Here is a 72089-nt window from a genome sequence, read left to right as displayed (position 1 = left end):
ATACACCTAAATAGACCACTGGATCCAACATATGAGACTGTGGGAGGGAGACTGCTGCCGCGCTAAATCAAAGTTGATCTAACCTCAGAAAGCCTGATGTGCTGTAATTATTCATCTTCCTCTGAACTATCAGAACCTGAGGAGCATGATTATGTTAATTAGCTCAACTAGCCCAGTACAAGGGTAGCAGAATCACTCACATCCTTACTTATACCCCACACACACATGCATATGTATACATACACACACACTCAGATGTATTATTCTCAAGGGCATCAAAAACCCATACTCAGCACTATTGCCAGGTTTGTAATGGAGCACACGCAGAACAGACAGAAAAAAGAATGAGTGAGAGGGGGAGAGAGACGTTGCTTGGAAACCAGACTAGCTTGGCAGGTGCCTCAGTCTGATGCTTTCAGAGTAAACCTGCCACTCAGGTTTTTATTGTATCTGCTATAGAGATCGGTGAAGTCCCTGTTTGTCAAGTATATCTAGAAAAGAGCTTTGAGCCACATCTGATTCCTCTCACCAAGCACACCTTGTACTTCAACCCCTTTCCCTCTAGCAGACATCACAGACTCTTCATTGACAAAATGAACCATTTTAGAACAGTTTCTTCCCTTCAAACACCAGAGAATCTAATTCAGAGCTGCACTCTGGTGACTGCTGTTTAGTATTGGTTCTTTCAGTTTTTAAACAGCTTTTGCGTCATTGTAGTCATGTCCATTTCCCTCCCAGTGGCTAAGTCTTCATCTATCAAATGATGCTAAAAAGCTGGGAAGGTGAAGACTTACACAAGCCTCCTCTGAGACATTTTTTCAAACTGCCTCAACACGCTTGGAGTAGAGCTTTAACAGCCAATTCAGAACTTTAACAGCCAGTTGCGCCAGATGAATGTAAATTCATTCAAAGCCTAGTTTTAACATAAACTGCCACTACATTCACATTTACAAGCTACTAGAATTTAACTGGTTGCACCAAGTAAAATAGTTCAACTCAACTTAGCTTTAAGTTATATGTTAAAACGCACACATACCCTATTGTAGCTGTGAGTTCTGCCATAAAAACCAGTTCAAATAACTGGTCGATTTGATCGATGGAAAACATGCAAGAAAATTATATCTTGATTTGCGTTGGCAACTACTTCGTCAGGATAGATTACACCTGTTTTCGTCAGTCAAAGCTAGAAAATATCATAGACCTCTTAGCCGCAGACAGCAGCGGAGTCCCACTTTGTGTCTGGCACTGAAAGATTTTTCTAGAGGGTCATTCCAAAACTTGGTGGGTGACTCTGTCAACTGTCAACTGTGTGCAGAGCAATAAAATCAGCTCTATCAGTGCTGAGGGTGTATGTGGCACCAACTTTATTACCATATTATACATAATGTATAATGCAAATATACCTAACACAGCTAACATCACCTTTTTGTCATTCAGCAAATTCAAATAACAATTACATTAGCCACAGCTTGCTAACATTACCGATCTTTCAGTTCCATTAAAATATTGTGCACGAGAAACCCAGTTTGACCATTCCAGCAGCAGAACATACACACATATAGAAGATGGACATTACTTTTGAAAACACAGCTTTATTGTACAACACAGTTTCTCTATGAATTATAGCTAATGCAACCGACACACCTTAATCAAAGTAAATGTGCCACAAAAAGAGAGAACTGTGAGCCATTTCTATGCAGGTAAAGTTTCTTGGTTATGTCAGGTAGTGTTTGATAATTGGCTGCAGAGTAAACACGTCATCCTGTATGACAGTGTTTTGATCTACTATTCCTAGTTCGCTCTATTAGTTGAGATGTACCGTAAGTGTCTGTATTGCGACCAACATTCTGTGTTGCTAGTTTAATCTAAGTACTTTAAACATAGAGTTTAGGATGGACTTTACACCCCAACTGACGATCGAACTTACATTCAGCTGGTGCATCTGGCTGCAGGGATCTACCTTGTGATCTCCTGATCATGACATTACTTGAAAATCTAAAAAAGTCAAAAAGAAGGGGTGGATAACAGATGTTGGGTATGTGGGGTTTTTTAACATCTTCTTGTTTTTGCATTTTTTTTTATGTCCTGTACTTTATTGTTTTACAGTATTGTTCAATGCTTATTGTAGATCCATACATGCACAGAGCTGAGCTGAACCCAAATACACTGAATGCCCAAAATATCCCAGCGCCCTTTATAATCAGCTAATTCAGTTACTTTAAGATGCATCCATTGCTGACACAGGCATTCTATTGTGGACATACAGCCTGTGTTATCGCCATAGAAGAGCATTGCCAAAAGAATGGGACACTCTGGAGCAGCTGCACATGAGCATAAAGCCACCATTCCCATAGCATTGGCTAGAGGGATCTAATGTCTGTGGAGCAGTGGAGCTGTATTATCTAGAGTGATGGAGCTCCATCCAGGTGCTTTGGCATGAGCTGGAGTGCCTTTTGGATGTTCAGAACTAAACATCCAAGATCACTGCCTGACCTCACTAAGTTCTTGTGATTGAATGCAATCAAATGCTCACAGCAATGTTACACCATCTAGTGTAAAGCCTAACCTGAAAAGCAGAGGCTATTACTTCATTCATATAGATAGATAGATAGATAGATAGATAGATAGATAGATAGATAGATAGATAGATAGATAGATAGATAGATAGATAGATAGATAGACAGACAGACAGTGTACCACAATATGTCACTTTTGGAAAAAAAAACACTTTATAATGGACCATTTTATTTGACATTGTTGGTTAGCCCTGTTCACATGTATACACACACACACACACACATGACATGAGGCCAGGGCAGTGATGGTGTTTCCACTGATAGACATAGAAGCCAGAGTGCATTCTCTCACTCAGCCATACCAACCACCACTTAACACACTTGACACACTTCCAGAAACATCCCAAACTAAAAATACATACTAATGGAGGGTGTCATTACTGTGTGCGTGTGTGTGCATGTGTGTGCATGTGTGTGCGTGTGTGTGTGTGTGTGTGTGTGTGTGCGTGTGTGTGTGTGTGTGTGTGTGTGTGTGTGTGTGTGTGTGTGTGTGTGTGTGTGTGTGTGTGTGATGATAATGAATGTTGTCATTATAAGCAGAGGTAAAAAATAACTGCATGTTGAATTTCCAGGCTCCACCCGAACGACTATAATGCACAGCAGGACTGTGTACGTGGGCTTATATGTGTGCATATGCATTTTCAGGTGAAATGAAGGACAACAAAACAACAAAACAGAGAAAAAGAAAAGCCTGGGGGTCACATACAGTCTGCCGTACACTCATCCTTTCAACTCTCACCCTTTCATCTATCACTCTCGCTCTCTCCTCAGGCTCTGAGTGACAGAGAGAAAGAAAGGAAGAGAGAAAGAGAGAGAGAGAGAGAGAGACTTCATTTATTTAGAAGGAAGATAAGAAAGGATAGAAGAAATGATGTGGGAGTGGTTTGAGGAGTGAGTGTGTGTGTGTGTGTGTGTGTATGAGGTTACATTAAGGACATTAAACCATTTTTCAGCTCTTGCCCTGAAACAATGAGACACTCAAAGGCAAAGGAAAGGAGGATGTGGGAGATCTAAGAGCACAGAGAAATCAAAGAGAATCACAGAGAACACATGCCGACAGGCACACACACACACACACACACGTGAGCAGTACAGCACATATTTTTAAATCCTGAATTTGGACAGGCCCATTTTTAATATCGCTGCAGATCCCAATTTAGAGCCAATATTGAATCTACTAAATCTAGATGTTTTCTCTTCTCTGCACAGACTCTGGGAGACAGATACACTGAGCGACTAAGCGCACTAGTGAAATACTTTTCTTTACAAAGCTAATTTCTCAACTATACTGGGCACTCTGATTGAGCATGTGAGACACCCCCAATGTGTTGGTCACATTTGTGATTGTTTTGTATATTTTGTTTTACTAAATTATAAACTTCTGCTGGTATAGCTCAAACCATATTGCTGTTGCAGAGATGCCCTGTAGGGTGTGCTGTGGCGTTGGGTAATTACTGCGGCGCAACTCTGTTTCTCAGATTTGAGAAGCTGTTGCACAGACAAGCCACACTGCCTCGTGTCTCATCTTTTCCACCCTGTTTACAGGTGTTTAATCTGTTTACACCGACCCTGGGCTTGGGGAGTGTAACACATGCACTGGACACGAGCAGTTGAGATCAGTAGGTTTCCTTCTGAAAAATGAAAGCAAGCATTATTACTGACCACTGAGCATCTGTCTGTCTTTACAAAGATCATTCACACTCACTAACAACAAAGCTGCTTCAAGAAATTTGCATCACTCAATGTCTTTGGCCTGTGTCCAGTCTACAAGACCCTAAAGTGAGTGTACAGACACAGCAGCTAACTCTACTACTCTGTCTGTCTGTCTGTCTGTCTGTCTGTCTATCTCTTGCTTTCCCAAGACATTTTTGCTGCTCTAACATGAGTGCTCTTTGATGCTCCTCTGCTGGGTGTGTGAGAGTGTGTGAGATTAGATGTGATATGAGTAAAGTGCTCAGTGGGATGCTGTGGGTTCTGGCCAGCCAACACACACTGAGTCCTGCAGAGTCCTGCTGAGTCCTGCCGAGTGTGTTTATAGGCTTTCATACCAGAGATGCTGAACACAACTACTCACAACAACACTACTCAAATAAACAGAGAGAGAAAGACATCCTGCAGACACTGAGAGAGCAAGAGAAAGGGTATAGAGAGAAAGAGAGAGGGGGGGGGCAGGCGGGCAGATAGAATAGTTGGTGGAGGGGACAAATGAAAACAGAGAGATTTGGCCATAGGTTCATCAATTATGTAACTTAATCTGACCACATTAGATTAGGAAGAGACCAGAAATACTGCCCGAATGTGTGTGTATGTGGACCAGAGTTCTGCTACATTGTGGGGACCAAAACCTGCTCATACACTCACATTGTGGGAATCTTTCTTCCTTGTGGGTGCCAAAGGCTGGTCCCCACAATGTAAATCGTTACATTTTATGATGAGAGTAAGGTGAAGATTAGGGTAAAGCTTAGGGTAAGGGTTAAGGGTAGGGTTAGTCTATTAGATATTATTAAGGTTTAGGTAAGTCTCCATGAAATTAATTCTTGTCACCACAATTCACAGAAACAAGATTGTGTGTAAGGGGGTGGCAGCTGTTCTGATCATACATAGAAATTGGTCACCTGACACTACATTGTTCAGCAGAGAAGATCCCGTTCAAAAGTCTGGAATCACTTGCCACATTAACATTTTTTGTTATATATATACAATAATTATACATACCATGTGGATATAAATATTACAAGCCTTTCACCAAAAAGTTACTTATTCTTATGAGAATTCTGTAAACAAGAAGTGAATAAAATGATGAATAATATGCAGTAATTCTACTTTGTGTGTCAAGTTTTGAAATATGATATAATTTTTTATATTAAAGGGTCCATATCACGCATTATTTTTACATTTTATTGTTTTCTTTGAGTTCAACTTGTAACATTTGTGACATTTTAGGTATTAAACACAGCTAGAAATATAATTCATGCATACATGACCCAGCCTCTTCTTATGCCTTAGAATTAAACAGGCTGTTTATTGTTGAAGATTGTTTTGTGTAAACACTCTATGCTTGAGTTTGCATAAACTCTTTGGGTCAAAACCCTCTTTATAACTTTAGCATGAATGGGTGGAGCTAAACTGTTATAGACTGAATAGTATGTAAATGTGATGGTTTCCATGATGTCAGAAACATTTAAAACAGGCTGTTTTTGTAGTTTGGCTTCCATATGTAGACTGGATGAACTGGGGAATGAAAGGTACATCTTGAAAATTGTACAAACTGCTTTAGTCTCTTTGATTTGAGTTTTCCATGGTATGGGCCCTTTAACTTATTATCAAAGCTATACTGCTGTCTCGGTCATCTCAGAATTATTTTATATACTCAGGTTGGTTCTATATGGTTTGATTCTACTCTTTTGAAAGGTAGTACTAACAGAAAAATGATATGATTTTTCTCTCTGTCTCACACACACACACACACACACACACACACACACACACACACACTCTAAAAACCCACACCCTGTCATACCTCCTCACACACATCAATAAGAGTGTGTTATTTGTGACAGCAAGCTGCAGATACTGAGGCAGAGAGAGCGGTGAATGAGGCAGTGAGGAGCTGAACAGGAAAGTCTTGTGAAAACTGTGCGGGAACAAATATTTACTCTTCCTGTGCGTTTATCGGAAAGACGCATTAGAGCTCCAGTCCTCCACCGCCACGTCTTCACCTCACATCCGCATGAAAGAGGCCTTCACACACTCACTACCACTGTGTGAGAAAAAAACAGAGCGAGAGAAAGAGAGAGAGAGAAAATGAGTGACAAATACACCATGAGTGTCAACCAGCTCGACACCTCCACAGAACCAATGAACATTACTTCATAGAACCAACTGACCTGAACACGCTCAGCCTACATGCGCTCTTTTGAGGCAACCAAACATTCTGCCCATTCACACTGGTCTAGAGTGTTTTCCCCATTCATACTGTTCTAGAACATTCTACCTCATTTATAGTGTTCTAGAATGTTCCTCCCATTCACAGTGTTCTCAAATGTTCTTAAGATTAAATCACCCTTATTAGTCCCACAATGGGGAAATTTCACCTCCGCAATCTAGGGAGCAGCTGGGGGTTAGGCACCTTACTCAAGGGCACTTCAGTCAAGTACTGTCGGTTCAGGGGATCGAACCGGCGACCATCCAGTCACAAGGCTGGTTCCCTAACCTCTAGTTTACAGGCAAAGTGGCATCCAGGTTCTTCCCCATTCTTCCCCATTTAGACTGTTCTAGAACATTCTACCCATTCAGTCTTCTAGAATCTTCTCCCCATTTATAGTATTCTGAAATGTTCTATCTATTTAGCGTTCGAGTGCTCTCCCAATTCATACTGTTCTAGAACATTCTCCCTCATTTATAGTGTTCTAGAATGTTCTACTCTTTCAAAATGTTCTAGAATGTTCCTCCCATTCACTGTTCTAGAATGTTCTTTTCAATTTATCAGTTCTAGAAAATATCCCCCATTTAGCATTCAAGAGTGTTCTCCCCATTTACGCTCTTCTAGAATGTTCTTCCCTCTTTACTGCTCTAAAACATTTCACAGTGTTTACAAAATTCATCAATCTCATTGACTTGAGGAAAATGAGAAAAGGTCAGTTTTGGGTCCTTTAATTTATTATCATGTGACATTGTTGTCTCAGTCATTTTACAATTATTTTATACGTTCAGATTCCATACACACTGTTCATACTGTTCTAGAACTTTCTCACCATTTATAGTCTTCTAAAATGTTCTCTCCCCTTTTATAGTGCTCTAGAATACACTCCTCTTTAACACTGTTATAGAATGTTCTCTCCCATTTATACTGTTTTAGAATGTTCTCCACATTCACACTGTTACAGAATGTTCTCTCCCATTTATACTGTTCTAGAATGTTCTCCATGTTCACACTGTTACAGTTACCCTGTATATTCTGAAATTTTTTATCTAGTCTTCAAGAATGTTCTCCCCATTCATACTATCCTAGAACATTCTCCCTTATTTACGGTGTTCTAGAATGTTCTTACCCATTCATACTGTTCTAGAATATTCTACCCATTTATAGTCTTCTAGAATGGGCTCCCCCATTGTAGAATTTTTTTCCTCTATTCTAGAACTTTATCCCCTTTCATAGTCTTCTGCAATGCTTTACCCCATTTAGCATTCTAGAATGTTCTCCCCTCTTCACTGCTCTAGAATATTTTAGTTCAAGTTTAAAGTCACAAGTTTCAGTACTTTATTGCCATAGCAGTCGGTACTTGACTGAGAGGAATTCCTTTTGGTTCTGCTCAAACACACAACTAATATACACTTATACACAAACCATATACAATCTCAATAAAAATGTTGAAAAATTGAAATAAACAAGGTTAAGATTGTGGAGAGGAGTTGAAATATCTGATAGCGGAAGAGTTTTACAGTGTTTACAAACTACATCAATCTCACTGATTTGAGAAAAGTGAGAAAAAGACAGTTTTTTATGATCTGAGCACTTTAAATTATTACCAGTGTTACACTGTTGTCTCAGTCATTTTAGAATTATGTATACACTCATTCATACTGTTCTAGAACTTTCTCCCCATTTATAGTCTTCTGAAATGTCCTCCCCTTTTACACTGTTCTAGAATCTTCTCCCCATTCACAGTTATAGAATGCGTTCTATATATACTGTTCTAGAATGTTCTCCCCATTCACACAGTTACAGAATGTCCTCTCCCATTTAGACCGTTCTAGAATGTTCTCCCCATTTACACGGTTACATAATGTTCTCTCCCCTTTAGACTGTTCTAGAATGTTCTCCACATTCACACTGTTACAGAATGTTATCTCCCATTTAGACTGTTCTACAATGCTCTCCCCATTCACACTGTTATAGAAAGTTCTCTCCCATTTACGCTGTTCTAGAATGCTCTCCTCTTTCACAGTTTTCGAATGTTCTCTCCATTTATAGTGTGCTAGAATGTTCTCCCCTTTTGACATTGTTCTGGATTTTCTCCCTAGTCACATTGTTCTAGAATCCCTGCTGAAAAAAGACCATTAGAACCAGTAAGAATAAGACCTGACAGTTTTGCTTTCTAATGTCCTGTAGTACACATTCATATTTGATTAGAAAACCATCAAATGAATCTGTAATCAGTTCCAGAACTATCAGTAAACCATTAGAGTCTTCTACATTGTGATATCAACTCAAGAAAACACAAAACCCAATGCTCACTATCAGACACCAACAGGAACCAACACAAACCTTAAATGGTTTCTATGGTTTTTTCAGCAGGAGTGTTCTCCATTAATTCATATTGTTTTCTCCCCATTCAGCATTGTAGAACACTTCCCTCTCTTCACACTGTTCTAGGATGTTCCCTCCATTCTCACTGGTTCGTTTGGCTTGTCAGTTCTTATTCTGTAACAGTATAAAGTCAACTGACACCATTAGAGTGTTAGTTCTTGTTGGGGAATGTTGGGTCAGTGCTAAATGTCCTTTAGAGTAACTGCTGCCAATGCTGCAGTAAGTAGTGCCACAGGCTGTGACAATAACTAGTCAGCAAAGCTAATAATGCACTCTACATCTTGGCATTTTGACAAAAGCTGAGCTCTTCACTACAATTTCTCATTAAGTTGGATGGGATTTTTGCCAACGTTCTGTGAAGCTTATCCAACCTACAAAAGAATGCATTTGTGGCCAGAACATGGAGAGGTCAATCAAAATTATCTTTCAGAGCACCATAACTGCCAACTGACTGTCCCTCCGTCACGCATTTTTAACATTACGTAAGACTATAACAGATGGATGTAAGGGTATGATATCACAGCAAATCTATGCGGGCATATGGAAGCGTGCTGTGGCAAAAGCATTCCAGTATTACAATAATAAAAACAAAAGCAATCTTTTCAGGTAAGACAGCAGATAATGAGTGGTTCAAAGTGTCTTTAGCTCTCTAATCTCCACAGACAAGCACAGCTCTGGATTCAGATCATAGTACACAGAAACATATGCTGGAGAGAGAGAGAGAGAGAGAGAGAGAGAGAGAGAGAGAGAGAGAGAGAGAGAAAATCTATTCCTTAATGCTCAGCTGTGCAACCTAATGATATAACTAATGAAACAGCTGATCACTATCAGCTCTCAGAAACACACACACACTCAATGCTGGGACACACTGACTATTCAACATTGCAAACATTTCCACAGTTAAAATAATTTATTTTTGATGACTGGTAATGATTGTGCCACAGATGCCATCTGAGCAACCTGAGCAACATCATACAATCTCATACCTTTCTGTGTTGGCACAATGCCTTTTGGGTTTTATTTCAGCATTGGAGGCTGTAGCACAGCACAGAGTGTGAATACCCAAGGAGGAATATCAAGGAATATCTCCTTCACTCGTATTCCCACAGCACATACATATCAATCAGTTCATCTCCACACCAACCAAACAAGCCAAAACATTCTCCTCATTAACAAGCCAAAGACCCCCTCAAGCTCCCTTCTCCTTCCATGTGTGTGTGTATTTAGAAACACTGTAGATGGATCTGAATGCCTAAACTGGATTTCTAGCTCCCCAAGGCTGTCTGAGTGTGGTGTTTAAACTTGATAAATATATCACAAATGTATTATAGCTATTACATTACTTTAAAATATAATACAATAGTACTATAATATAGTACAATCCCAATTCCAATGAAGTTGGGTCGTTGTGTGAAACATAAATAAAAACAGAATACAATGATTTACAAATCCTTTTCAATCTATATTCAATTGAATACACTACAAAGACAAGATATTTAATGTTCAAACGGATAAACTTTATTGTTTTTTGCAAATATTCACTCATTTTAAATTTGATGCCTGCAATACGTTCCAAAGAAGTTGGGAAAGGGGCAACAAAAGACTGGGAAAGTTGAGGAATGCTCAAAAACACCTGTTTGGAACAATCCACAGGTGAACAGGTTAATTGGAAACAGGTGAGTGTCATGATTGGGTATAAAGCCAGCATCCCTGAAAGGCTCAGTCGTTCACAAGCAAGGATGGAGTGAGGTTCACCACTTTGTGAACAACTGCATGAGCAAATAGTCCAACAGTTTAAGAAGAATGTTTCTCAATGTGTATCTCAACTACCTACAAAGCTTCAACAATTAGTGTCCTCAGTTCCCAAATGCTTATTGTGTGTTGTTAAAAGGAAAGGTGATGTAACACAGTGGTAAACATGCCCCTGTCCCAACTTCCGTGGAACGTGTTGCAGACATCAAATTCAAAATGAGTGAATATTTGCAAAAAAAAAAAAGATTTATCTGTTTGAACATTAAATATCTTGTCAATTGAATATAGGTTGAAAATGATTAGCAAATTATCGCATTTTGTTTTTATTTGTTTTACACAACGTCCCAACTTTTGTTGTACTATAGTATGCAGCACTATAGTATGTTGTGATGTCTGTTTTTACTTTTCTGTGCTGTCATAACAAAACTTTGTAACTTTAAAAAGGTAAATTTGTTGGAGAACATAAACATTTTATTAGCATTTCACTTATTATCTCAGTGTTTTGGAACTATAGCCCTGAGATGGACTGGCATCCTGTCCAAGGTATTTACTACTGGGATGAGCTACAGTTCACCCCACGACTCAGGTTTGTATATTGTATGTAAAATGCTAATAAAAAAGAGAGCAGTGATTAGTAGATTCTGTTTGACCTGTATTACACTGAAAACCATGCAACAGTATTTAACACTTTGCAATATGAACTTCATTTTTTCATATTTGCTTATTCAAATTTGTTTGTAACACATTCCAAAAAAAGTGACAAAAATGTTTACCGCTGTGTTACATCACCTTTCCTTTTAACAACACATAAAAATTAATTAATAATTGTTTGATGACTGAAGGCAACAACTATGGTGGCCAGGAAGACCCAACAAACTGCAAATAAAAATGATCTGCAAACACAGAAAACACTTTCATCAAACATGGGTGCTGCATTTTACAAATGCACTGCAAATTCGCAGACACTCTGCAAACTAAGAAAGCCCTTTCATCAAAATGATGACACAGGGGTTACCTTTCATAAACATGCTGCAAATAGAGAAAACACATGCAACTTCAGAAACACTGACAAGCCAGTCACAACACAACAGATGAAACAATTCAGACTTTTAAATTCTATGCAGCACCAACATTCACTGGTAAAAATAAGTTGTTTTTTTTTGAGCAGATTACTAACTTACTATCACTGTATTTTAATGTGAATTCACTGCAAAGTGTAACTGTAAACATTCAACTTAACTTTTAGTAACACCAGATAACAACCACAGTACAGCTACGACATGTCAGTTAGCAAGCTAGCCAGCCAGGTTAACCATGAACTTGTAATGTGAGTGTCTTTTGTTATTGTATTTTGCACTTCCATGTTCCACATCGTCTTCTGGACTGTAGACAAGCCTATCTTACCCACACTCTCTGATTATGCAGCCATGCTGGTGTAACACGCAAAATGTGGCTTAACGTTGTCAGATTGAAATAAGAATGGACGTCACTGAAAAAGACGATGTCCAGAAGGCTGCTCCAAGATGTGTTTATATCTTTGCGTGATTATCCTGCCTTCACAGATGTGCAAGTGACCCATGCCAGGGACGCTAATAGTTCTGGACATTACTGTCATATGGCTTTTGGTGGTGCATAGTACAGACTTAACTTGCATTTGTAGCTCTTGCAACAAGCGGTGATTATTGGCAATGGTTTTTCGAAGTACTCCTGAGCCCACATGCCAGTTTTTAATGCAGTTTTGTCTGAGGGATCAAAGTTTACAGGCATTAAGTTGTGGTTTTTGGTATTGTTCTTTTTTTTAAAGAGATTTCCCAATTTTTTGTCATTTTATACACCATAGAGGGTGAAAATACTTACAATTGCTCATTAAGAAATGTTGTTCTTAATCTTTATGATTATTTACTGACACATTTTTGAAGAAAGTGGTGAGCCTCAACTTGTCTTTGTTCATAAAGGACGAAGCATGATTATCATCATCACCTGTTTATTGCAACATGAAATATTTCTTTGTACTTGACAGTGGTTTCTGGAAGTGTTCCTGAGACAGTGCAGTGATTTCCACTACAGAATCATGTCTGTTTTTAATGCAGTGATGCCTAAGGGCCATCCAGTATTGATTTTTAGCCTTTACATGCAGAGATTTCTATGGATTCTCTGAATCTTTAATGATCTTATGCACTGTAGATGATGAAATACCCAAGTTCTTTATATTTTAGAAACATTTGCCATGCAGTCTCTCACAGAGTGGTGAACCCCTCCCCATCTTTACTTCTGAAAGACTCAGCTTCTCTGAGATGTTCTTTTATACCCAATCATGTTACTGACCTGTTGCCAATTAACCTAATTAGTTGTGAGATGTTTCACCAGGTGGTTTTTTAGCATTACACAACTTTTGTTGCCTCTGTCCCAACTTCTGAAACGTGTTGTTGACATTAAATTAAAAACAGGCAAATATTTTTCAAAAAACAATAAAATATATCAGGTTTAACATTTGATGTGTTATCTTTATAATTATTTCAAAAATCCCAAAATGGGATTGTGCATGAAATTTTTCAAGAACCCAAGGGCATTAAGAATTGCAATAGAACACTAGAACACAAACAGAAAAACACAGAAACTGACAACATAGAAGAAAACAGGGTAAAGTGTAATTAGAGGGTAAGATTATCTTGGTGGTATGCTGTAAGACAGAGAGAATAATATGGAAAGAGAATAAGGCTGATGGACGTGTAGGGGAAGAGAGTTCCAGAGATGTAGAGCAAATCTAGAAAATGCTTGATTGCTAAAACTATGAAGGTTGGATGGAAGAATGGTTAAAAAATCAGCTGAGGATAAGCAGACAGAACGAGTGGGTTTATAAAGAAGGGGGAAATCAGACAGGTAGAAAGGAGCAAAGTTTTTCAGAGCATTATTAGTGAGCAGAAGAATTTTTATGTGAATGCGGTATTTTACAGGAAGCCATTGGAGATCATGGAGAAAAGATGTAATGTGGCTGTGACTGTGAGTATGAGTGAATACGGTGACCAGCAGAATTCTGGACCATCTGAGGATAGTGAAGGGGGAAGAGCTAATGCCTGCAAAGAGAGAATTACAGTAGACCAAATGAGCAAAGATGAAAGCTTGTACAAAAGATACAGCAGCAGAAAGAGAGAGGAATGGTCAAATTTTAGCTGTATTGAAAAGAAGAAAAAGACATTTTAGCAACCAGACGTGGGCACTAAATGAAAGAGTTGGGTCAAGGATTTCTGAGCTGAAGGGCAGAGGAGGCTACTACACCGTCAAGTGAAAGAGTTACAGAGCCAGTTTTATTGAGAGCTGATGAGTTGATATAAAATCAACTTGAATGGGTTCAGTTTTGTTACCATTTAATTTGAGAAAGTTATGTTTCATCCAGAGTTTAATCTCACATAAACAAGATTCTAGCAGTCTGTCAGTGGATTTTTGATGGATTTGGTACCGCGATAAATCCGGGTGTCACCTGCATAGCTGGGGAAGTCCAGTTTTATTTACAACTTTTCTGGAATTGGGATTTGTTTCAAGATTTTATAGTGATTTGAGACCATTTCTATTGGTCTATTATTATTAAACATTCATAAAATGACAATGTTAAGGGCAGCCAGTGCTTTTGATAGAATAGCAGCAGTACGCTAATGTTAGGAATGGATGTATATGATGTTTTTCAATAAAAATTTTCAAACATAGTTAAAAACATTGAAGTAAATCTCATAAAAGAAAGAGCAATGGAAGATCAGTCATATTTCGAATAACATATTATTCAGTGAAGCTTTGTGGGTTGCTTCACCTGAGACTTGCATCATCAGGAATCACTGAGGGAGTGCTGAGTGCCTGCAGAGAGACAGGAAGCAGCACAGGGTTGGACAGCTCTCTGCAGCCAGCGGCTCCAAAAACCCCAAGAGGCCCTTTTTTTCAGCTTTCAAACCCCACTTCTCTCTCTCTCTCTCTCTCTCTCTCTCTCTCTCTCTCTCTCTCTCTCTCTCTCTCTCTCTCTCTCTCTCTCTCTCTCTCTCTCTCTCTCTCTCTCTCTCTATGAAGCTGTCAGTCTCGCTAACATGGCTTAGAGGATCCCCCTCCGCTTCTTCTGCTATCACAAAAGCAGCCTGCAGACAATGGAACTCCTTTTAGGCCATGTGTGTGTGTGAGTATGTGTGTGTGAGTAGCTTAGATATGTATTGAACTTGCAGACAGGCTTTTGATTTTGTCCAGGCGTGGAGGCTGTAAGGGCAGGGGAGTGATATGGAGAGAAGTTGTGGGGGGTTTTGCGCATAATGCTGCTGTTGATGCTTTTCATGCTGGGGGTTTAAAATGCGGCGCACAGGAGGAGACCATTTATGAAAAAGATGAGCCGAGTGGAAAATGGAGCTAAAGAAGAGAGGAGGGGAAGTGAGTGGAGAGAAAAGCAGTTAGTCTGGCCAGGCCAAAGAACATGGCACACCGTGACCTGCTTATTCAGACTTGTGACAGGAGGGACACGCCCAGCCTTGACCGAGATGGAGATATCGACAAGGGCTGTCACTCTCAGCCCTTGTTGAATCTCACTCTCTAACACACGCACACCTGCACACAGGGATGGATTACTGAATAGGCCAGTGCACATGAGCCTCTGCCAAAGGCCTTGGAGGGCTGCAGACCACAAGGTCTGAGGCAGCTTAAAGACTCAGGAGAATCCACCACAGATGTAAAAATTAGAGGATGAAGCCGCCCTGAATATGCAAAAATGTCTACATACATTTTTCTCCCTCGGCCCTCCACAAATAAATGCACACCACCTGTTAATTACACACCAATGATTAAACAGCAAATGTGAAGGAACTATAACTGAAACAACACTAACTCCATGATAACTGGCAATTAAATTGTAATCATTTGAATGCATTTCTGGACTAGTAAATGCTTTTTCCATGATATATATTTCCTCCCAAAGTGCCAAAGATCACACACATCTCAGTGACATCATCCATTAGTATTTAAGTACTATAGTATTTAAACACACAGCTAACATGCTAATGGATAGGTGCTAATCACAGCAGCTACAAACACATCTTGGTACCACTGTGAACTAAAACAAGTCTTTAAAAGCAAAAATAACAAGTACACAACTAATAAGTATCATACAGCATTCAGAACAATTATTAGAGAACAATCATTTCATTTACACACACAGCAGCAGATGATAACCTTCACTCTTGTTTTGTCTGAATGCGTGATGTGTAGAAGGGACTGGAGCGAGACATTTTTATGTAAAAGAGCATATTATGACAGAATAATAATAATAATAATAATAATAATAATAATAATAAAGAGTAAAGCCTGACTATTTATGCACATTTACCACTTACTTGATGATGAAAACTTTGCTCTTTCAGACTTCCATGCAGTATCTGTTTCACTCAGCATTCACACACTGTGTAAATGTATTAATATTGATATAGCCATCACTGTATTAATATACGTGCCATCTACTGGTTTAAATTCATGGGCAGACAGAAGTGTGCAAACTAATTTTTGGGATTGATGGTAGCTGAAAAAAGTACATAAATGAGTTGTTGGCAGATGTCAGTTATTATAGCTGCCAGTTATAGTTTAAACCTCTAATTAAACCCAAAATAGATTGTTTCAGTTAGTTATAGTCAATAACGAGAAAAGGATATAAGCGCTAACCAGCACTGGAATCATTTTCAGTGCTTCTTTGCTGTACTATGGATGCTTTTTATGACTTATTCCCTAACAGCTTTTAACAGTGCTACCATTTTTCTCTAAATTTTAAACAGACTAAGTTGTAGTGACACTTGATTGAATCTCTACACTAATTACATACAAAATCATTGTTCCTGTTAAATCTAATATTTGCTATGTGCTTTAACAATGACAAATAAAGCTTGTTATATCAATATGATGAGTGTAATTGGTTTTTGATTATATAATTATATGATATGGTATGACTATATGATATGGCTATTATAATAAATTGGCATTTGAATTGCTGTATGTTAGCTGTAGCCTCTTCATGTTGGTCCACCCCACATGTTAGACCACTTTGCACCCTTGGTATCACTTCAAGCTCACCCATGATATCAGTGTTTTGAACACAGCTTTAGTAATCTTTAAATGAACATAGCCAATGCAACCAATATCTGACCAAAAGATAGGAAAATTGTTTTGTTTTGGTATCCAGTCAAAGTCCTGGGTGTTGTTTGCAGACTTTTTTAAGGACGTAAACCAAGTGACATTGAATGTCTTTGAGCACAACAGAATTGATCATGGATTGTAAGTGTTGGAATAGCAGTGCTTCCAGAAGAAAAGCAAAGAAAGAAAAGGAAGTGAAGGCAGGGGGCTTCCAAAAGACTTTTGTGTCTGGGGGGCCTTGAGAAACTATGATCCATGCGTTTCTACACACCGTCCTTTTGCTGTTGACCCCCATGAGCATGTGAGTGAAATTCTCCTTCAGCATTCAGCCTCATTCAGTGGCAAAGCACTTTTTTCCACTCAGCAAGAGATGACAGCCATGACACATGACTCTATCCCAAATTCTCTTTGACTCAGTCTCACACAAACACACACACACACACACACACACAGACACCTCAAAGGTTTAACGTCACCGTGTGACTGAGAGACACTGTCTTTAAACTCTGCTAAAGCATAATTATAAACCTGTCACAATTTTTAATGAGTCGCTAATCTACTTTTAGCATCATTGCTCCTGCTGTGCTGTCTACAGTGTACAATCACTTACAATTTAATTGAAGGGCTGAAATTCAGAAAAAACTTTATGGCTGATTAGACATTAATAAAGAACAGTGCACCCTACTAAACAGCCCGTGGTTGTCTACATATCAGTCATAACAATCACAAGTCCATTTATAACACGTTTGAATATCTTAAAAAAATAAACAGCAAAATAATAAGATGTACACAATTTTCCTCTTATCACAAATGCAGTCGATCAGTCACGATATGTTTGGAGCTATTAGGCCTTATACTGTGCTGAGTACTGTGCTTTTACCACCAACTTTTCAAATGTTCTGCATTATTCAATGTAAAAAGCCATTCAGAGTTATTTGATGTAAATGGTTCATTTTAGAGAAACTTACTGGCTCAGATTTTTTCACAATGGTGGTGATAGAAACCAGGGATCATGATGTCTACAGTACAAATATAAGAATTTATGTACTCTTCAACACAACTAGTGAACATACATGTGCCTCCATGCTTTTATATGTTATGCTGAGAGTGGTAAATTAGTGGTAAATCTGAAAAAATATGTGTTTTCTTTTTCATCAGTTGTGCCCAATCCTGATATTGGAGATCTACCATCCTACTGAGTTTAGCTTCAACCCTAACTAAACACACCTGATGTTTAGTTTCCAGGTAATGAAGGCTTTCAGGGGAAATTCAGTCTTAGAGGTGTTTTGGATCAGAATTCTCCAGGGTATAAGATCTCTAGGACTAAGATTGGGCACCACTGCCCTACATCAAAGTCCTGATAGGAAAGTCTGTCCACTCGATGGCCGTGTCAGCATTGCTCCCATAAGTAATTTAAACGCAGGGTTTCTCCAAGTCATTTTGGGCTGTTTCTGTTGGTCCAATCATCAAGAAATTCACACACAATGTAAAGGGCAACAGACATTTTTAAATTACAAAAATGAAGGTGCAAGGTTTTGTTCTGACAGCAGCGATATACTAAAAATGAAAAGCTATGTTAACATCTGAAAAACATATTTGAAATCAGTGGTCAAATCTGACCAAAACAGCATGAATAGTTTGAAGCTCAAACATCACACAGAACACATATTTTCAGCTTCTGGCTACTGCACATGAGCTTATCTCGCATGTATGACTTAACTAGCAAGCTGACCCTGAAAGGTGAGACTTTCCATGTAAACAGGCACTATATTGAGTACTACATGTATTCGTAACCATTTTGTGAGGTATCTGAAGTATCTGAGGTAGCTTTTAGAAGCATAAATCTCATCAGACATCTGGTTCCACTGCTGTGAACAATACTGAACAATTAAATTATGTAGAAATTAAAAAAATAAATGGAATTTTCCTCTTAATAATCTCAATAGACTTGCTTATGTGTTTTCTGACACTATATGACACACTATTCTCTATAAATATAAACAGAAACTCCCGGCGTAGCTCAAAAAAGTATCAGCTGTCATCTAGCTTGAATTCTGTCCATAGTTTTGTCCAATTTTGCAAAAAAATAAAACAAAACAAAAAAAAACAATGTGCCATGCAGAATGCTAATCAGCTACTTTAGGGATACAGTTAAATTCGACAATGGTTATTCGACAATAATGTAACACAAAAAAGGTCCATCAAGGGCACTTTTGCTTGGGTGACATTTTCCCTCCTAATGTTGCCTGACAAAACAGTAAAGAATGATTAAGTGAGCTTAAACACTCATAAATGAAAAGCTTAGCCTATATCATTAACAATAATGCTGGACTCTGCAAAACATTAAGGGAACTTTTAATTAGTGTTTCTTTAAGGATGTACTCACAGCAGGCCTATCTCACTTTCTCTCTGCTAGGCCAGCAGCTCTATAACTGCATTCTAATCTCTAGTGGCTTTAGTTGGAGGAGTTTCTCTGTCCCATTAGCCTCCTGCAAACTCAGCTTCGTACGTAATGGAAATCCATAGAGCTTTAGTGTGTGAGAGAAACTCTGTGTATTATGGACACACAGAACTGCAGTGAGTGTCTCAATATCAGGGCCAAACAGTAATGAGAATAAATGAAGATGCAGCCTAACCACTACAGCGCTGCAGCACAGCCATCTGTCCCCATCAGAAAGAGAGAGAGAGAGAGATAAAGAGAGAAAAAATGTGACTTGACAGGTGGTACATTCCGTCATATTCAGAATTTATATAGGAAAAAGAGAAGATAATGGAGTGCACTACACAAATCCGTACACACACACACACACACACACACCCTTACCCTTATCATAACTCTAACACGTGTTCACCTTAAAACCAGGTCCTGGAGGAAGGGTCCCCACAATGTGAGTGTATAAATAGGATGTGGTCCCCACAATGTGGCATAAACATGACACACACATACACACACACTTCTCGTTTCTTTACTCCTACACTGATCATGGCATCGGGATCACTGGTTGGAATTGCAGAGATGGTGTCGGTCTACACATCAGCATGCCACAGTACCGCATTCCTGACCAATGATGAAGGACTAGAGAATGAATTACAAAAACTACATAACAACAAATGAGCTGTCATCTCTAACTTTACATCTAAAAGATGGACCAACAAGGTATGAGTGTCTATTACAGTGGACATTAAGTGTGTTTAAAAATTCCAGCAACACTGCTGTGTGTGATCCAGTCAGAATTTCCACTCAAAGCAGACATTAAGCATAAGTTATTCAACTCACATCATCAGGAAAAAAGCAGAAAACATATATTTAACAGAAAATGAGATAGAAGCCTCAACACATGAATATAATATTACATTTTTTGGTGTGTGCTGTGTCTATTTTTGTCTATTTTCTTTTCTCCGTAAGGGCTTCTTGATGCTACACATCCTTTCAGAGTTGTCTTCTCACAGTTGAAGGATGGACAGAAACACCTATGGATTCGTTCAGATCTGAAGCAAAGAGTGAAGCTTGATTTTCTCCTTCTCTCTCTAAAGTGAAAGCTTTAAGTGCTGTTTATCTCTTGGTGACAGTTTTAGTGGCCTTGGTTGTTAGGAGCCCCATCTTCTCTCAACTTTATTCAACTTCAAATAAATTAAGGTGGTCTCTCACAGTACTGAAACGGTAAGTTGTTATAGTGTAGTGGGTAACACCTCTGCCTTCTACACTGTAGACTGGGGTTCAATCCCCCATCTGGGTAAACACCCTACACTATACCAATAAGAGTCCTTGGGCTCCCTGTGTAAAATGATCCAATTGTAGGTCGCTCTGGATAAGAGTGTCAGCCAAATGCCATAAATGTAAATGTAAGGGGACCTTATAAAGTGGACAGTGAGTGTTGACACACTCATCATCTCCTGTTTGTCTCTTAAAGAGCAGCTTCCGTAACACCTACTCAGCAGAAATTTAACAAAAGGTACTGAGATCTACCCTTGAGGTTACCACCCCAGTGACAAGAGGGGTCCTGCTCCACTGACAATTTCTTGTTCTGAGAGTTATAATTAGAAAAAGATTCTTGAGAGGAGCAGAGAACGTGATGCTCGCTGCAGATGTCTTTCTGATGATACTGAAAAAAGTGTGATTATATTTTGCTTTCTACCAGACCTTTTGCAAAGACACACACATATGTGCACACATGCACACAGAAACACATTGCTGTGCAACTGAAATGCATTACATTACCAAACAGAGCAGGCTATACATCAAAGCTCTAAAAATAGCTCTACACCACACTGCAGCAACAGAGAAACGTCTCTCACATAGTTCCTTTGTGTGTGTGTTTTTATTCAGGGATGAAAAAGAGGTCTTCCATTGGTTCTCAGAGTATCAGTGGGTATCATTAAAAATGTTCAACACCTACAGCACCCGAAATGCAGAAATGCGTCTTTTGAGAACCTGCCATGTTTCAAAAGTTTTGACACTGAGTTGCAAGTTTGGTCTTCCACAAAACTTTTTCCACATCAGCAATGAAATAAAACACCCACCATCCGACACATGACCAGGATAGCACCTGTCAGTCATTATCTGCAACACCTCTCCACCATTTCTTAGCCTAATAATGGCCTAAAATTCATTTACTGCTACCATTGTTCTCACTGTACACTGTAAGAAATAAAGGTTCTGTGCAGGCACATTTTTGTTCGTCAAGGTACGAACAAGGTAAATGTTCCCTTACAGGTACAATAGTCCAATTATGCACCTTAAACAAGTTTTTAGAGGTGAAAAGTACATATTTGTAACTTTTCATGACCTTCATGACATTTTAAAACAGAACAATAAAATAAAACCCCTTTAAATGAGATGGGTGTGTGGAGTTAATACAACTTAGAAAATATAATTTCAATGGATTCAATGGACAGTTCCCTGACTAAAAGTCCTGAGATGTACCCTTGAGGGTACCACCCCAGTGACAAGAGGGGCACTGCCCCAGTGACAGTTAAGCACCTTTCTTTCTGAAAGTTTATGTGGGCTCTGAGGTGTTTTGTCAGAGCTTTTCTTTCCCTTTGCAAAGGAAGTAGCATTTAGAGACAATTGTGATTAGCCAAGGAGCATGTAAATCATAACTGTGCAGATGCTCAATAAGCGATACGCTATCAGTATCAGAGCTTTCCTCATATGTTGTATTTTACTATAACATTGTTATACATTCATATGAGCCTACAGTGGTCTAGTTTTGTGTGTGCCTGTGTGTGTGTGTGTTACACTGCCACTAGATTGTCAGAGAGCAGTAATGAGTCCTGAGGGAATGACCAGCTGTCTTCCAGCCAGGAAATCCTTTTTACACCAGCCACTTTCTCGTTCCCTTACTCCTCCCTCTCTCTCTTATTTCTCTGATCAGTGCCAGCGCTTCAGCCTTCATAAAGAGCAGCTTCCCTAACACCTGCTCAACAGAACCCTACCCCACACACACACACGCCATTCTATTCCCTTAAATCTTGCCCGCCTTTTACTGTCCGGTCCATGCCAAACTGCCAGCTTTAAGCTAATGCCAGACCCAAACGTGGCCTCAGCACACTGAAGTACACACTCACAGCAAACTCTCAGCACCACTCTAACTTCTCTCTCTTCTCAATGTGGGCCACATCCTCATTCATGACATCTTCACTCCTTAACCCCTGTGTCCAACTTTCCCAGGTGTTACAATGGTTTTTGGCTTGGGAGTACAGTTCTCATACCTATCAACCTAATCCTAACAGAAATATAGCAGGCCTGGTGTCAGGGGGTTACTTGGTGGGGCAATGCCCTACTATCCATTCCAGGCTTCTTTAGCGGCAGGTGGCGAAAACAAAGTGAAACTTGCTGCTCCTTGCTATGCATGCCCAATGTGAGAGGCTGTTGATTAATATAGAAGGGTTCACTTTTCGCATTGGCTGCATTTTAGGGATGTCTGTATGTTGTGGGTGGACAAATGAACAGATTGTCTAAATAAAACATTTGATCATTTGCTATAAAAGCGGCTTTTTTCTCAATTCTCGCCTGAAAGAGTAGCTCTAGATTTACCAGACATGTATTACTAGTAATTTCTTTGGGTTTTTTTTTAATGCTGTACCTGCCACTCAGCAGACACATCAACCTAGTCCACCAACCCCCATCCTCAACCTCTCTGTGGTTTTCGAGTGCCACTCTCAGGATTTTCTGGCACTGGGCCTGTATGGAGGTGGATGATTGAAACCCCTTTTAGGATGTATCAAGTTTAATGAAGCATTCAGGGGGATGTACTATTGAATATATACACCGTTTAGATGCTGACTGATTTTGTTTAGCATTCATTTAAGTAGGCCTTTGAAAAGTCAGCACACAAAATCAGGCCCCTGGAGCTTAATGTAAAGTGGCTGTATTGGTCAATAATGCTGGGAGGTGTAATCCAAACACATAGATGAGTCCAGTATGGGCTGTTACTGAAGTGATGCTGAGTAACACCAGAATTTTCATTTGGAGAAGTATGAAAACTTGTGAGATTTACATTCATGGCTGCGAGACTGCAGCAAAAACGGGTGACAGGTAAACCTAGACAGCTGTGGGCTCCGGAATTTTATTTTTATTTGTATAGAACCTTTACATTATAATATTTAAACTTTAAAATTATTCTATTCACTTGCACATCTCTACTGCAAGGTTCCTTCTTAGTTCTTTAGAGAACTGACAGTTGTTTCCCTATAGCATTGCTACAAACACAAACCTTTTTTGGCACCTTTCAAGAGTGTTACTGCACAATGAACAACAGCCACAGTGGCACTGGAGCCCAACCCCTGGGGACCTTTTCCGCTCAGGACATTTAAAGCAGTGGAGTAGTACTAAGAGAAAAGGGTGAGGCTGTACAAAGGGTCAATATTGACTCTGTCCTAAAGGAACCGGTCTAGGCCTCCTATCGTAACTCCATTTAAAAATCTGGCTATTGTTGCCCAGCAAAGAGGTCAAAATACATGCCTGCACATTTGTTCCATACAGTCATATAGGGCACTGGGAGAGTATAGACAGTGTGTCCATCCTATAATGAGTTTATAAAAAGCATCTGATGTGTATGTCACAATGTGGGTTTGGGATACAGACTAAAGGCCGGAATAACTACCCATTTAGTGGGCTTTGCTAACCCACCATTTCAGAGCAGCGCACTGGGCAAACCTCAGAGCCTCCGAAATGCCGCATGTGGGATTTTTCCTCTGTTCAAACCAGTGCTGTTTGTTTTCATAGTTTTTGAGCCCCCTTTTTTCTTCGTCTTTTTTAAATTTTCATGACTCATAGAGATCATCTTCACCAGCCAATAAGCATTCCCATTGCTGACCGCAGCCGTTGGCATGACAACCCTGTTTCCCGGACACTGTGCCAGGGTTCTGGTGACTGCAGGCGCCGTGACGACGCAGGGTAACCGAGGGGAACGGGGGAGAGCGAAGGAGATGTGTTTGTGTAGGAAGAAGAGGAACAATATTATTACAGGCAGACTGCAGACTGACTGTGAGGAGAGAGTACAACTAGACACAGCATTTAGATAGAGGGGGTGGATACAGGGAGAAAGAAAAAGAGAGAGAAGACAAATATATATGAAGGCAGAAGTGATGGCACTGATATGAGGAATAAGAGTGAAGATTCAAAAGTTCAAAAGTTTGTAGGCATCTTCTAATGAATGTTTTTAGCTACTCTGAGCTGCACATTTCTCTACCATCCAGCAGCTTTGGGATGAGCTGGAGTGGCATTTGTGATTCAGAACTTATCATCCAACATCAGCATCTGACCTCAGTAATGCTTTTGTGGCTGAATGCCATCAGATTCTCACAGCAATGTTCCAACATCACTATTACTACCACTGATTTTGATTGGCTTGAATGACCAGGTGATATAAAGTAGAGGGGAGGGTGGGGGAGAAGCAGTGGGGAGAGAAAGATATGGGTAAGCTAGAGATAAAGGGAAAAAGAGAAAAAGTTTTGACAGATTGCCACTAAAAAGAAGTAATGATGTTATCTAGCTTGTCATACCTGAGTGTGACTGGATGCCATCCTGATACATCATACTTCACTGCTGCTTTTGAAACTTTATCCTTTCCCTCTCATGTTCTTATCTGTACATCTCTCAGATCTGTACCTCTGCACGGCCATTTAACGGCTGCTTATCTGCATATTAGTGCATAACCATAAGTGAGAGCGGGACTGTGTGTGTGTACAAGCGACAATGAGAGATGAGAGAGGTTGTATACAGCACAAATGTGAGTTTGAGGGCTGCCATTTGATGGGTTCGCATTCTCATACATGCTGTTACACATTGCCTCCTAGTGGTCATTTGGGAAATCTTTGAAAACCTCTACTTCAGCGGAATTAGACTTGTTCTCCAGTGGCTCAAAAAGTGAAGTGAGAGTGGAAATGCTTTCCTCCAGTATCCCCACATCACCGCAGCCAACATAAAAGCATATTAATGGAATAGTTGGACAAAAATGACAAAAGAAGCTGATCAGCCAAAGTGTGCTTCTTTAGTTTAGCACTGGACCTACGAGTCTACAGTACACTTCATATGCAAAAGTCCAGGCATCCTTGTTTCGTTGCATTTGGTGATGATCCAAGTGAATAATCCAGATCTAGAAAAACAAGTTAACATATCCTCTACAGAGAATACACTTCTAAACATTTTTATACAAAGTAACTGTCTATTTGAGAATTTACACATTGAAGGTGGGAGGGGTGGGGCACATATGCAAAAGTTATGGCACATTTTATATTTTATGTTGTATTTTCCGAATGCATTAAACTCAGCAAAAATAGATAAAATGCCATAAATACATATTTCCACTTAGCAAACAGAGATATTCAAACACTTGCATATGGCTATAGCTAACAAGTTATGGAAGCTCATGCAACTCATTTTGAAAGCTATATCTAAATCATCACTATCTTGAATCAACCTGTGAAGCTGTTGCTAATGCCAGTTCTGACACTGTAAAAAACACTGCAATCTATAAAAATAGACAGTACTACTTTACCTTAAGCTAAAAACAGCAGTAGCAGCTATATTGAAGCCTAAATTTACTCTGTATTTTTTGACTACTTTTATAAATAACCATACATAAATGGAGCCAAATAAGCAAACCTATTTCAAGTTAGGGGTGACTGGGGTAAGATGAGCCAGTGGGTAAGATGAGCCACCCCACGAAGCAAAATAAACCATGTGACAGTATTTTCATGTAGAGGCAGTTATGCTATATTAACTATGGTGGATGAAAGCACAGGGGGAATGTGGCGAGTGATTTATATAAAGAAGTATTTCTATGCATTTTCCCCCCTTTTTAATTGTTTATCATTGAGGTCCACTCGTATTTTAAGTTCAAGAAAAACAGAAATAGGAGATTATTCAGATAAATTGAAGACCCTGCTGTCTTTAACTGTGACAAGCTAGTGGAAAGCATAGACGTAAACCTGAACTGCTGTGTAAAGCAGTTTTTTGCCAGAATGGTGGTGGTTGGGTAAGATGAACCACCCCCAGGCCAGGAGCAAGCTGAGTTGGACCGCCAGGCCAGGGGCAAGTTGAGTCACTAGTTCAACTTACCCCATAGTTATAACATACATAATACAATATATTCATTGTCAAAGTTAGCTGCTTACATATCAAGCAGTGCAAAAAAATTAACTCTTTTGTAGCTGATCTTTCAAAGCACGGTGTCTGATGTGTGTTTTTATTTTTTCTCTGCAGCCAGAAAGCCCACAAGCAATGGAAATTTATCAGTGTTTTCCAACACAATACCCAGGTACTCCAAAACACATTATTTTGATCTATTTATAATTAATTATTTTCTAAAAGCTTAAAAGGTAAATGATATTGTATTTGTCATCATCAGCAACCATTCAATGGCTCATTTTCAAAAAACCTGCTTAACTTACTTCACATTTTGGATAAATCCATTTTTGGTTAGAACAAAATGTATTTACAAAAATTAATTTAAAAGGTGAAAAATGGCTCATTGCAACCTGTTCTCCCCACTTAATACACTGTAATCATGTGTCATTCTGAAGTCAGGCTCTTGCCCATATTAGAAACTCCAGGTTTAAGCAGATTTTCTCTGTGAGAACAATAAATGGTGCTTTCGAAAATCACAGCGGTTGCATCCTGTGGTAAATCCAGAAAGGCAGCTAGTCTGTGCCTTAATTGCTATTTCCAAATAAAATAATCTGTTTTATCTTTATTCAACTGCTGAAAGGTTTGTCCCATCCTGCTATGATGTTCTTAAACCACTTAAAATTTGAGTTGAGAGTGAGATTTTGGGGAAGGCCAAGTAGATCCGAGTATCATCTCCATACCTTGGCCTTGAGGAAGCATGTATAAGTTAAATAATAGCAAGCCAAGTACTGAGCCTTGGGGCACACCACAGGTCACTGGCTCTCTTTCAGCAGCATTATGTTTTATTTCAGCAAAGTAGTTCCTTTCCTGCAGGCATAAAATTAACCTTTTTAAAAAGTACCCTCTAAAGTAGTGGAGATTAAAATGGGAATGTATCTGACGTCAGCAGCATGTCAGCAGTGTACACTCTGTGTAAATGTTTGCTTCGTTAACATTCTCAAACTTCCATTTCAGTGTTTAGTCATTCCAGAAACACAGTAGCCTGAGTTTACCCTGGCAAGAACAAATTCAAGCACTAAATCTCAGTCAGACTGATTATTTATTATGCTCCAAGACATAATAACAATGCAGAGAACAAACTGAAAAGAACAATCTCTTTGTGTTAGATGATATGTGCTATCTTCTTGTATGTTTTCACATAAGACAGTCTTGATAAAGTGTGCAGCAGTGTGTAATGGCATGGTTGTGCCTCTGTGCAGCAAAGAGTCAGGCAAGTTCCTTACCACACAGAGTTCACCATTTTGGCAGATTGACCTACTACTGAATCTGGCCAATAAGATCAGACCTTTAAGAAGTTATTCCAGGTCATATTCCAAAAGTACATTCACCGGTCATCTGCAGATCTAAGCATCATGGAAATGTATACAAACTGTTTTGTACAGCACTGAATGATACATATTATTACAGCTGACTAATACATTACTACAGCAATGTGGTTTACTGTTCAGTGGTTTAAAGTGCTATTACTGTAACCATATTCAATCTGCAAAGCACAAGAATGTTCCCTTTTATGCTGATCTGAGACTAGTTTGGTTGGTTATGATCTGGGTGGAAAAAGCTAGTCCTAGATCAGCACACAATGGCAACTTCCATACATCAAAACTGAACACAAAAATGTAACGTAATCCCTCAGCCAATAAACACTCATAATCAGATGCAGTATGATTGGTGCATTACTGATTGTATGCTCACTAACATATCTACAAATCATTGCTGTCATATCAAAATCTCCTTTTATTTTTTACCCTATTTAAAAATGCCAGCTGCCGTTTACATTGCCTGAACATTTCATGATAAACGAACCAATGGAAAAAGTATTTCTAGGAACTCTTAGGAATAAAAAACTTGTTACATTAGCATGGATTACAGGGCCCTTATCCTACATTCTACTTGCATTTTATTTCCCCCTACGGTCTACTTTTAACATTTGTGTGGTTTTATGTAACAACAGTTTTAATGCAATTTTACAAGACCACTTTCCAACCTCACTTTATCTGTTAGAATTAAACTAGCTGAATTAAACATGAAACATAATTAAGTATAAAATACAAAATTGTAGGACATTGGTTCTTTAAGATTGGTAGATGTGAATGAGCTCCGTTCTGATTGCCACGTATTATGCCTCATTGTGACTCTGGATTAAAAATGCCTTGTAAACGCAGCATCGATAGGTGCAGCTAAACTGTCATAGGTTAAGTAGATGGATATATGCAAATGGTCTGTTTTTTTGTGACATCACAAAAACAATGATTAAAACAGGCAGTGTTTTGCTCTTGTTATTTCTCAGATACCAGGTTTTGTTACAACAGCAACGTTACGCAAGGCTAGGATACTAAACTGTTACATTAACAATCGTGTTTTGTTGTCCTTACATCTCTTCTTTAAGACATAACTGGACATTACTGTGTGCTGTATAAATGAACAATATATAGATTAACTATTAAACAGACAGATCAGAAGCGATATAGAGTGAAGTGAAATCAAGCAGGACCAGCAACAGTACACTTCATAGACTGTACATCTAGTGTTTCGTAACACAACCCAGGCATGTTCAACCTGTGCCATCATTTCATAAATGGAACATTTGTGTGAGAAAGTGAGATAGAAAAAAAGGCATATTTTGAGCCCTCCTGAGGACCCAGAGTAAGCACTCCTCTATCTGTGCATTCAGAAGAACTAAAGCATGCAGGTTAGGTTTTTACAGAACGTTAGACTTGTTCTTATCAACACTGTGCCTAAGCAATGACCCCAGACACGGCACACACACCTAGTGCAATCTTTCAGCATTACGCTACACTGCTCACCTCCAATCTAAACTATCTGAGGAGTCAACCAGAGGAGGTTGGTTTTACAAGCTGGGCCCTTTTTGTGCAGAGATGTTGAACTTGAGGTGTCAACACAGAGAAACCGCTTACAGAGAACAGAGCACTCCGAGCGGCCAACCAGCCAGGACAGATTCTTTTACAGGGCAAAATTTACTGCAACATTTTCTTCACAGTCTCTTAGGCCATGCACACACTGCAGAAAAATATTTCTTGACAAGGGAAAGCAAAACTTTCATTCAATTTACACGGTATGGCCAAAAGTACGTGGACACCCATTCTAATGATTGATTTCAGGTGTTGCAGCCACACCCATTGTTAACAAGCCTATAAAACTAAGCACACAGACATGCAAACTCCATAGACAAGCACTGGCAGTAGAATGGACCATACTGAGGTGCTCTGCTTGATGACTTCAAATGTGGCACTGTTATAGGATGTCACATTCTGTCCATGAAATTTGTTGTTAAATGGAAGCGTCTAGGAGCAACAACAGCTCAGCTACAAAGCAGAAGACCACACAACCTCACAGAGCAGGCCGCTGCGTGCTGAAGCTTGCTGAGCTTCATGAAATAAGTTTCCATTGCCAAGCAGCTGGACACAAGCCTAAAAACACTATGCGCAATGCCAAGCGTGGGTGTTAGTGGTTTAAAGCATGCCGCCACTGGACTCTGGAGCAGTGAAAACGTGTTCACTGGAGTGGTGAGTCACACTTCACTATCTAGCAGTCTGATGGATGAATCTGGGTTTGGGAGGTGCCAGGAGAATGCTGCCTACCAGCATGCATAGTACCAACAGTATAGTTTGGTAGAGGAGGGATAATGGCCACAATGGGCGAGCTTCTGTCTTTGGTAGTATTAACTACATAGAGATGATGTACAGGTCTGCCTCAGGGTGGCACTGTAGCACCTTGTTGGACTTTCATAGCCTAGCAACTGTAACCAAAATACCTCTGAAAAACTTAATATTCCATGAATTAACTTATTTATCAAACCAAAGACAAAAGAAACATGTAAGGTCTCAATTAATGTGTGGAAGAGAGCATTACCAAACTAGAAAAGAGCATTTCCAAAAGAGGAATTGTTGAACCTAATATCTTCTTGTCATTGAAGCTGTGTTAGTGAGTGAGCAGGCAGCTAGCCAAGTACCAGCAGGTATTTCACAAACTTTCACAAATGTTGGGGACGGCCTTTTCCTGTTCCAGCATGAATGTGCCCCTGTGCACAAAGCCAGATCCATAAAGATATGGTTTGACTAGTTTGGTGTGGATGAACTCCAGTGGCCTGTACAGAGCCCTGACCTCAACCCCACTGAAAAAATGTTTGAGTCAGGTCTCTTTCTTGTCCAACACCAGTGCCTGACCTTAATGCTCTTTTGACAAATTCCCACTTGAAACTTTTCTCAGAAGAGTGGAGGCTGTTATGGCCACAAAAAGGTGTGTGCATGTGAAGGGGTCTCTATAGCAATGCCCACGGTTTTGGAACAGGAAGTCCAAAAAAGCTCATATAGGTGTGATGGATGTCCACATACCTTTGACCATATAGTGTAGGTAAAAAAAATGTGAGACAATTTTGCTTGTTTCAAGAAATATAGTTTGAAGTCAGTAAATCGGTAATATTTAAGTAATATCTAAAATGTAAGTAATAATGATGAAAAATAGGTTGAATTCATACAATATTGCCTACATTTAAGATGCTTTCAATTGCCAGCATATGCATATATATCTTTAGTGAAACAAGTTTACATTAGTTATTTTCCTTCCTTTTGATCATTTTTAAGTCAGGTTGCCACACTGACTTTGAGGCATGTATGACAAGCAAATAGTCTGGCACCCAGTCTGCACCATAGCCATGAAGGCTATGAGCACAGAGTTTGAACACTGTGACAAACATGCAAGTTTTGGTTGGTATGTCAACTCAGAAATATTGATTCTCCTACTAGAAAGCATTATTCAACCTTTTCGAGCAATCCAGGTGATATAGGGAGCAATTTCCAATCTTATAGATTCTATTATCTCTCAAAGGGCACCAGTTTGAAATGATCAAAACAGAGCCTCCTGACTCCGCAATATTGATCTATCGCACCCCCTACTGGTCAAGCTATTTCTTACTCCACAGGTGTAAAGCTGGGTTCTTGGGTTAGCAAAGTAATTAATCTCAGATACTTTGATATGGTGCATGATTTTAAGCCAACATCACTGTCATTTTTTCCTATTTGCTTTGGCTGATAATTAATCTGTTTTTATTTCAGTCCCAGATGTAAAATTGTATCCCATATTTGAACCTAATATTGAAAAGTTGGACAGACAGCTGTAAGACAGTCTTGTATAATCACTAAAACACATATTGCTTTCCATATTGATTTCCATTACGCTCCTTACAAAAATACTCCTTGTACAAAACTTTCAATAAAACGGTAGTGAAGATACACTCTTCAGCTCTCTTAGGCTTTGTCTTTTCTTAAGACATTCTCTTTTTAAAAAGATGCTAGATGTTTATGGTTTACCAAGGCAAATTAGGTAAACTCACAATGTGGGGTACACTTTTGCATAGACAGCTCACTCTGTTGAAAACCATTCATTCATGCCATTCATAACTATCCTCTCACTTACATATAAACACACCACCTTCATCCATAACCTTCAGAGGCAGCCTTTCTAAATGGATTTTAAGCAATCTGCAGATCTGAGTAGCATTTTTTAACACAAAAGTTTTGAATCTCACTCATTTAACGTGTTTCATAATCTCCAAAGGCATTTTCTTTATGAGCATGTTCGATTTACCATTCCAAATATTGACTTGATCTTATACAATTATAGTTGCGTGTCTGCTCCTATTTTCAAGTATCCCAGTCCTCCCATTAATGCAGTTCTCTTTTCTATTCAGTTCCTCTTTCCCCAGGTTGTTTTCATTAAGGAGCACAAACCAAGTTTTTAGCAGTCTGTGGATCATAAGCAAGATAAGCTAAAGCCTTGAAAAATAATATCAACCTTATTATTATCTTATGGTTTTAGCTTTTCCTTACTTTTTCCTGGAAATCTAGGAACATGCAGCTCTTTCTGCATGTCATGATAACATCATCTTTTTAAACCAATCTTGCATTGTGAACCACAGGACTGTAAGAAATTTGCAGTTTCAGTGTACTTTTTGCTCCTTTTGGTTTGCCCAAAGCCCTGCCAACAAGAGGGAAATCAAAGGCTCAGTCAGGATATGCAGAAAACGCACCAAGCAACAGTCTTAGAGTAGTATTCCTCATTTTTCTTAACCCTGTAAAGTTTTGCACTTTTTCTGCTCTAACTTGCCCATTTTAAAAGAGCACTTCAGCCCCCCTCCCTCCCTTTCTCTCATCTCAAGCTTATGAATTAGCTGATGAGTTGAGGCAGAAGTGCTAACACAGACCTCAAAGATCTGGAACATCAACCTAGAGAGGGAGAGGGGTAAACCAGTGTTACAGGCTTGCAGCAGCTTTGTTTGAAGGCCTCTGTTGCTGTAGTACATAAACAGTTGCAGTGCTTATTTTAAAAGGGAGGCCTGTTACACACTTCCAGATCTTCACATGTACTTCAGAATGCAGAGCAGCATGCAGCTCATTCAAACAGCCATAGAAAGGGGACAAAACTAGAGTCTGATGCTAATGACCCAGGTCACAGATGACTGGCAAACGGCATTGTGGGCAAAAGGCCATAAAGCTTAGATGTGGAGAAACAATGGTGAAAAAGAAACAGATGGAAGATGGGCGGGTGATGAGTTTGTGCAAAAAGAATAAAAAAAAGAAATGGTACACAACTTTCCATTTTGCCTCATTTTATTCAATACTTTGGAACCACTTATATGAGAATTAAAATGAGTATATTTACATCTGAATTATTCTGAGCAAAAGAAAAAGCTCTCGTTTATGCATCGTTAATTTGCAGTCGTAAACTTAAAAACAAACAAACAAACAAACACTGAATATCACTCTCTACTATGTTTTGGATGATTTTAAAAAATAATACCCTTTTTTGCACTTCCTCCTCTGAGCTTTAAATAATTACAAAATAAATAAATAACATTAGAGCACTGAGGACAGACCTCCTCATTCATTTCAAATATTTGGTGAACTTGCAATAAGAAAAAATTAATTGAATTAAATGATCAAAAGCCAATTCCCTGTACATTTGTATAGTCACAATCATACAGGGCACAAAACAGTACTGTAGAGCCAGCTGACTTTCTGCACACATTCCAATTTTTTTGCACATTTTACTTCAGCAGGTGGTGGGGCAATCAGGCAAATTGCACAAGAAGACAATTTTGAATTATTATAAAATAATTTTATATTATTATATATTATTATACTAATTCAGCTTTTACTACATTTTTGGTTAAGCACCCAAAACCTGACGGTGTCAAAATACCTAAAATTTGCAAAGAAATCAGGCAGTCAAATACTATATCATACACTGTACAGTTTGTGATGCTTTCACAACTTCAGTGACCCCAGGGGGGCAAGTGCAGCTCTGTCAGTAGAAATCAATGCTGATCTAAGACTCAGTACAGCACAAGCTCTTTGAGGGCTTCAATAACAAGCCTTCAATTCTCTAAAAAGGGACGCATCTCAGTCTACAACACTAGCTAATCTAGCTTTGACAAATTCATCTAATTCTTGTAAAGAGCTTTATAGAAATTGAACAGTTACTCATATGGGTACCCATAGGAGTATAGTACAAGCCTACCTAAACATACCAAATCTGAACTTTATATCCATCAGTTTAAGAGGTATTCCATCAAGATTTTCTAAATGTGTGCATCATTTACTCCCTGAAATGTAAGCAAAGTCATTCAGAGTGGTTATGTCAAATGGTGCATTATAGAGGCATTTATCAACACTAAACGATGCAGAAGTCGACTCAACGTCTATAGTGCAAATATAGACATATGTGCAAACCAAAAGATGCAGAGCCTACAAGGCTCTTCTGAATTTCTGTGTTTGATGATGGTCCAAAACAAGTTTTCTTTGTGTAATATTTTGCCTTACAATGTCCTACTTGTACCACTCCACCCTGTATATATTTTAAAATAGCCTTCTGAAAACAACTGCTAAACAATGTTTCAGGCATCAGACAATGTAATCCTTATAATGTTGTGTAGTGACTTTATGTGATGTAGCTTTTAGAAACAAACACTTAGATGTCTGGACCAATCATCATCTCTGTGAACAATTCTGACTCTGCAAGAATCAAACAGCATATGGTTCACATCAAACGGCTCTGAATGACTTTTTTTACATCTTAATGATTTGTGCAGAAATTCTGAAAATTGAGTTTTCATAAGTTAACGCTTTGAATCAGATTTAAAGGGAAATTCCACCAATTCTTAAATTCTGTATAATTAAATGGTTGAGATATAAACAAACAAAGTCATTAAGAGTGGTTTGGTGTGAAATGGTCTGTTCTAAAGAAACTTACCAAGTCAAAATTGTTCACAGCGGTGGTGACAGACATCCAAACATTTAATGTCTTTAAAAGCTCCCTCACAGAAAGCTATTACATGGAACGTTTATGAATATTTTGCCTGATGTCTGAGGAAATGTTTTAGGTTAAGCTTCTGGCTTGAAACAAACTTTATTAGTGGCAAAAAGGTACATGCAGGGCATTGTGAAAAAAAAAAAATAGCCCCCAATAAAACAATTTTTTTTTCCAGATTTCATTCAACAATTTCATTTAAAAAAAAACACATGCAGTTTGGCTTGTTCTTTTGGATATTAAATAAAATGTTGATCCTGTGACCCCTCATTGCTGCCACTGTCAAGAAATAAATTAAAGACTCTACGTTCCTCTTTGAAGAACCATTTCACATCAAACCGTTAACATCTCAATCAATAGGAAGTTTCAAAAATTTGGTGGTATCCCCTCTTACGTCTTTAGGAGTTTTAGCCTGTCTCTAGTTTTCATTCTCCTTTCCTCCTTGCTACATGTGTCATTCATGTACATACCTCACGAAAAAGCTATTGGTCAGACCAAGAGGCTTTATTTTAAAGCAGGACAGCAGCTATGCATGCTCAAAGTAAAAATACTAGCTTTCCAAAATCCTCACCTCTCACACAAATACACTCTCCTGCCGCTTTACAAAACGCACCATTCTTCTAGCATCTCCACTAGCACCTGCATCCCTTGGCATACATTACACAAAAGTACCTGAGTCTGGATCAAGACCTCAAAATAATAATCATAAAAAAGCTTTAAATAATCATAGTGCAATCGTACATCAGTATAATATATCCTGCTCCCTTTACACAGTAGATACAATAGCATGAGATTATAATGCAGAGTAATTAATGTATGTGGTTTAAGGCCTATATGTTGATATGCTGACAAAAGCTGCAAAAACACAGACTGTTACTGTGCCGAGGGCAGAGCTCTGACCCTTGTCTGCTGCCTTGCTAAAGCTTATGGACAAAGTTTGAAATATTTAGGCATCCTGACTCCAAAAATGCTTACAGTCGTGTGCAAACATGCAATGACTTGTTTTGTTTATTTTCTAGGTAGAAATAAGTACATGTACTCTATAAAGAACACACTTCTGCACTTTAATGTACAATTACTGTCGTTTTACACAATTTTTTCCCCCATTATACTTAAGCAAATTAATCAAAATTGTGCAGAAATTGCCATATTTAAGGTTAAATTTAAGTTAAACTAATTTTAGCATCGGAAATCAATAAAACAGAATTTGACCGGTGTTCAAACTTTTGCATACTGCCATCTCTCACTCAACCTCTCTCTCTTTCTTTCTCTCTGACGCAGCACAGACATAGTGTTTTGAGCCCAGACACTCTGTTCTCTCGGTATGACATGTTTAGGGTTGGGAATGATGTATTCACTGTCTGCTGTGCCCTGTGCAACTATGCTACACTGACAAAATACTCTCTGTGTCTGTGTATTAGTGTGTGCGCACGTATTCTGCCTCTGCTCGCTACCCTCTCCATGTATGGAGTGAGTGTTTACCCAGCACTCAGACTGACTGTACCCAGACTGGCCTCACCATGCTGGGTCTGAGCAGAGTCCTGCGCCGGCACCGTCTTCACTGCACCCAGCTCCCTACATCTTCACTTGTCCAAACACACACACACACTTTAAGCACCTAACAGCAGTCTCTCTCAAACTCATCTGTCCTGCGCAGTCACATAGAGCTCCCTGGCCCAGCAAAACAAAAATCCACAACCGCTATTTGCTCCAAAGCTAACTATACTGCTCATATACAAGACCATTGCGAATGCTTGGTTTCAACTACAGGTGAAAAAGAAACCCTGTAAAAGGAGCACTCCCTCATTTTTCAACCTTATCTCTATCTGCTGCATTAATGGTGTACGGTCAGTTATCCCAAACAGTACTTTTGACACCTTTCCGTACATTAAGATTACAACAGAAGACTCACTGACCCAGAATTTTCTTAAAATGCAAGTCAAAGGGCAGCTGTTAATAAATGCACTGAGATTACTGTCTGTGGTAATCAACTGTATGCTAGAAATGCTGCAGAGATTAAGTTAACAAGCTGGAATATTCCTTTATATTTCATTTTAAGGGCTTTCTTCTATGTAATATGTAATCTATAAAAGCTAGATTTTCAATGGGATTTTCAACAAAATGGTTGTTGTTTGTTCACTCAAGGCCACAGCTGAGTAATAACAAAAAAGAAAGCTCATCACAAATACACAGCCAAGACCTGACTTAGTCTGAAGCAGCTGTTCTGTCATTAGCTTCTGTGCATTCATGCAAAAAAAATAATAAATAAATAGTTACTTTGCCACTTCACCTTCTTGATTACCAGACAAATCAAGGCCCCCCCAAACTACATTCAATGACATTTGCTAAATAACCTGGTTTATTTAGCAAATTTAGCATTTAGATGAATGAGTGAATGAATCATTGCTGTGGCAGTGGAATGATGATGACAATGACAGTGTACAAAAGCTCACACAGACTCTAGCTGACTCACGACTGCCAGCTGACTGTTAGGGGAGGAGAGGGGGTGAAATGAAAGTTTTCAGATTATTATTATTATTTTTTTTTTTAAACATTTAGTTTCACTCCTTTTCAAGTACAAAACCCAGGGCTTAAGCACCAGTAGCTCCAGTGTTCCTTTCCCACTAAACCACAAGACTTAGTTCTGAACTTTAGCTGCCTGCTCCTTTTCGGCCTTTTCCTTGGCCTTCTCCTTCCCCACCAGCTTCTCCTCCTTCTGCAGCATCACCATGATCTCCGCCACCTGCGTAGTGGAGATGTCGATATCCTCCTTGTCGATCAGCTCCACCACCTTCCAAAATTAAATGAATAAAACACAACAGATACCTCATCAGCTTCAGTTTCCCGACCATAAGCACATATATTAGAGAAGAGAAATTAGGGATACATAAATTTATCGGCTTCCAATATACATTGTTGTACGCAAAAGATTGAATACCACTGTTCAAATTATGTTTTTTATTTTAGATGTCAAAACACATACTGCATAGTTAACGAACAAATACAGTATTTTCCTAATTTTAGGGCACTGTTAAGGTTAGTTCCTGATATGTTTGAGTTTAAAATAAATAAAGCATAAAATATATATTGTGCCATAACTATTTTTCAATATGTTAGATTCACAAAATAAACACTAACTGTTTGTTAAAATGTGCAGAAGTGTGATCTCTGTAGAAGATTTATTTTCACCCCAAAAATCAACAAACACAATCTGACCGAGGTGACCACCTTTTCCATATAACTGTATTAATTGCTGTTAAATGGAAAAATATCATTATTATAATTGGCCAGTATTTACAATCAACAGCTCACTAGAGGTGGGATTTCTAATTAGACTGTAAGCTGTGTTTAGATTCTTAAGTGTAAAATGTAACTGTAAACATCAATTCTTCTCAAACTCACAGAAGTTGATAGTATGGTAGATAACACCACAATGATCTAGTCTTCAAGTTACTGCACTTCGTATACAGATTACAGTGGAAACTGATATTGCGGTAACATTTTATTTGGAGTGATTCTTTGTAGATGGCTGATAAACTCTTAACGGATTATCAGTAACATCAACAGTATATCAGTGAAGTAGCAGTAATAAAGCATCTGAATACACTAAAGTAAATATCTTGTAGATGTTCCGTTGATACATTGCGTACATTAAAGAGATGTGCTGCTGATATTTTACTTCCATTACACAAAACCTAACCTCACCCAAAACCTAACCCTCACCCTGGTCCTAAACCTAACCTTAACCTCAACTCAAAATCTACTCCTAACCCTCACATGTTTTTGACATGTTACTGAGAGTCTTTTGAGTCTTTGTTTCATCTAAAAGGAACACTCAAAATAAAGTGTTGCCGAAATTGCTACTGGTATCGGTATCGGCCATAACAGCAATGTTAATTTGTGGTTATCCTTATCAGTACATTCTTAACACACATAGCTCAAACCAGTGTGAACAGAAAATGACAACCAAGTGTTAAATTGCAGCTGTATTCGATCTCCTTTGCTTCAGTTTCCTCTTGTTACCTTCATAACATCATCAATGTCTATCTTGCCGTCCTTGTTTTCGTCCAGCGCGTCTGCGATGCTGAGCAGCTTCTGCTCTGGAATGCTCTGGATCTGCCTCATGATGGTGATGAGCTCGTTGATGCTGATCAGGTTCTCCCTACAGGACAGGAACATACTGTATACAGGAAACAATTACTTGCCAACACAGAAAATGAGATGATGGAGGAGGAGCACGTCGGATGATGAACCAAACGCATGCGGCTGATGCTACACAGGGTTCCCAGGAAATAGGAATCAATTATGTAATAATTTATGCTCAGTATTTTTCCTGTTCTATACAACCTGGTATATCCAAATGCTAAAATGACATTTTAATATAATGATGGGTTTTATTTGATTGACTTTTTTCCTCACAGATGGGTTTGTTATTTATGTTATGTCATTTCAGCACAGGAAAAAGAGAAGCAGGTAAAGCTTTATTTAGTTTATTGCCTAGAACAAAAAAAAACCCTCTACACTACATCAGTCCTCCTTTCATAGATATTGAGAAACAGAAGTGTGATATTGATTGAATGATTAATTAAACCCACACAACGAACAGAATTAACAACATAGCACCCAGTTAGCAAAGGACAAGGACATTTACTGATGACTGATCAGAAGGAAATCAAGATGAATCGACCACACTGAAGCATGGAAAGAAAACTATGAGGTCTGTGTTAGTGGTACAGTTGGCAGGCAAGAGACCCCACAGATCCCAAAGCACCTCCTTTTCTTACCTTTGTAAGTCACTACGTTTCTCAAAGAACAATCTATAAAAAACAACAAAAAGAAACTATTAATTTAACTGGGAACCCTTTTCACGTTTAAGAACACCTAACATCAGTGTCACCCTCCCACCACCGCTATACTGAGAAAAAAAAATTTTAATCCACCTCCATCACACGCAAAGAGACACACAACACACATGACCATTCAAACAACAGTCAGTGTTTCTTACCCAACAGGTGGCGTAGTTCCACTGTCTATCTGTCCATCCAGCACTAGTTTATCTTTCTCCAGCTCATTTATGATCTTATCCATGCGGCTGATCATGCGGTTGACCCGGCGAGACAGATGCTTACTGGCTTTAGACTCCTCCACCTCCTTCTCCTGCCCGGTTTTGGACAGCTCCTTCTTTATCTCCTCCAGATCCTGAAGCAAAGCAGGACAAAAACAGGGCATGAATGAGGAGAGAAAATTCTCTCACAAACAGCCTTTTCATTTGGGAAGGGAAGAACAACAACCATTCAATGTTTCGCAGACTGTGCTGTACTAAATTCTATTAAACAGGCTTAATTATGCTCACTTTGTAATGAAACTTAGTTAAATGTTCTTTAAGTACGGACAATATCCATGACATACTCAGAAATGCATGCTGTGACACACACACACACACACACACACGCCTTGCTGAATTACTAGATGTCTGACTGGTGTAAGAACACAAAAACAGCACTTCTGAGTTGTAGAGCAGCGTTTTTTCAACCTGTGGGTTGCAGCCCTCCAGTGGGCCATGGTAGTACTGCATGGATAGTCATTAACAGTCATGTTATATATTTTAATCATTACAATATACCAACATTTAATCAAACTAATACTTTTAAATATGACAAACATTTTTGTGGTGATAATTACTTGCAAAAATTAAACATTAAAAATACCTAAAGCAGCTGGTGGCTCGGTCAGGACCGAGGTCAGGCAAAACACATAACTAGCTATGCTTATTTCATCGGTTAAGTTTGTAAATTCAGCGCAACTCAATGTAAAACTTGTGCAGTTCAGGTGTTTTGGACAAATGACTATAAACTTGAATTTTTTTATTGTTGTGGTGTTTATGTTGTGTTATTATACAGTTTCTTTCTATTGTGGGGCAGTCGTGGGCTGGAGGTTAGGGATCCAGCCTTGTGACTGGAAGGTCGCCGGTTCGATCCCCAGAGCCGACAGCACATGACTGAGGTCTCCTTGAGCAAGACACCTAACCCCCAACTGCTCCCTGGGCACTGCGGATTGGGCTGCCCACCGCTCCGGGCAAGTGTGCTCACTGCCCCCTAGTGTGTGTGTGGTGTTTCACTTCACGGATGGGTTAAATGCGGAGGTGAAATTTCCCCGTTGTTGGACTAATAAGGGTCACTTAATCTTAATCTTTCAGGCTTGAATATTCTTGTTACATTTGAAACAATCAGGCCGGTAAAATCTTCAGGGTGGATGTGAATGCTATAAGAAGGCTGGGAGCCCCTGGTCTATAGATCTTATGGTCTAACTGCTGTTAACAGTAAGTGCTATCTTCAAAATAAAATGGTAAATAAATAACATCCATAAAGTGCTTTAACATGAACCGGAGAAAATAACAAAAAAGCAAGATATTTCACAGTTAAACTGTGATAAATAGGAGTGAATTTGGGGTCCTCAGCAAAACGCAGTTTTGTCCTTATGCAAATAAACAATATGTTAGAGTTAATTCACGTTGCCAGTGACAGGGTCGACTTCAGAGGGCTCTGGTACAGCTTGAACAGTACTGCAAGAGAGAGTGACCTCTAGTGTGCAATCCAAACTACTAACATGAGTTGCTGCATTCCCTGAGCCTAAGGACAGTGCTTTTTCCCTAGCTAAAAATCTAAATGTATCAGTAGCAGGACTTAAGCTAAGTCTGATCCAATCATACAGACAAACTCTACAAGGCACAAAGTGGCCTCCAGTGATTTTATTTATTTCCCAGTGTATTGTCACTCCTTCACTCACCTCACTGTACTCCTGTACATCATCCTTCAACTCCTCCAGCTCCTCCTTTTCTTTGGTGAGGAGTTTCTTCTGCTCCTTCAGTTTGGTGCAGGCGTCACTCAACATATCAATCTCCTCCTTAGTGATCTCCTCACCCTGGTGGGTTTAAACATCACTGTTAGTTCCTCACATAATCTATATCACCACACCCATCCAGCTCACACCACCACCAATGCACATGCAGAGACACTAAGTGGCTGAATAGGAAGGGGAAGGCACACACATCCTATAGTGAAGGACCATCAATTTTCAACAGCCAGAATTTAAGGGTTTTGATTATAAGACTAGTAAATACATACAAGACAGCAAAACTACAATTTAATAATATGGGGTTATCAAAGGGTTACAGGAAGGAAGGGGGTAACAGCAAGTGTCTCACACAGTGCGGTGTGTGCTCTGTGACTGTTAGAGGTGTGTCAACCCACAGCCTGAATCACCAACCACATACACACCCACACCCACACACACACACTCAGTCACACAATGGGGAGAGGAGTGAAGCAGGCTACGTTGCATACTTCCACCCTTCATGACGGCTCTAGTAACTTTTAACTAGTAATTTTAATTAGAAGAGAAGTTTTTTTTTTTTTGGGGGGGGGGGGCATCGGGGTTCATCATAATCACTTCAGAAACTATTTCCTTGTGTATTTTGTCAGCCCATAAGGAACAACTCTAATCTAACAAGATCTCCAGTCATGAAGAGCAGAACAGCCAGTGTGTTGCTGGCCTGAATGAAAGCGGATCAGCATATAACCTGTAGGCGCAGATACTTTTGCCACTGCTCAAACTGACCGCAGCATGAAGAAAATGTGTTGACACACAGACGCACACATTACACAAAGCACACAAGCTGAAGAAGATTTTCAAAATTTCTTCACAATTAAATGGTAGAGATGTAAACACATTCAGAGTGGTTTGATGTGAAATGCTTCACAATAGAGAAACCGACTGACAGTTTACAGTGGTGGTGATAGGAACCAGATGTCTGAAGAGTTTAATACCTATAAAAGCTCCTTTACAGAATGTCATAAAATGAAATGGTTATGAAATGGCCTGACGTCCGAGACATTGTTTACAACGGTTTCAGTTGGTTGTGGCCTATTTTTAACTATTCATGGTGAAGAGGTACATGCAGGGTGTTATAATGCAAAACAATATGCAATGAAAACTTATTTTTCATAATTACTATTTTACCATCATCAGCTTTACATATCAAAACTCAGCAGAGATGTGTAGGCTTTGGATAGTACATAACAATGCTATAATTTGTGTTGTAGACACAATCCCTGGTTCTTATTACCACCGCTGTAAAGGAATCAGTAAAAGTCAGCAAGTTTCTCTGTAATTAACTATTTCACAGCAAAATCATTCGAATTTCTGTGTATGTCTACATCTCAACAATTTAATTATGCACAAAATTTGAAAAAGTGCTGAAATTCCACTTTAACTGAAGCCCAATCAGGAATTGTACCGAGGACAAAGCTGACCATAAGAAGATTTCCTAACAGACAGTATGGTAAATCTATTCATTAATTGTTTTATAGTTCTTCAAAAACCAGCTTGCTCGTTGTAACAATTCCTGATTTAAAGAACTTTAAAAAGGCCTGTGCACAGTCACAGTTAACCAAGTAAACACAGTAACAGCCCCGCAATGGTAATAACTCATTTAATTCCAGTTAATTTTTTTTTTTTTTTATTATTTTATGTAAACATAGAAAAACACTAGTATTCCTGCATGTGAACATAACTGAACTATTAAACACACTAGGTGATGTAATTTACTACATTAACACCACATTTATTGAGCATAACAGGTAGAAACCTGGCTGTTGAGCTGCATTGGTTGAAAAACACTGACATGTCTCAGGCTAAACTAAGTGGCAACAGACACTACGGGATCGTATGGTAAAGTTTTTTGTGACATTGACAATTCTGTTCTTTCTTACTAGATTAAATACAATTTTGTAGCCAACTAAAGACGACAATAAAAACACTTTCTTCTTGTGATATTGAGACTGACCCTAACTGTAAGGAGGACGTGGGTGCAAAGAATGTGATAGGCTGTAAATTAAATATTTTGCTATAGAAAAATTACACCCACTCTGAACTCACTTTAACTGTTGCAGTTATGTTCCACTACATTATTATAGTTATATAACACTATAGTTCATATCATGTTATTTTGAAGGTACACCTTCAAATTGAATTTCCAAGCTATTTTTTTTCCAATGTAGATTTAAGATGGTTTAGATATTTGGTGAACACATTCAAAAGTATTACAACCTATAATCAAAAATACTTATTAATTTGCCATGGGCCAGATTGTATTGGTTAGTGACGTGTTTGCCACAGACTTGTGGATACCCTGTACAGAAGTTACATAAAACAAAAAAATATAATTACAGCACCTTTGCAGCACACAGACAGCCTTTAAAATTGTAACATGCCAGAAAAAAAAATTAAAATGAAAGTTTGCAGGAAATGTGTTCTTTTGTGAAAATCACAAAATTCATGCTGTTTAATGACCTTGATATCAATAAGTTAATTAGAGCAATAGAGTTTTAGAGAGTGTGTGTGTGTGTGTGTGTGTGTGTGTGTGTGTGTGTGTGTGACTATTACCTTAATGCCTTCCAGTACTGGTGCTGCATCTCGTAGTGTTTCAGAGTGAACATCCACATCTACGTTAGGAAGAGCAATATCTGCTTCCACCTCAGCCTTCTGCAAACACAGGCAGCTGTATATTAGCTTAATTAGGCTCTCAACAAGCGCAATCTCATAATCATATTTTCATATAAAGTACAATTGTAAGCCAGTTTCCCAACCTAAATCTATTTTAAGACAAGTAAATCACCACTGATGTTTCAACTTAGTCTAAGTCTAGGCCTACACAATGTCTGGTAAATGTGACATTATCCATCCATCCATCCATCCATTTTCTAAGCCGCTTCTCCGTCAGGGTCGCGGGGGGGTGCTGGAGCCTATCCCAGCAGTCTTCGGGCGGAAGGCAGGATACACCCTGGACAGATCGCCAGTCCATCGCAGGGCAGACAGACAGACAGACACAGACAGTCACTCACACACTCACACCTAGGGGCAATTTAGCACGTCCAATCGACCTAACTGCATGTCTTTGGACTGTGGGAGGAAACCGGAGAACCCGGAGGAAACCCACGCAGACACGGGGAGAACATGCAAACTCCACACAGAGAGGACACCGGTCGCCCGTCCAGGGAATCGAACCCAGGCCCTCCTCGCTGTGAGGCGACAGCGCTACCCACCACGCCACCATGCCGCCCATGTGACATTATATAACACTAAATTAAATATGATATTATAACACCATTATTTTATACATCATTTAATTGAAATTGTAGGTCTAACAAATCATTTGTAGTTCCAAACACTACATGAGATAAAACAATAATAAAATGCTGGTTTTATCATTCTTGTCAAATCACAGAGACTCCCTATCACTCGGAGTCTGACAATCAGTGAAGCAAGCAAAGCAAATGTTTGAAATATGACCATCAGTGCTGCCAAATGAACTATAGCTGTTCACAAATCAGTGTACATATTGAATCTGTAAGAAGCATCAAATATCTTGAAGTAAAATGTGTTATTGATAGTACTGGTTAAATGAGTGTCTCACAGATGCTCAGACCTGCTGTTCTTTGGCTTTCTCTGCAGCATCAGCCAGCCTCTCCATCTCCTTCTCTCTGTTCTCCTGAAGAATAGCAGCCTCCTCCTGAAGCATGGTCTCCAGCTTAGTCTTATTATCCACCTTAGAGAAATCCAACTCTGCCACCTTCATCTGAGCCTCTTTAGCCTGGGAATACACACACACACACACACACACACACACACACACACACACCATTATGTTGTGTCATAAATATTAGCAGTAACTGCACTACAAATCATGGCCGAAATCAATCCTTCCTCTTCGCAAATTATAAAAGTTTCTTAGGACCCTGTAGCTCTCTAAGGTCCTCGGTTTTCCAGTTAAAATAACCACTAAGACGTGTTTTTTTTCCTGTCAGACAAAAAGCAGGAAAGATTAACATATTTAAGAAGATCTTAATGAATGAGGCCCAATCACACAAGCAACCAACCAAACACAGCTTAGCTGCCTTGCAAATTTCTTTCTCATGTGCATCTAAAACAGCCAGATTAGACATTTCTGAGGAGATTAGGTATATAATAAGTCTTAAAATAAGTCTAAGTTTGTAAGTGGGATTAATTAAATCATGAGATGTACAAAATAAACATCTAAGACTGAACTGGTCGCATTTCCAAGAAGCATGGGAAAAATGTCTGCAGATTTCTTTAAAAACCTGAAAGCAAGTGTATAAAAAGAATGAGCAGTGTAATAAAACATAAGGGACACATTACATACTGAAAACGATATTATATTTAGTTGTTGAGGCCTGTGTTTTTCTGTTATAAAATTGTTATTTTCTGTTAAAAAATGTTTCCTGCCTTTTTATTGACAAAAAAAAACTAATAATTAATTGCTTTCTTTAGCAGGAAATTAAATAAGTGAAAGGGTGGTCTCTGACTTTTGCACGGTACTGTCGGCATACTCTACTCCAAATAAGCATACACTGCAGGCCAAAAGTTTAGTAGAATAATTTTTTGAAATTAATTCTATTTCTAGAGATAACAGACATTGTGTTCATTAACAGTCTAAATGTCTGTGACAACTGAATCTTAATTTGTTTTGCTCCTAGTGATTCGCCTGCAGTGTTTTATTGCAGCTCTAATTAGATCCACATAATTCCCCCATTCAAGAGGCTTGAAGAACTCAGTAATGGCTTGATTAGCTGAATGAAACTGAATAAATGAGAAGTTTGCAAATAATTAAAAACTGCTCATTGTAAGAAACTTATCAACAGAGAGCATGAAGACTTTTCCCTTCTAATATGCTAGAGCAGGGGTGCACAACTCCGGTCCTGGAGGGCTGGTGTCCAACACAATTAGGTAATTTACCTGCTCCAACACACCAGACTATGCTTATCTGTTAACTGCCAGGTTAAGTAGGTGTGTTTGAGCTAGGAAACCTCCAAACTGACCTCCAAACTGTGCCGGACACTGGCTCTCCAGGACCGGAGTTAATGGAGCACTTTGGCAAATGTTTTCATTAATGTAGATGTCGATATAAATGATGTGTGAACTGTTAATATGAATTTAATTGTAAAAAACTAATTTTTATTTAAAAACTTCTATACAGTAATGTAAGGACATCATTGATGAGAAAAGAGAAAGTTACACATCAAAGTAAAGCAGCACAGGATGAATTCTGGTCCATTTCACACTACATTGCTTTAAATGTTTCCTTTTCATGGCTGCACCAGTCAGGCATACCACAATCTCAGGCAGGGTCTGCAGTGTGGTTTTGAGCTGATCTGCAGGAGACAGAGTGTCAGGAAGGAACATCGCCCTGGACAGCAGCAGCAGAGAGGTGGGGATGTGCTGGTTCAGATGCAGCTCCAGCCACTGTCAAACACGCACAATTACAACCACTGTTAGCTATACTTCACAAAGCACACTACACAGCTACCAGCTAAATGACTACAATCATCGCACTGAGGCACAAGGGAACATGGGGCAGTGGTCGAATTGTAAAAATATCAAGGAGGATAGTGGGGGGGAGGGGGTTTATAAACTGTAGTTAAACATACTTTTTTGACACATGAATCTTCAAATATCTCATTGTGATTAGAATTCCAGGCTTTAGTAGTTCTAAACACATTAAACATTTTGACTAGACTTTATTTTCTGATATATCAATATTGAAATCTAGCTTATCGCCTGAAACCAATCTAATTTTTTTTAAATACTACTAAGCTTTAAAATTATTTGTTTTTGAACTAAAGGCATCATCTACAGTGCATCCGGAAAGTATTCACAGCGCTTCACTTTTTCCACATTTTGTTTTGTTACAGCCTTATTCCAAATTTAATTATATTAATCTTTTTCCTCAAAATTCTACACAAAATACCCCATTGTGACCATGTGAAAAAAGTTTTCTCGAGAGTTTTGAAAATGTATTAAAATTAAAAAACAAAGAAATCATATTTACATAAGTATTCACAGCCTTTGCCATGAAGCTCAAAATTGAGCTCAGGTGCATCCTGTTTCCACTGATCATCCTTGAGATGTTTCTACAGCTTAAATGGAGTCCACCTGTGGTTGATTGGACATGATTTGGAAAGGCACACACCTGTCTATATAAGGTCCCACAGTTGACTGCATGTCAGAGCGCAAACACCAAGCATGAAGTCAAAGGAATTGTCTGTAGACCTCCGAGACAAAATTGTCTCGAGGCACAAATCTGGGGAAGGATACAGAAAAATTACTGCTGCGTTGAAGGTCCCAATGAGCACAGTGGCCTCCATCATTCGTAAATGGAAGAAGTTCGGAACCACCAGGACTCTTCCTAGAGCTGGCCGGCCGTCTAAATTGAGCGATCGGGGGAGAAGGGCCTTGGTCAGGGAGGTGACCAAGAACCCAATGATCACTCTGTCAGAGCTCCAGCGTTCCTCCGTGGAGAGAGGAGAACCTTGCAGAAGGACAACCATCTCTGCAGCAATCCACCAATCAGGCCTGTATGGCAGAGTGGCCAGGCGAAAGCCACTCCTTAGTAAAAGGCACAAGGCAGCCCGTCTGGAATTTGCAAAAAGGCACCTGAAGGACTCTCAGACCATGAGAAACAAAATTCTCTGGTCTGATGAGACAAAGATTGAACTCTTTGGTGTGAATGCCAGGCGTCATGTTTGGAGGAAACCAGGCACTGCTCATCACGAGGCCAATACCATCCCTACAGTCAAGCATGGTGGTGGCAGCATCATGCTATGGGGATGTTTCTCAGCAGCAGGAACTGGCAGACTAGTCAGGATAGAGGGAAAGATGAATGCCGCAATGTACAGAGACATCCTGGATAAAAACCTGCTCCAGAGCGCTCTTGACCTCAGACTGGGGCGACGGTTCATTTTTCAGCAGGACAACGATCCGAAGCACACAGCCAAGATCTCAAAGCAGTGGCTTCAGGACCACTCTGTGAATGTCCTGGAGTGGCCCAGCCAGAGCCCAGACTTGAATCCGATTGAACATCTCTGGAGAGATCTGAAAATGGCTGTGCACAGACGTCTCCCATCCAACCTGATGGAGCTTCAGAGGTACTGCAAAGAAGAATGGGCAAAACTGCCTAAAGATAGGTGTGCCAAGCTTGTGGCATCATATTCAAAAAGACTTGAGGCTGTAGTTGCTGCCAAAGGTGGTTCTACAAAGTATTAAGCAAAGGCTGTGAATACTTATGTAAATATGATTTCTTTGTTTTTTAATTTTAATAAATTTTCAAAACTCTCGAGAAAACGTTTTTCACATGGTCACAATGGGGTATTTTGTGTAGAATTTAGAGGAAAAAGATTAATTTAATTCAATTTGGAATAAGGCTGTAACAAAACAAAATGTGGAAAAAGTGAAGCGCTGTGAATACTTTCCGGATGCACTGTAAGATGACCACATAAAAGAAGGCTATCATGCTCAACTTATTCTAAATCTCTACTACCCCTGAGACAGAAATACACAACTAATAATATGACAAACAATGTGAATGTGTAGTATTTCAGGATAGATTCGTTAAAGGATCGGATCAGATTCATTCCTTATTTCTACAATATGTAATCCAGCATTTTCTGCTAATGTCAGCCCAATACAGAAGCCCACTAATACAGATATGCCATCAAGCTTTATAAGAATTTGCATAAATACATTAATCCAAAGAGGACAGAAACGTGAGGGGGACTGTAGTTTTTAAGGGATAGGATGCAGGGAATAGGGCAGGCTTTGTCAGCCAGATAGCTCTAATATAAGAAGAAATACACTTCTACTGGCCAACTCTCACTCTCACCCCATTTAAAGGTGAAGTTACCTGTTTGAGCTGTTCTCTGAGCCTGTCCTCTGTTACACCCAGAGCCCTCATTCCTCGCACCCTGCAAGCAGCCTGTAGCTCATTCACATTCAGGCTGTCCACTCCCTCTTCTGCTATCAGCTGTGGACACAAAATCACAATTCAGACAACATGCAAGCCTAATATCTAGTTCAGACTCAGCACTACAGTAAGCAAATAAGCCTCCTCGACCGACATTTACAAGAATCACTTGCATTTCCTAATTGACAAACTTTTCACTGGATTTCACTATAGTTATAAACATTTCAGTCACATTTGATATTCATGTTTGATTAATACACCCCCAACCCATCTCCCAAAGGGAGTTAAATTATAAAAATTATAGGAATCTTGGCTACAGGCTACTGCGTTGGACACAGAAGACAGTGACCAGAGACAATGATGCAAGTTTTTCTATTACATCTACTGAATAGAGTGTAATATGAACTTGAGCTTGACACTTATCTGGTACACTTATGTGCTATAGCTGCACATTGTACTGTCTGCTACTCAAGGCCAAAGACCCTCTGATGGCACGGTCAGAGACGAGGGAGTCTGGTACCTGGTTAAAATATGCTCAACATGGTGTTTTGTGTTTGTGTAGAAAGTACCAGCCTTCAACAAAAAGCCAAACAGCTTGCTCGTTCGCTGCTAGTGGGAAAAGCCCCCATTACTTGGGCTCAGTTGTGGAGATGTACAAAGTATTTATGAGATTTCTGTCAGATTTTATCAGTGATTTCAAATGTTTTTGAAATGGTAATTTGACCTTCAGTTTCAAGTATTTAGGTCTCTCCCCATTCACAGCGATAGGAGCCTCCCGAGGTCTTCCGAGTGGAGTTCCAAAGATGGCTACTAAGTGAACAGATTTTCTATGTAGCCTTTAGCCAGTGTGGAGTCTATTCACACATTCCTGTTCTGATCTTACTTCTCTTGGTTTCCAGTCAAGATTTACATGGTGTTACTGGATGAATCCTACACATCTGCATTAAAAGCAGTGACAAATTGCACTGTTTACTGTAATGGCTTGCATAGCAATGAAAACATGCAAACTTACTAATTCTGCTCGAGGGTGCTTGGGAAGTGAAATCAGGACAGGGATGTGAGAAGCTTCAAACCTGCTCAAGCATGCTTCTGTTTTTGAAGTTAACAGATAAGAAACTCTTTACTGCCCCCTGGCTGAGTATAGAGTTTAGATATCTCATGCTTCTTACAAGGATGTATAACATTACAGACAAGCTCATTTGCATCTAGAAAAAAATTACTATTAGACTTTTTTTTAAACTTTCATGACTGTTCAATCATTTGAACATTCTGATGCATGCCTAATGCTACATGCTGTCATTTTAAGTATGTCCTATTTTCTATTGACAAGCATTCCAGTTTTTTTTTCCTGGACCACATTACAGAGTCACACCATCACTGCCTAATGTGTCACTGTTACTTTTTACTTCATGAGAGTTTATCGGTGTCATAGCACATTTATGTGGTTGGACAAGCTTTGTGAACGTGTATATATCACAGTTTTCTTTACATCCCACAATGGATGCCATTAACTAGGCTACTTAACTCAATATATAATTTAATCAGTTATAAATCAATATATTCTCCCTAATAGAAATTAAACAGTTAAATAAAACATAACATAAAAAAACAGGTGACACTACATTGCTAGCCATTCACAGGATAAAGATAGTTGAGTCCTATTTTTAAATTTTTTTTAAATTAAGCCTAATTAATCCTGCCACTGGGTCTGGACTTAATTCTAAGTAAAAGGAAAGCTACATGCTGGCCCAGCCACCTTGTCATCTGCACGGATGGCACGGAGCTTCATGATAAGTTGGAAGCGCAGGAAGTTGTTGGTGCCGATGGACTGCAGCTCCAACAGCCTACAGAGAGCCACCAACTGTGGCCGCGTCAGGTTGTCCAGGGTCAGCTCATCTTCAAACAGCTTAGAGAAGCGGATGATCTGCTCATTACTAGGTATTTCGCCTGAGTCACGGATCTGAGAGAAGTAAAGAACAAAAGACAAAAGAGTGAGCAGAGTAGCAGAGTGACAGAAGGAATTATTTAAGAGGTGGTTCATGATGTACTTCATAAGTATGACCACACAGGGGCGATGTAGAGCTTTTTTAGATTAACATGGGTGGGGAAATCAGAGCTTTGATCCCCCAGACATTTTAGATTCATCAAATTCTTTGGCAATTTTTCTGTCCTGGATTATCTCTGTATTGCATTCTTCCACATTCAGTAAGCAAGGGTCAAATGTACTGATGCTCAAGTGTGACTGAATATAAGTGTTGGTATGCTACCTTCTGGAAGAAGGTAGAAAACTCCTCTGTGACGTTGCCTTTATCCGCTTTGTTCCTCAGTGCAATCTCTTCGACAGTGTCTTGCAAGAACTTGGCCATCTCTAGCTTCACTCTCAGCTCCTTCTTCAATCTTTCTTCCTATAAATAAGCCAAAATAATCTACATGAAAATACTTGCCCTCCAATTTTTTACCACAATAATTCAAAAAGAACTGTTTGCTACCTTCATTAGCATTATTACAGGCATGTCCAATGTTATTCAAACACTTAAGAATTAAGAAGCACAGTAGTAATAAAGAAATGTAAAACCAAGGCCGAAGTGTCTTGCAAACACATCCATATCCATACTTTGGTCACGCAGGAAGCTGGAGGTTCACTGTACCTTCTTGGACTGAGTCTCAAAGGTGGATGGCAGCATGTTGGGGAAAAGCTTCAGAGCGACAGGCAGCAAGAACTCCATAAAGGGAACAATGATGAAGACCAAAAAGGGCAGGAGCCGAAATACATCCGCACACGTTCTCAGAAACTGAAAATGACAAAATTGAAATGAAATTAAATTCTCTTACAGTATGATAAGAGCTTGATAAGACAAATCCAGTTATGTGCATCTTTTATTTTGCCAAGAAGTGCTTTTACACATATTTTTATGAAAGCTGCTGAACATTTATCCTTTTTCCAATAATGCAGAACCTTTGAAAGACTATGCATGTGTTATTATTGCTCAGTTAAAGTTTTTGGGCGGCCTGGGTCAAAATTACAAGTTGTTGATTTTCTAAATGAAAAATGTCACCACATCCTCTGCAGAGAACAAACTTAAACAGAATGCTAATTTCTATGCTAATTTTATTGCACAAATAAAATCTACAATGTGTCATATGTTCAATTTAGCAAATATACACTAGTTGTTCATTACAATGTGCAGAAGTCCAAGGATGGCTCCTGCGCTCACCTTTAACAATCATCATCATCATTCATTAACCGCTTAGTCCAGATAAAGGACCGCGACTCTAACAATTTAGAAAACCTACTTTGACCAGGGGTGCCCAAACTTTTGCATATGAAGATCCATTTTTACAGTTTGATCTTTTAAAAAAAAACTGATTACTCAATTGTTAACAACAGTGACAACCGGCTTATTAAATGAAAATGTGAGATACTGTTATATGAATTATTTCATATAGTAACAATTAATCCTCTCCATGGATCACCACCTTATCGTGGTGGAGGGGTTTGCGTGCTTGAATGATCTTAGGAGCTATGTTGTCTGGAGCAAAAGCTCCTGGTAGGGTCTCCCATGGCAAACTGGTCCTAGGTGACATGTCAGACAAAGTGTGATCCATAATAACCCCCATGAGAAGACAAGAACAGGATTTGTGTACCCTGCCCGGATCAGGGTTACCGGGGCCCCACCCTGGAGCCAGGCCTGGGGGAGGGGCTCGCCAGCGAGCGTCTGGTGGCCGGGCATTTACTCATGGTGCCCGGCCGGGCCCAGCCCGAAGGAGTTACATGAGTCCCCCCTCCCATCGACCCACCACCAATGGGAGGGGCAGTAGTAGGGGTTCGGTGCGTTGTGGATCGGGCAGTGTCCGAAGGCGTGGGCCTTGGCGTTCTGATCCTCGGTTGCTGAAACTGGCTTTTGGAACTTGGAACGTTACCTCACTGGCGGGGAAGGAGCCTGAGTTGGTGCGCGAGGTTGAAAGATACCGGCTAGATATAGTCGGGCTCACCTCAACACACAGCTTGGGCTCTGGGTCCAATCTCCTTGAGAGGGGCTGGACTTTATTCTTTTCTGGAGTTGCCCATGGTGAGAGGCGGCGGGCAGGTGTGGGCTTTCTCATAGCCCCTCGACTCGGTGCCTGTATGTTGGGGTTTTCTCCGGTGGACGAGAGGGTAGCTTCCCTACGCCTTCGGGTTGGGGAACGGGTCCTGACTGTTGTCTGTGCTTATGCACCGAACAGCAGTTCAGAGTACCCAGCCTTCTTAGAGTCCTTGGGAAGGGTGTTTGAAAGTGCTCCTCCTGGAGACTCTATTGTCCTACTGGGGGACTTCAACGCTCACGTGGGCAATGACAGTGAGACCTGGAGGAGTGTGATTGGGAGGAATGGCCTCTCTGATCTGAACCCGAGTGGTGTTCAGTTTTTGGACTTCTGTGCAAACCACAGTTTGTCCATCACGAACACCATGTTTGAACACAAGGATGTCCATAAGTGCACATGGCACCAGGACACCCTAGGCCACAGTTCAATGATTGACTTTGTAGTCGTGTCATCGGACTTGCGGCCATGTGTTCTGGACACTCGGGTAAAGAGAGGAGCTGAGCTGTCAACTGATCGCCACCTGGTGGTGAGTTGGTTCAGGTGGTGGGGGAAGATGCCGGTCAGACCAGGCAAGCCCAAACGTATAGTGAGGGTTTGCTGGGAACGTCTGGCAGAAGAACCTGTCAGATTGATCTTCAACTCACACCTCCGTCAGAACTTTGACCAGATATCGGGGGAGGTGGGGGACATAGACTCAGAATGGGCCATGTTCCGTTCCTCCATTGTTGAAGCGGCTGACTGTAGCTGTGGCCGTAAGGTAGTTGGTGCCTGTCGGGGCAGTAATCCTCGAACCCGGTGGTGGACACCCCAGGTGAGAGATGCCGTCAAGCTGAAGAAGGAGTCCTACCGGGTATGGTTGGCCTGTGGGACACCAGAGGCAGCTGGCAGGTATCGACAGGCAAAGCGATCTGCGGCTTCAGTCGTCGCCAAGGCAAAAACCCGTGTATGGGAGGAGTTTGGTGAGGCCTTGGAAAGTGACTTTAAGTCGGCTCCGAAAAGATTCTGGCAAACCGTCAGGCGACTCAGAAGGGGAAAAGCAGTGTGCCACTAGCACTGTATATAGTGGAGATGGTGTGCTGCTGACTTCGACTGAAGACGTCATTGGGCGGTGGAAGGAATACTTTGAGGACCTTCTCAATCCCACCGACACGTTCTCCAGTGAGGAGGCAGAGTCTGGGGACATGGGAATAGGCTTGTCCATTACTGAGGCCGAAGTCGCTAAGGTAGTTAAGAAGCTCCTTGGTGGCAAGGCTCCAGGGGTGGATGAGATCCGCCCTGAGTTCCTCAAGGCTCTGGATGTTGTGGGGCTGTCTTGGCTGACACGCCTTTTCAACATTGCGTGGACATCGGGGGCGGTGCCACTGGATTGGCAGACTGGGGTGGTGGTGCCTCTTTTTAAAAAAAGGGGACCAGAGGGTGTGTTCCAACTACAGGGGAATCACACTCCTCAGCCTCCCTGGTAAGGTCTATGCAGGGGTACTGGAGAAGAGAGTCCGGCTTATAGTTGAACTTCGGATCCAGGAGGAGCAGTACGGGTTCCGTCCTGGTCGTGGAACACTGGACCAACTCTTCACCCTCTCCAGGCTTCTGGAGGGTTCATGGGAGTTTGCCCAACCAGTCCACATGTGCTTTGTGGATCTGGAGAAGGCATTCGACTGTGTTCCCCGGAGTATTCTGTGGGAGGTGCTTCAGGAGTACGGGGTACAAACAAAGCAGGAGTTTGGTTCGCATGGCCGGCAGTAAGTCAGACTTGTTCCCAGTGAGAGTTGGACTCCGTCAGGGCTGCCCTTTGTCACCGATTCTATTCATAATTTTTATGGATAGAATTTCTAGGCGCAGTCAGGGGATGGAGGGTGTCCGGTTTGGTGACCTCAGGGTCACATCGCTGCTGTTTGCAGATGATGTGGTCCTATTGGGGACATCAGGCCGCGAACTTCAGCTTTCGCTGGATCGGTTTGCAGCCGAGTGTGAAGCGGCCGGGATGAGAATCAGTACCTCCAAATCCGAGACCATGGTTCTCAGGCGGAAAAGGGTGGAGAGCCCTCTCTGGGTCGGGGATAGGCTCTTGCCTCAAGTGGAGGAGTTCAAGTATCTCGGGGTCTTGTTCACGAGTGATGGTACAAGGGAGCGGGAGATTGACAGGCGGATTGGTGCTGGGTCAGCAGTGATGCGGGCTCTTTACCGGTCTGTTGTGGTAAAGAAAGAGCTGAGCCATAAGGCAAAGCTCTCGATTTACCGGTCGATCTACGTTCCCACCCTCACCTATGGTCATGAGCTTTAGGTAATGACCGAAAGAATAAGATCGCGAATACAAGCGGCCGAAATGAGTTTCCTCCGCAGGGTGTCTGGGCTCTCCCTTAGAGATAGGGTGAGAAGTTCGGTCATCCGGGAGGGACTCGGAGTAGAGCCGCTGCTTCTTCACATCGAGAGGAGTCAGCTGAGGTGGTTCGGGCATCTGGTTAGGAGGTGGCACAGGCAAGTCCACCTGGGAGGAGACCCCGGGGAAGACCCAGGACACGCTGGCGTGACTATATCGCCCAGCTGGCCTGGGAGCGCCTCGGAATCCCCCTTGGAGAGCTAGTGGAAGTGGCTGGGGAAAGGGAGGTCTGGGCCTCATTGCTTAGGATGCTGCCCCCGCGACCCGAACCCCGGAGAAGCGGAAGCTAATGGATGGATGGATGGATGGAGTAACAATTAATAGCATGATATTCAAGAAATACTAGATCTGTAGTAATATATAGTAGAACAGCAAAATCCTAAAAGAAATCACAAATTTCTCACACATGGAGCTGTACAAGTTAAGAGCCAGTTTTACAACCCTGTCAAATTGAAGTGTACAGCTCCACGTGTATATTATTGCACACAATAACATAATTTACAAAATTTATTGAATGGATGCTGACAACTGAATGTCCTTCACAACCACAAACACAAAATGACTTGACTACCAACTTCTAAATTTCCATTTTTAAGATTTTGCTACCCAGTGTAAAAGAACCTGTTGTTTGGGCTCGTGTCCAGCAAGTTGTGTAACTTCTGTATAAGAAATAAAAGCATATACAGTATCCAGTAGGGGAAAGGAAAAAAATAAAAAATAAATAAATAATTTTGCAAGATGGTGTGCCGACTCTGACTTTCTATGGGTCTCTTCAGAGGTCCCATCCCCCATCCTCTGTCACTCCTGTTGCTAACTTTATTTAGATGCTGTCTACACTCATCCCTGGCATGACCTATATAACAATCATAATGCCAGTTCATCTCCACTGACCACCTACAGCAACAATGAAACTGAGGGGAGCATAATTTCTTTTTTGAAACATTGATGCTCCAAACACAGACTTGAATGCTTCAAACACGTAATGGAAGTTTAGCCTTAACAGAAGGTTCCTCTCCCCTCTCTCCACCTGCATGTCAGGGGTCCTATAGGAACAAAGCCAGTCAGGCTGAAAAGAAGCTTTGTGCTTTCCCCATTGACATGTATATCGCCTCTGTCAGAGAGGGGTGAAAGGGGAAAAAAAAGGAAAGAGGGAGAAAACATGCATGAGGTCTGACTGCTTTAGAGAGAGAGAAGGAAAGAGAGAGAGAGATAGAGAAAGAGAGGGAGCGGGAGGAATAGGGGGATTGATAAGAAGTGACATCAAAAGCCTCAAGCCTGAATGTGAATGAGCATTAAGGAGGCAGGAGGGAAGAACAGCAGTAGGGAGTTGATGCTAACTGAGGCTAAGGCTATTTCTGTGAGGATATTTAACCTGTTTTAAATAAGACAAGTCCCCATTAACAGTAAAGGTCTAACTGTACGAGGCTGTTAACACAGCCAGCCATTCACATGCTGTACTACAGCAACTCTAACGTAATTTGCATCAAAAACAATACAAACTAACCCCAGTGACTCTCTATATGGCAACAGTCCAGACTCTGACAGTACAGTCCATACACCTATTAACTATTCTGTTAAACTAAATAGATAACAGATCAACATTTTTTATTTAAAGCAAAATACACATTTAATCACAAATAAATAAAGACCCTTTGTATGTATGCATTCAGTGCATTGATCATATATATTATATAGTAAATAAAAAAGTCCTTTTTTTAACTGAAATACGCAGAAATGTAATTTTTGCAATGACGGAAAAAGTACGTACATGCTAAATTTCTCACTAATTTAAACCTGTCAAATTGAAATCAGGTGATAAAGACTAGAACACTTGAATATCTTGAAGGAACAGGTCTTTGCTTCTAGAGGGTGTCGTATCATCATGCCTAGATCACAGGGGCTCTCTTAGACCTTCAGAAAGACGGCTGTAGATGCCTATAAGTCTGGGAATGGGTTCAAGAAGATTAAAAAAGTCTCTATGAACCCCAAAATGTCATGACAGGATCTGCAGGTAGGTCTTGCTAACTGTTGACGTGACAGTACATGCATCGGCACAAATTAGATGTACATGGGACGTGTGGCACGTTAGGAATTCTTGTATGTAAAGAACTTCAGGCTACGACTAAAGTTTGCTAATGAATATCTAGGCACAAGTGTTTCTGGAACCATGTGCTATGGACAGTCTAAGACAGACACAGCTCATCTGCTGCTGCACAATTTGTGCTGATCATCCTCTAGTCCTTCATCAGTGGTCACAGGAAGCTGCTGGCTTGATAGTTTTGCTTGGTGGACTATTCTTAGTCCAGCAGTGACAATAAGGTGTTTAAAAACTCCAGCACCACAAACTAACACATCACCACCACATCAATGTTACTGCAGTCCTGAGAATGATCCACTACCTAAATAGTACCTGTTCTGTGAGGGTCCATGGAGATCCTGGACACTGAAGAACAGTGTAAAAGAGGGCTAACAAAGCATGTAGAGAAACACATGGACTACAGTCTGTAATTGTAGAACTACAAAGTGCACCTACATAGTAAGTGGAGCTGATAAAATGCATATACACAAAATACATATAGCTAATAAAATACATCAGTGTGTGTGTGTGTGTGTGTGTGTGTGTGTGTGTGTGTGTGTGTGTGTATATATATATATATATACACAAACACATACATGCATACATACATAAAGTTGATATGATCAGATAACCATGGTTGGTCATTGAGAACAGAAAGTACTTTATCAGCCTGCTAATGAAAGGACTTTAATCGAAGGTGTATGCAACAGGTCCATGTTGCTGGAAGGACATCAGGGACAACTTTGGCCTCAGACTCAAACTATTTAGTAACCTATCAGTGGTGTCCATCCAAATCTGGCCATGCTTCACTTTCCAGTCAGTAATCAGTGATTACTGAAAAAAGAGGTGGGGCTGCATGTATATTTAAATATGAACTGAGTAGAGATCTAACTGGAATGTAACACCACACGCAGTGAGTCATGTGCCTGTCGGAGAGACTGAGACAGTCAGACATTAGTGCTATGTTAACAATCTAGCATTACACTGAGAAAGAAACCCTGTGAACTCAAGATTGTTGAAACCATTGTTTCAATGCAAAACGCTACTTATTGTATTTAGCTGTGTGCTGTTGGCTAAATAAGACTGAAGTCATATTTTAAGAACCATTTCTGCAGAAGTTCAGATAATTCCAACAATACAAAACCTAGATAAGTTGTGAGGGAATACTTGTTACATGATCTCTACATGTTATTTTTTTAAGAGGAAAAATAAGTGATTTACACTTATCTCTCAGGTCTAATTTGGTGCATGCTAGTTTCTTTTTAAGTCTGGCCTTAACCTCCCTTTCACCTCTGTCAGAAGCCCTGCAGCTCTCAGAGGGATATCACATTACCACAATAGACACTGGGCCGCTGGCCAGCAGACACATATGCTTCAGCTCAGTACAGTCTGTCCATAGACCTTCTCTGCTGACTGTTCAATCATTAGCCAGGAAAAGTAAGAGACTAAGAAAGACCGGGAGATAAAAAGACATGGAGAAAAGTGCTATGGCGGTACAGTAAGAAGAGAGAGAGGGAAAAGGACAGATTGAGAGGAAACTTCTCAAAAGTAATACATGGATCTACAGGGTGAGTCAAAAGTCACAGGACACTGATTTATTTTATTTTTTATTTTATTATTGACTTATCTCTAGGGTCATCTCAAACAAATTATGTATGAGAAAATTCGCAACACCACCTTTAGCACCGCATGGCGGGGGCTTGTGACAGCATAGAAAAATAAAACGATGTCCTATGACTTTTGACTCACCCTCTATATATACTTAAACCCAACCTTGACTTGAACTACGCCCTTAATGCTGACTTTAACTCAAACAAGTCAAAGACCATTCCTGTCTGTTAGATGTGCCTGATGAGTCTTGTCTGTCTCCTGAGCTTAAACAGTGAGTCTATCAAATCGCCTCTCTCCAGGACAGCGTGCCTCAAGTACCACCTAAATGACCATTATATAGAGACTCTGCATGACGCCAATTTAAGTCATTAATCAGGAGAAGCGATCCAGTCAGGATTTACAGGGTTTGGATTAAACCAGGCCTATCCTGGTTACCCCAAATACTCTTTGGCATCCATCTGCTCTACAGGACTTAATTACATTACATGGAGTTAAATATACGGGACAGTGACATGGCAGAAACAGGATGCCAAGTTTTAGCTAGAAGATACTACATTTTTACGCACTTATGGACACATTTGTTATCCCAGAACACGGGCAGTGCTGGTTGCTGCATGTGTGTATATACCTGTCTTCTTTCTCGGCGAGACAGCGCATGTCCATTCAACACTCTCCACAGCATGCGCCCTGCGATGGTAGTGTCTATCCACAGCAGGCGGAAGCCGTGGTAGTAGTGCTTGATTTCATCAACCACACGCTGCCGTAGTGTTCTGCGCACAGGCTCTGCATCCACCGTTGGACTGTAAACTGGTCCCCCCTCCTCCAGCTTTTTATTCCGGTCTTTCAGTGATCGCAATGAGCGCTCCACCTTCGAGTCATCGTGGAGACAGCCTGTGGTGTGCACCCACCGTACCGGCGTGGTGTACAGCTGGGATATTGTAGGATGAGAGGTGGAATAAGCGTGGCCTGGCAGGCTGTCAGGTATCAGGATGGCACAGTAAAGATGAGATGAAGTAGCTGGGGAGCGGTGACGGACAGATGTGTGGTCAGGATACAGTAGCTTCCTGAGAGGAAACGTTTGAGTGGCTGAAGTGCCTCTGAGAATGTCAGGACTGAAGAGAGACAAACAGACATCAGCATTTATTTCTCTGCTTTCAAACACTCAAACTGTGGCATCTTTTGATGAGGAACTATAAATCCAAAATCTTTAAGCAAACTTGATTTTCTAACTACTATTAATTACAGCATAAGTTATATCAGATATTCTGTCATGTCGGTCGAAGCCTGAATTTTGTCTGTACTTTTTTCTGAATAACAGAATGTAACAGTGCCAGAAAAAAACACAAGCAGGACTATTTGAGATTACTTAACTACACAATGTTTGAGACAAATGTTTGAAGATTTACACATGCAGTTATCACCCGTAAACTACATTAGCCTCATAGCTCCAGTACAGAAATAGAGAAGCAAACTTCAGACACAAAGCATGTAGTGGCTAATCAACCACACTTGGGGTAGGTGGAATTTGTTTAACTGAGGTGTTTCTTTCAAATTAAACAGTTCTGGTTAATGAGGAGAATCCTGATAGAGGCTAAGTGGTAGGGATATGGGTATTGTGGGCCTATGCCAATATCCAATATTTTCATGTACTTATATGCGGTACCTATATGCATTGCAGACAACTGTAAAGCTTATTTGTAGAGCACTACAAAACGCAGTAAAATAATTAAAACTGTAGTTTTAGCACAACAGCCCTACATAGACTAAACATTCTGTTCCTCCGTTGATCAATAAATGTCATAAATCATAAATCAATAAAGTCATAAATAAGTCAGTGAATATCTGCTGATACTACTATGATTCTGTCATCATCGAGCCTCCTTACTACATTTTTTTTAGGTTACCTGTTTGCAGCTAGCCTTAGTGCAGTACAACTGAAGCAGGCTCCTTCTGTTAGGTTTCCTGAAACAAATAACAGAGACAATAATATCACTCAAATATTACTTAAAAATACAGCGGTACGATTAATCCAGGCACATGAACTTTAAATAGTTTCTTGGTACTGATAGTATGCAAGATCATCTGTGTCTTTTAGCTGACTATTTCCATGGTCAGGTATTGATTTTGGTTTTCACTATGTTACAGGCATCCTTCTAGGGTTCACCGACCCACCAGCAGGGGTTCAGATATACAAGAACAAGTATTCTCAATGTACACTGAAACAAAAGAAATTGCCACATTTCACCTGCCTGTGATCCAAGAGAGGTATTTTCTCATTTTCTTTTGCCTGTATTCAGCACTGACCACTAACCACATTTATCTTGGTGATAATGATCCTCCACATGAGTCAGCAGTGACAGAATGGACTTCTCTGAAGCACCCAATGCCATGGAAAAATAGCAGCTACCCATACAAATACCAGCAAACAGGGCACCCATGGTGGACATTCACTCTACTGCACAATGAAGCCTGGTACACTGAACCATAATTCACACGCATTTGTAGTCTAAATATTAAGATCATTGCTGTACCAGACGTTTTGTAGTTTTGAAGCAAGCATATATGGCAGCTTCATTTTGGTTGAACCCACTTCTAAAGCCAAACAAAGCTTGTTAAAATGAGTCAATAATAGCCATTAAACATGTTCACAGCACATTTAACAACCAGTGAATCATCAAAAAAGTCTTTTTACTGTGAACACCTGAACACAAACCTATATTTTTCTTTGTTAAGGTCCAGTGAAGAGACAAAATCCAGGAAACACTGCTGAACACACAGCTTGTATAATCTCCACAGAAAACACTGACAACAGGACGGGACACTCAGGAGGAGCCTAAGGGCACAATGCAATTGGGTATTGGGCTGTGGAGCAGTGGATTAATGGAGCACCACTGACTGCTTCTGGGATGTTCTGCTTGTGGCATTTCTGATCCAGATCCCTACTACTCTAATATCGACATAGGACAGCAACAAAGCCACTAAGGGAAAGGTGTTTTAAGGTTTGTTTAAAGGTGTATTACATTAATCATAGCAAAGGAAGCCTCCACTTCTCTGGCGTTTCCTGAACTATGATTCAGTGCTGTAGGTTATGTCATTCTGTCAGGTCACATTAGGTCAATAAGATTTAAAAGTGGCACATGTAGTTTAACAGACATTGTGACAGAACCCACATATGTCCAAGGACTGAATATGGTCAATATCCATGTACATTTATTAACTGCATAAGTAAAGAGTGATTATGACAGTCCGCTCTGACCGGCAGGTTCTCTGCTAAACGTATGCCAGGAGTGACTTTCAGTGCATTCATTGCAGAGCCCCCCGATCAGCTGCGGACTTTCAATGATTCAGCATTTACTCCATGCCAGGAAAGAGAGCGTGAGGTGTGAGTTGTGCTGTGTGCCTGCACATGATGTACATGCAAGTCATTTGTGGACATGCACTCATTGACAGCTGTCACAGCAATTAATACAACTGAGACCTATACATCTGTCATAAAGCTGCAATTCAGAATACAGTTCATAATCTTTCCTCTTAACTCAAATGTGCCATCAACAATACAGAGTTTATAGAGTGATTCCAAGAAAGTCATATCAGCAAATACACACAGGAGGACATCAGCACATTGGTATGCCAGGTCTGTAACAAGAGTGACCAGCTACTCCAGAATGTCTGTTTTTATTACCAAAATAGCTGCATGAACACACATTTACCTTTCTCTGCATAATAAAAGCAAACTGTATACAGTATGTCAGGTCATTTTTGTATGATTTAATTTCTTTATAGTTAAATGCTTCACTATCCTGCCACATAACCTTAGTGCTACTCCAGTGATACGCAAGTTTGGTCGTTCCTGGTCAAATTACATGTCTTGTTTGTTTTTTAAGGGAAAATATCAAAAATACATCTGCTACAGAGAACACATCTCTGCATATTTTTATGAACAATTATTATTTATTGAATTTCACATATTAAGGGGAAAAGGTAAATAGACAAAATGTGCAGAAAATGTCATATTTAAGTTCCCTCCCTGTAGAACACAAATGAGTCTATTTCCACTTAGAAAAGCAAGAAAAACATGTAATTTGACCAGGGTGTTAAAACTTTTGCTTATAACTGTATATTGTAAAATACAGCTCTGCTTCAAAGCCCACTCAGACAAGTGACCTCTGCTGTAAAACTATCATTCTCCACTTGTTTTAAGATGAATGGATGAGCTAAGGTCTGTCTTTCCATCCCTGACTGAGAACTCCCATTAAGAGGACACTCTTAAATATAGACGTTCCTAAAAGGTTCTCAACTTGGACATACAGGTCTAAGAAAAGAAGAAGAAAAAAACTTTGATTGGCCTACAATGTTTACATGCTGCAGAAATTCTTTAAAGGTTCTTCCCACTCACACATCTCAATTAAATAAATAGGCCTTTAAAAGTAGAGCTTCTCAAACTGGTCCTCATTAGTTCCAGCCCTTCCAAACACTGTTTAAAGAACCATCCACTGCAAGACTCTTTTATGGCATTGCTCTGAAGAACCCTTTAGCCTTTTGGAATATTTATTTTTGAAGACTGTACATCACAAATACCTGCCCAAATACCTAAGTCATGGGTTTAAAAATGTTTTGGAAAGAGATTAATGGTGACAAATTTCCTGGTGTTGTTGCTGATTGGTAATTCTGGACATGGTCAGAGAAACTGAGAAAAGGACAACTGGGCTAAAAGTGTTACTGATTTCCTCACCAAACCCAAGGTCATACCATTTCCACATCGTTAACACTGTCATCTTGTCCTGTCTAACCACACCCTTACATTTTCCTCTTCCTGTGTCATCAGAATCAGTAATGTGTAGATATTTATCAGTCAAATTAGACCCGTTTCATGCTATTTATTGATACTCCATCTTCTCATCTGCTATACATGTACATTATATATCACTGCTGACAGAACAAAACATTTTAACATAATTTGAAAATACTCGTGGTAATACATATTTTGTGTAAAATTCATGATGAATGGACCAATAGAAATGACCCAAAATTACTTGGAAAAACATCTGGTTCACATTAAGAATTACATTAAAAGTAAAGTATGTTTTTCCTCCTCCTGTAAAGTTGACATTTTGGAAATGGTTTTGACCAGACAACAGCAATATGTTAAAATTTCAGTGGAATTTTAAAACACTGAATTCAGAATCAGGTCCAGTTCCTATTTGAGCTTGTATGTTTTAAATAGTCATCTTGGTTTCCGGAAGGAGCCTGAACCTATTATATGCTGTAGACAAGGCGTTCACTCAATGTCCCCACAGTTCATCCACCTTCAGATTACAGACCAGTAGAAGCCATGCTGTAATCTGTCCTCAACCCTCCGTCCTCTCCCCCTGCAAGGTCTGCTATCTGCAAGACCTTTGGTCTAGTTCTCCTGAAGCAGCCTAATCCAGTGATGACCTAAAGTCTTAATTAGTCTCTTAGGACATTCTCGCTCTCCTTGCACTGCACAGCACTGTATGCGAGACCCTTGGCCTTGTGCCAGGACCTGTAGCCTAATCCTGTGCTTGCCAGGAAGTCATCAGGTCCTGCAGGACTTATTTCCTTCTTTACCTCCTTTCCCTCTCTTTCTGAATGTGGCTCTGTAAGACAACTGCAACCAAGTGTACTCAGGTTAAATCTACTCGGTTACATTGCGTTTGGCCTCACCTTCTTAAAGAAAGGTCTGGCCTGACTCCTAAAACTACTTGAGCTGGACCAGTTTTAACCGGGGAATTTGTGATTTGAATCTAGTACATATCTGCAACTCCAAAAAAAATGTATATATACACACACACACAGCAAAACCTGAAAACCAAAAGGTAAATATTGTTAAAGCGAAGTGTGACTCGAGACAGTTCAGGCCAAATGTACGCTAACATTTGTGTGCTTTTGGTTTCTTTTTGCAGCTATGCTGTCACGTCACCAGTGTGAATATCCAGGCTATTGCACTTCCGTCTGGGGTATCTGTGGTAATTTGGGGAAATTACAGAGACACTTTATCCTGAGCACATCAGCCAGTCAAATGTCTAACAGATTACATTACAGAAGCTCCCAAGGAAAAACTGATCGATCTCAAACAGCACTTAGTAATCTGGTGCCGTGTCTTAGTCCTCAAGACAACGGCACTGTTGAATGAACAATACAAAACAGCCCAAAATATTTGTGTAGACACAAACACTCTGTCTGGCTCAGCTCTGTGATGAAGAGCTGCTCCCACTGCTGCACCCTGTTGCCATAGAAACCAAGTCTTTAGGTTTCCAGTGACAGCAAATTTCATTAAAAGCCTATTAAGCCAGTGGGCTTGAGATGCAATCCTGCACACCCCTAAACTGCAGAGCTAAGATAGATAGACAGAAGCGTAAGCCGCTCTGGATGAGAGCGTCTGATAAATCCTGTAAATGTAAATGTATATTCCAACACATCTGCTTATATACATAGTATTTTAAGAATTTTCAAAAAATACTTAGTGAGGTAACATTTATTTTCCATAATAATTTAATTGATGGTCACTCAATTATATTATGTCCCATTTTTTCACATTAGAATAATTTCCAAAAAGCAGATATTTCATAGTCACTCTTTTCCCCTGTTCCCATTTATATGACATAAACCCTCATTTTAAAGAGGTCTTCATTTATTCAGTCTTTGTTTTATTATTATTACTACAATGTTAATTCCAGACATTCATATACTCAACTAACCTCTCCCATGTCCCCCTCAGTGCTCCACCCCAGGTTTGTTTCAGACTTGTGGGAAACACTGTAATATTCTGTTTCATTCAGTTTACATATGATAGTACAGTAACACACACACACACACACACACACACACACACACACACAATCTATATAGATGTGAAAGGAAATAAAGAGTGCATATTATCCAGTGTCTGAGAATCTTTTTAAAAAGGCTGTGTCCTAACAACATGTCCTAAAAGCATTGTTTAGGTATGTGTGTTGGCTTCACAGCATCATTAAAATTGAAAAGCAAAGTGTAGCTTGATTATGATGGACCAGTTAGAAGCTCAAACAAGGCACCAAAGGAACACAGGTGCAAAAAATGAGCACTGGGATTCAGGTACTGGGAGCACTGCAAGTCCCACATGTGTAAAACAATATAGGTGCTGTGCTCTCATGTGAAATCTCATGTTTCTAAATGTGACTTGTTTTGTTGCAGTCTCACTGCTATCGACTTTATCAGAGCAAGCAACCTGTTCAGAAAATGGGCAGAAAAGTGGAGCAGGGCCAAATCTTTGCAGGATTCCTAAACCTTTCATTTAGAGCTTCTGATCCTGCTTTGGAAATCAGTTACATGTTGCAAAACAAACATATGCAAACTGATATACCAGGCCTTTCCTTTGAGACACAGTGAAGCTCAGTATAGGAGCAAAGAACAAGGGGAAAATTCTAGACACTGACTAGCTTTAAATCTGTTGGGATATTCAGCTCCAAAACCAAAATCAGCTACAGATAGATATTGGTAGAGTTAACTAATAAGTGTTGGTCAGTAATTGCTTAAAACAACAAACTCAGCATTGGTTTGAACTTTGAAGTTACAACCAATACTTTTAATGCACATTATATGTATTGATATGATTACTGACCACAATCATGCTTAAACCAGGTGTATAAAGCATAATGCCTGAGGTCTGGCAACACTAAGGCTCAGCATCGTTCAATATTTTTAATACTAATACCAATATTGATACCATGCCTTTAATACTGACTCCTAAGTGATACTTGCTGGGTATATTTTCTTACCCACGACTAATCAACAAGTGCTGACATTGCACATACACACAGAATGTGATTCAGACAGCTAATCACCAACTGCGATACTGGATCAAACATGTGTACTTGCTCACTTAAACTGATAAGACTGGCAACTAAGGTACTGAAATTTGGTATTATATGATATGGAATTTTTTACACTCAGCAGTATTTAATTATTTCAGTCAGTACCATAAAAGCATTAAATTTCAATAAGCAGTCCCAGACAAGTAAACATGATTCTAAACGTAAGCACAATAGTATTTTTCAGCAAACACAAACACGACATATATAAACAACAACACACATACAAAAGATAACATTCCAAATCCAAGCCTTGGAATTTTTTAATTTTTGCTTTCAAACTCCCTTTAAGTAAAACTGTTGAGCCAGTACTTGAATTGGGGTCAAGTTTCATTTGGATTCTCCAAGCGTCAGCTAGCCATGCTGCCCAGCACAGATGGAATATCAAGGCCCATGCTGGGACATTTAAACAGGCTCGCCAAACTGCAGAGAAAGCCCATTTCCTGACAAAACAAAGCTTTCAACACTATGATAATCTTACTGCTCGTGTGTTCAAGCTATTAACCAGGCTAATTTGCAGCTCAATGTTTATGACCAAGCAAAAAAGACTTCTTGAGTAATTCTTGGGATGTTCATGTGGCTACCACAGCCAGGTAGGAGCTAGTTTGATTTACTTACAAATCCTTCCAAATTGTTTTTAAGTACAACGTATGATCTCACACTGGCCTGTATTGAATGGTCAAGTTAATAAAGCAATAATCTATCACATCCCACAACCATAAAAGACTGAAAACAGTTCTTGATAGCATGATAGCCCCAACAACCAATAATAATATAATGGCTTCACTACAGTTTAAGGTAATAGGTTTAATGTACACACATATATTCCTTACATCTTATTTTTAAATAGTTCTCAGCCTGCACATATAACTCCAGGAAAAAAAAAACTTTTCTGCCACAGAACATTATGTGGGCCACTTTGAACTTTCTTCACATTGAACATCTCATTTACCAATATGATTCTTCAAAGAATCCACTGACAAGGGCTTTAGTGAACCACGGTGGTTTCTCTATATGGCATCACTCCAAAGCACCCTTGGGCACTTTTATGGAGAATGGCATGAAGAATACTACCTGACCATTGTCTGCAGAAAGATAGAAGGAGAGAGACAACACTAAACCCACGTCTATCAGTATCAGTGGGCCTAATTCACCAATATCTTCCAAAGCTTTTTCTTAAATGTGTTCCTGAGGGTCCTAAGAAAAACTTTACTTCAGATTCACGAAATGTTCTTAAACCATAGAACGGTTAATATCTGTGTGCTCTTGAGTGTGGGTAGATTCTTTTCTCACAACCTGTACTGCCTTTCGCACTGATAATTGCCCATTAGTGAAAAAGTCACATACTTTTCATAAGGTACATCAAGTTAATGATGTGTTTAGTATATTTTTACATGTTCTGTTATGAGCAGCTCTCAGAAGCATGATCATTTTTTCCTGTAAGGCTGCTGCTCATTCCAAGCACCTAACAAACTTGATTTCCAGTTGCTGATCAACGCTGCATCAACTAAGCAGTTACTCTGCAATTCTACAACCTGAACCAAAGATGATGAGAAAGAAGAATGTGTTGCAATGTGTTGTACAAAGAAAGAACGTAACCTATGAATACACAATTCCGTTAACTTACAGTCTCATTTGTTGTAAAAACAGAATCTCTCTGGTATGATCAACCCTGCACTTTCACCTAAAGTGCTGTATTAGATTCTATAAAGTGAACTAGAGAAAACAACACTTATCCACTTCATATTGAACAGAGAGATATCTGGAGTCATAGCAGGCGGTATAGGAATATTCCCCTTTTGCTACATCCGTTTAATATCTGACCAGGATCCAAACCCAAATCTATGAATGGACAACAAGCAAAGATCACAAGGTGCTTCACCATATCAATCAAAAGGATACATCAAAAGGCCTACACTGACTGACAGGCTCTCTGCCTCAGTCTGCACAAGCTATTCCACTTCAAGCATCTTAAAGCATTCATGACACTTCTACATACCTCACCTATGAATAACACTGAATCTGAACCTGCACTGCACGGTCCTGTTTATCATGTTGATGGTAGTCTTAGACTTGAAAAAATGATTTATGAACCAGATGAATCCATGAATTTGACCATTTGCATATTTAGAGAAACAGACATACATAATGTACCATCCAAAGACTGGAATCACTGACTTCAATAATATAAAACTTATTTGTGGAAGATATATGTACAAAATAATTGTACTATGATGCTCCTACTTCACAACATTACAATGTTTCATCCAATTAGTAGGAAGCTGAATGTTGAAAAGATTACATCATAGAATAATGAAGAATAAAAGTTAAATACCTCGTGGTTTCTATCTTATAATATTTCAATCTAAACCGTTTAGCTTATTAAAAAAATAACAGCAAACATTAACGTGACATGTGATTCCTAAATACACGGTATTGCATTTGGCATAGGGATCATGACCTGTTACTACCATGTATGAGTAGCTCACTTAGCTACAATGACAATGCTTAAATACATATTCCTTAACAGCATAATAAAATGTTATGACAAAATTCATGTTAATTTCTGCATTCAGAATCCTCAGTGTACATAGCTGGTACACAGGTGGATGATGCAGGCCCTTGGGGTTGACCGCTATCTCTCCTACCTGGGGGTGGTTCTGTAAAGTGAGGAGAGAGTCACTGCATGTGTAGCAAGAGCTAGCAGAGGAGCTTGTCCTCGAATAACCTCGAGCGTTCATGGGGCAGCAGTGAGCTCGTTTGTCTTAAAGCAGGATGACTAAAATAATACAACACCTCATTAAATTACAGTGCAGCCAGCATGACTCACGGTAAAATGAAAGAACTGTGTGCCACATGTGCACGTGTCTTCTCTGAAAACAAGCTTAAAGTAAACGGCTCTGCTCTCGGAGAAGCTTCATGTTTCAGTCATGAAAAGCTCTAAAGGGGGAAAATTAATGGAAGAACTGGACAGAATGGAAAAATACACGTACATGTGACAGAAGCCCTGTTCCGTAGATTTTTCTTCAAACATATGGAAATGACACAACAATGTAGACACAACAGACTGCCCGTCAGTCCAGGGACTACCACCCTTTCTGGAAATTACCCACCCATCTAACGCGAGCTAACTACAGTTATCAGAGCACCATACAAAAGCTAAAGCCCCAGCAACACAACCACACGTGTCACTGTCGGTAACGTTATCCTACAGTCCAAACACGCGTCTTACTGTCCCTAACATGATTTAGTAATGTCAAATGCTCAGTAACGTTACTGCTGTATTGACCTAATGAAACGTTTGAGTTTCACAACGGCTAAAAGAACATAACTAAGTTAGCTTGTTAGCTAACCACGTCGGCTAAACCTCCCTTTTCACCGCTCGTCTAGGTCTTAAGCTTCCTAACTCACATTAGCTAACCGAGCTAACAGTTAAGTGTTTATGTTGTTAACTTTCTTGTGCAAGTTAACGGGACAGAAGACGTCTCCATTTGATCCACAAGACATTTAAACATAAGTCTGGAGGAAACCGCATACATGACGTGAAAGGCCTGCAGTGAAGCATCGCAGATTTTAAATTTTGGATGTTCGTTTGTTTTGATCCTATTAAACGCCCCAAGCTCGTGTTCACTAAGTGAATCCTGCTGGTTTACTGCCTTTAGCGTCGTTGTCTCTCGCCGCATCTGACACACTGACAGACTGGCTTTGCCATCTATTTGAGAATAACAAGGCCAAACCGGCAACACGCCGAGACTGTTATCACAGTCACCACAGACACAGAACAATAACATGGAGACGGTACAAGTAGTACAAACACATAAACAACGTAGGAGATCGTTACCTTTTCTGAGCTCGTTCTTTAACGATCTGACGTTAGACGGTTTCATCAACGGAGTCCAAGATCTCGAAAACAAAATTAAAGCCATTGTGATCCCGTGTAGAGGAACAAGTTTGCCCCACGTTAATCTAACAAGAACGATGACCCGGTAGAGTGTTGCCAACAGCTTATGGACGGTTTACCAGCTAACTACAGAAGTCATAGTCCCGAATCCCTGCTGCCATGTCCTTGCTCCCTCTGCGGTGATCCGACCGATGAGCTCTCAGTCAGTCAGCACTGGAAACTGGGGAGGCCTTCGCTCGCTTCCGCCTTCCTCTGAGTGGAGCTCGGCCAGCAGAGGGCGTGTTGAGCTCTGTCGGGGTCTGCCCTGCTGAGGGACACTGAAGCCATTTCAGGGTGTTTATAACAAGATACAAGTGCTCTTCTAACATTGCCAGGTTCTCATTCGAACGGCCCTATAAGCCAACCAGCAAGTCCAAAGCTACACGAGGCTAATTTCTCCTTCCAATTTAAATGGTGTAGCACTTAATGTTATCTGGCGCCACGACGCAACTGCTGCCGCATTTAATGTGGAACGGAAAATGCAACTAAAGAGGCCAAACTCAACTAGCTAAACCTCAGTCAGCTTTGTTTAGTTTTCTGCGCCCTCCAGCTTCAGAGTTTAGTTTTAATT

At 40.0% G+C, this 72089-nt stretch overlaps 1 protein-coding gene and 1 long non-coding RNA gene across 4 annotated transcripts; one reads left to right on the top strand and one right to left on the bottom strand.

Moving 5' to 3' along the window:
* Positions 1-27442: 27442 nt before the first annotated feature.
* Positions 27443-71727, bottom strand: letm1 (leucine zipper-EF-hand containing transmembrane protein 1). Of its 3 annotated transcripts, none has more exons than XM_017690452.2 (15): positions 71420-71727; positions 61612-61669; positions 60336-60819; positions 52208-52351; positions 51827-51964; positions 51316-51519; positions 49500-49619; positions 46931-47062; positions 45228-45392; positions 44186-44284; positions 41528-41662; positions 39747-39940; positions 39526-39558; positions 38765-38921; positions 27443-37532 (listed from the first exon to the last, which is right to left on the bottom strand). In XM_017690452.2, exons 1-15 carry the CDS (start codon positions 71502-71504, stop codon positions 37380-37382), a joined length of 2301 nt encoding a protein of 766 aa, XP_017545941.1. In that variant the 5' UTR covers positions 71505-71727; the 3' UTR covers positions 27443-37379. The 3 variants fall into 3 exon arrangements, with proteins under 3 accessions (XP_017545941.1, XP_017545942.1, XP_017545943.1); XM_017690453.2 differs by having other exon boundaries at positions 38765-38903; XM_017690454.2 differs by lacking the exon at positions 39526-39558 and having other exon boundaries at positions 38765-38903.
* On the top strand, positions 59435-63417 carry LOC108421168. Its single transcript, XR_001857534.2, has 3 exons — positions 59435-59664; positions 61853-61972; positions 62441-63417. It is a non-coding gene; the product is annotated as an uncharacterized LOC108421168 (long non-coding RNA).
* Positions 71728-72089: the final 362 nt, after the last annotated feature.

This window comes from Pygocentrus nattereri, chromosome 5 (genome assembly GCF_015220715.1).
Source record: "Pygocentrus nattereri isolate fPygNat1 chromosome 5, fPygNat1.pri, whole genome shotgun sequence".
Taxonomy (NCBI): Eukaryota; Metazoa; Chordata; class Actinopteri; order Characiformes; family Serrasalmidae; genus Pygocentrus; species Pygocentrus nattereri.
The sequence above is the reverse complement of the archived record's forward strand: the minus strand, read 5'-3'. Positions and strand labels throughout refer to the sequence as shown.

Coding starts and splice junctions, on each gene's coding strand:
- letm1 (XM_017690452.2), bottom strand. CDS start 71,504: ATGGCTTTAATTTTGTTTTCGAGATCTTGGACTCCGTTGATGAAACCG. Junction 52,352..60,335: donor CTCGCCGAGAAAGAAGACAG/GTATATACACAC, acceptor TGTCATTTTCAG/TTTCTGAGAACGTGTGCGGA. Junction 41,663..44,185: donor CAGTACTGGAAGGCATTAAG/GTAATAGTCACA, acceptor TAAACCCACCAG/GGTGAGGAGATCACTAAGGA.